Here is a 72,089-nt window from a genome sequence, read left to right on the forward strand (position 1 = left end):
TATGAATGGAAATATGACTACGAATACGAATACGGATATGGAATGTAAACGAGTTTGGATACGTATATGGATGTATGTACACAATCACGCATTAGAAATGGGAAGTCCCTATGAAAAGCAAGTAAGTGTTTATGACGATGATACTACTATCTCCCATCATATGCTATTCCTTATGTTATCTATTATGCTTTCATAATGATGTTGATCATGCTTTATACTCAATACATTCTTCATGCGCGTCCTTTTTATTTGTGGACGGCCGCGTCATGCCCGCCGAGGTGGCCGGGGAGCGATTTCAATCCATAGCGTTATTACTCAGGGACTACATAGCGGAGCTCCATTTCATTCGGAGTTACAGCTTTTGGTGTTTATTCTTTTGTGTACATATTTATGGGCATGGCGAGATCCTGTCCCGCCTATATGATATGACATACTCTCCTTAGATCCTCGTAGACATGTGTATATGGGTAGATGTATTTGGCCTTGTCGGCCTATATTTTGGATATCATTTTGTTAGCCTCATTGGCTTATATACATTGTTGTGGGCATAGTTGTCGCTGTTGATATAAATGAATTATTGCCCAATGGAATTAGTATGAATAATGGATGGAAAGCATGATTTAGCTATGTGGCTCACCTAGATGAAAATGTGAAAGTATGATAAGAGGTGCCCGGGGTGGTTTAGCACCGGCTGCCCGTCGCGGCCCTCCGGTTGGGTCGTGACATTTATTCCTTGCATCATTAATGGATTAAGTCTTAATCTCAATCCTTAAGGAATTCTTCTTGCGTATGAAACAACTTTCCAGCTTGTATCAAACAGTCTCCAATCTTCTGTAATTACCTGATTCTTTCAGTATTTGTGCAATCTAGTTGCCAGCATTGTTGTAGAATATTCAAAATAATACAATGGAGTGACATTGTGCATGTGAAATAATAAATAAAAGAGAGATATCCGTAAACAGAATTCGATGAAAACACGAACGATTAAGAAAGGCGCTTCCAAGAAACTATCTTTAGGATAGTAATTTCCCCCACACTATGCAAGTAGTTAACGGGAAAGTCCATCCCCAGAATACAATGCCTACTCTGAAAATCAGATTTGCACTCTTTGATTTCTTCTACCACAAGAACTCAACCCAATAGGAAAGGAGTTTTGGAAGAAGACAGAATGGAAAAATAACAAAATGTGCTTGAGTTGGAAGATGACAGAACTTTTATAAACAAAGGAATTTGTTTTTTTTTTTTTAAGGATTCTGCAATGCCTTTTATATAAAAACTTTTGTCACCACCCAATGGGTGCTTTAGGCTCAAGTTAAATTAAAAGGCAACGTTTGGACTTTAAATGAAGCAACATAATGGTTGGCTTACCAACAGCAAAAAACGGCACTTAAAATTTCAAAATAGTATTCCTTTTGTTTTATTTATTTCAATATTATTATTAAATAATAATTATATAATATTATATATATAACAATCCCCCAGCTTATTATTGAATAATAATAATAATAATAATAATAATAATAATAATAATAATAATAATAATAATAATAATAATAATAATAATAATAATAATAATAATAATAATAATATACGGGGTCACAAACGCACGAAGGATATTATTGGGTATTTGTATAACACATAACTAAAGGTAGCTAACCGGCCTCAAACCTTTAGAATGAATATGAATATAAAATTCATATTCGTATTATACATGAGTTCTTGTTTCGCAATGACAGCGCCGATTAATATGGGTCTTACACTCAATCCTATTCAGCAAGTTCTCTAGGATTCACCATTAAAATCCATAGAAAGCTGCCTCTCACTTTCTTACTTGCATAGGCAATCTCATCAAGGGTGTCCACAACCGCTCTTATCACCCCACTTTATAAGCTCGAGATTGTTAAGAACAAAGTTCAGCCTTCTCGTTGTGTGGAAAATCAGTGCATATAGTCAAACACGGGCTTTAAAGGAATAGTAATTCATTTGTATGTATTATCAGCCCCACTATTCCTTGAGTATATTTATGCACCGGAAATGTAACCTCGGCATCAACATTTCTTGGATAAGTCTTGGTGACTTATCCTTGAACTCTTAAAATATGAATTTTTAATTATGACTGACATTCACATGAAAGAGTAGATATCATTCAAGATTATCTCTATTATAATGGTAATAGCCTAATGTTTCCCACGACTACACTATCTTCTCACATTATAAATGTTTAATGAGAAGATCAACAATATTTTGATTATAAGCTACACTTTATGTAGTATCACAATACATAAGAATTGTTAGCATCCCTTGTGTGGCCACACTTTATATATTAACCATAACCATTCTCTTCTTTATTTCCCAAAAAGCTACTAATATTTGATTAGCAAGAAAATACTCACCAGAAAAATATTACATACCTACATCAGAAGAATTATACTCCCCATGTGATTGTGTCTCATTTCCGAAGTACTTATCGAATGAATAGAAAAAATATTTTCATTCTCTATGGGAAGACTCTGTCATTCTTCAACCTCACCAAGTAATATCAGTGGCGAATCATCAATCTTGTTCATCAAGCATACGTCAATTATCACTCTTTAATAATAGGTCTCTCGTACCAAAAGAAAAAATTTGACGAGGATCACTTAAAATAAAATCTCAAAATATACTGGTTCCCAATTAAAAATAATTGACTCCTTGTTAACTTTAGCCACATTTCATTAGTTCACATTAATAGATAACCTCAAGTCTAGAAAAATTACCAAAATTCAGATTATTCACATTTTCTGTTGTTAAGCATAATACACAAAGGAGTAATACTTTATGTTTCTCTCAAGAGATATAAACGTTATGTGACGACTTTCAAAACATAAATGTGATCCATCCAACTTATGTTGTTCCACAATTTGAAAATAAACTCTACATCATTTTTATGTACTGGACTACCAAATCACTATAAGCATGTCCAATATGCCATTCCTAAATTTAGCATGCATTTCAAGATCATCATAAAATTTATCATCTATTCTAACATTTACGAAACACGTTCCACAACATCACAAAAATAGAAACTCATAAATAAGTGGTGTTAAGAAAGTAGAACCTGATTACTACTTTATCCTTGAATTATCACCTTAATTGTTGCTCTTACGGTGATCGGGCTCCAACCTTTATATGTAAATTGTGAACAACACTTGTTAAGATGTTCTCATGGCTCTTGTTTATACCATTTGTCTGGAACTAAAACATTGGATCCAAATTCCTTCTCTTTATATGTTATCAATAGAATCTAATCCATGATGACACCAAATATAGTGGCATATTGAAGTGTTGTATCATTGCTATCTCTTTTAATTAGGAAAACATTAGTCCCATCAAGAAATTTCAAAGAAACAAATCTTTCATGAGCCAAAATATAAAACATCTTTTCATGATCTCAAAAATACATTCAAGTATATTTCCAAGTATCAATGTAAGCCTAATTCATGCCTTACAACCTTGAAAGTAATCTTCCACGTATTTTCATGCACATATACTACCTAATGATATATCAACAAACCAATTTCATTTGGTAAAACAAATAAAAACCATAATAATTATAGTTATTAATAATCATAATATATGTAAGACACAAAATATATATTATGAGATCAATCTATCCTATACTATTCAACATTTATATATATATATATTGATTTTATAAATTACGAAGGATAGATAATTAAAGAAATTAGTAAAGAAAGTAGAACTCGATATGCAGAGTAACTTTAGAACTCGATATGCAGAGTAACTTTCTTCTCTCCATATAATTATAAACCATGAGAGAAAAAGCATGACCCGTTGCATGAAAAAGTACGATCAGTCTCATCCTTTTTGTCCAAATCCGAAAGAATGGCGTCCATCAAATCCCAATGTAATCATTAATATATTACTACAACGTTTTGGCATATCAATTCCATGTTTCAGGGAACTTTACAAGATTTCCCACTAACAAATCATCCTTGAAGTATTCGGTCTCCCAATATAAAGAAACCATTCACAATGGTCCTCGTCATCTTCGTACCCTCCAGAAAGTGCATGAACTGGGCAAAATAATCTGACTCCCAACAATACGTGAGGGAAATGAATCCCCATTGTCGACGCTCAAAGACATCCTCCCAAGTCGCACCAACTAAGACACCCAAGTTGCGTTCTGGATCATTGTCTGCTGAAAAGTCCAAAATGGTCATCACGGATTGTGAAAAAAATCTTCCGACTGCAACATTAATTAGGCTTCCCCGTCTTTCTCGCAAAGGTCTCTGATCCGAGTTCGGGCGACGCCACCAAATTATGGCTTGCACCACAAAGAAGACTCCATTGAAGTAGAAGAAATCAAAGAAGACTCCATTAACGGGAAAGTCTATCCCCTGGATACAATGCCTACTCTGGAAATCAAAGTTGCAGTCTTTGATTTCATCTACCACAGGAACTCAACCCAATAGGAAAGGAGTTTTGGAAGAAACAGAATGAAAAAATAACAAAATGTGCTTGAGTTGGAAGATGGCGGAACTTTTATAAACAAGGGAATTATTTTTTTAAAGGCTTCTGCAATTCCTTTTATACACAAACTTTTGTCACCACCCAATGGGTGCTTTAGGCTCAAGTTAAATTAAAAGGCAACGTTTGGACTTGAAATGAAGCAGCACAATGGTTGGCTTACCAACAGCAAAAAAACGCCATTTTCAATTTCAAAATAGTATTCCTTTTGTTTTATTTATTTCAATATTATTATTAAATAACACTTATATATTATTATACATATAACAAGCATTACCGATTCCTTTAGAAGATCTTTTAAGGACTTGGTTCTTTTGTGTGTATGTTCATCATGCTTGAACATTGTTTGTCAACCATACATTATTTTTCAATCATCAAAACATCATCAAGACTTGAATTCATACTCAGGTCATCACAAGAAAACTCAACAAATCCCTCATTTGTTATGATGACAAACTCATCGCAACTTCAAATCTCTTCTTATGTACTGAAGTGAAACTTCCTCCAAAGGACCAGCTACCATGTTGACAAATCCCCATGGAACCAGCTTCAATATTGATTAAGCTTTTGACATAGTAAGATTTGAACTCACATAAGTCTATGTAGGGCCTAACCTTCCATTCATTACAACCCTCTAGATGGCTAGGTGTAAGAACCTGGTCATATCCATTTGTTTCTTGTAAAACATCATCAATGAAAGTACAAGGACCAAGTTCTTTGTTCAGAAAATCTACAATATTTTAGTTCAGATCAGTCTTCATCCAGTATTTTGTCCACTGCTCAGATGTAGGAACCAGGTTCTTTAGGTTCCTTTCTTCTCTTATTTATTTTTTAATTCACCGGAACATTTATTATATTTTCCCCCTTTTGACACATTGAAAATCAAGTATATTAGTCATATTTTAGCAATATCAAACTCATGACATCTAGGGAAACACCAACATGAGCATAACACAAGTGTGAAATTCAGAACCAATAATATGAACCATCACAACAATTAGTAAAGGCAAAGGGAAATTGTTATAGATGCATCTACTGAGCCATAAAGGCCCCTAATAAAAAATAACAGTCATATAAACCTATATGTAACTACCAATACTACAACCGGGAAAAAAAACAATTGTTTCAAGGAAGGATAAGACTTGCTAGACATAAGAAAGGACTGAAACTAGAACTCATTGGGTTATGATTTGATCCTGTTGAACATTTCCTTTTTCCCTCCATTTATTCCCACACTCAAAGGAACTCGACAGTGGATGAAATATCTTTGCAAGTCAAAACCCATAAGGCAAAGAGTGTGATTCTCAGCAGCCCTAGTCATGTGCTTAACCATTAGAGCAAGTAAATTTACCAGCATCTCTTGATCAAGAACATCCATCACTACCATATCTAAGCAGTTTGCTTCATTCCTCCTCTCTGATTTGGCCGGGATGCACTTTTTTACCAGCTCAAATAAGAGCTTTTGGGTAGGAGTCATCTCTCTTTATACATCTTTCTGGGCTCATCATTATTTCTCCCTTGGCCAAACTTAGCAGCCAGATAAATAATGCTTTTCTCTGGCCCATATTCAATCCACTTCTTCTTGACATACTCATCATAGCCTGCAATGTAATTGAAAGAACTTTTGCAAAAACACAAAAACCCAATCAATTAACAATTGATAGAACCTAATCACTAGGAACAATGAAAATTCACCTTAACAAGTTTAAAACGCCAACAAAGGAATTTATCATCACATTCGAATGAGTTTAAAATTTATCAATATCAAAATAATTTAAGTAGGAAAGTAACATATCATAAACAATATATAATAAGCCCTAATGACCCTAATTGTCAATTGCATAAATGATTGCAATCCTTAATTGAAAGTTTTACAAAAATGGTTGATATTGCGATCATGAAACTCCTCTTGACCTTGATCTTTCATCCCTTGTAGCACCATAATGCTGGAATACCTTCATGAATGAGTCCCACATTGTGTGCCTGTAACACTCCGTAAATCCGGGTTAGGTATGAATGTGTAAAACTAGTATTAAGATGATATTTTAGCTATATGGATCCATTTGGGATGAATTGGGGTGAGAAACAGTCATTTCAAAGTTAAACCCAAAAATTGAAGTTCTTAGGGGCTTCTAAATTCGTCGAAGTCTGGAGGACTTCTTACTATTTCCCATTTTTTGGATAGTTTCGTTGAGAATCTGAAAAAACTCAAAACATAAAAGTTGTAGGTATTTGAAATAAATTTCCAACGGTAGGTCGCCCAGATCCATAGGATCTACGTACAAAATGTTATGGCCGTTTTATTGAGCAATAGTCGGCAGTCACGTCGCAACGGTGCCGCGGTCAGAATGTGGTTCTGACAAAAATAGTGCCTTGTGCGGCACCACTGCCACGCAGGGGTACCGCAGGTGGGTCTTATCCGTGATGGGTCCATGACACAAGGGTGCCACGGCCCATTATTTTTCTGGTTCCGAATTTTATAAGTTTCCCACTTCATTATATTCATTCCCACTTCGTTTTGGCCGACTTTTTGAGAGGAAACAACCCTAAAACTTCCCCAAAACATCTAAGGTAAGTTTTTGATCAATTAACATGATTACTTTGTCATTCTAACATTAAATTAACACTAGTTCATATTCCAAAAACCCTAGATTCTTGAAACCTAAGAAAGAGAAGAAGAAGGGACGTTTGGGGGCATTTGAGATTCCTTCAAAAAGGTACGATCCTTGAATTTTCTGATGTTATTGAAAGGGTTTAGACTAGTGTAAGTTATCCTATGGGATTAGAATTCATGAATGATTCACGACGTATTTAAGAACACGTTCTAGATATGAAAATCCTAGTTTTTCTATAAAGAGGGGTATATGGGTAGAATTAGATTGAGCTCTAATCTTTCTCATCTAAAGCCATTGTAGATTGATTGTTGAACCTTGGGAATTCCGTTTTGCTAGATTTTAGTGTGATTTGAGGTACGTCTCTTTTAAAAATCCTTTTTGACTATAAAGGTGATTTGTATGTCTCTTTTTGGACATACTCTTTTGAACGGTTTTTTATGAACTCTTTGGTTGTGGTTTGTGTGCGCGAGGGACAAGACCACATTAAACCTTATTTGTACTATATTATATATGTATACGTAGTCATGATTGTTTTTCCTTTTAAAGGATGATTGAAAAGTTAGATATAAAGTTTTGGTGTTTGAACTCGAATTAACCCATAAGGGATATGTAACTTGAAAATTGAAAGGTTTGACTATCTCAGGTGAAGGTTCTACAATGGATTGTGTTGAACTTGAAACTTGTTTAAAGAAGTGAACTCGCTTTTCCACAACTGAAATGGCTCGATGTACCCTTATGATGGGATGATGAACATAATCCGTAAGCAATAATGTGACTATCATGATATGACTTGTGATTCGGCTTCCATGCCATGATTGAGATTCGGCTTCCATGCTATGATTGTAATTGTTTGTGTTTGGGCCTATATGGGAAAGCTGTGCTAGTCCAGAGGACGATTAGCCGTTAAGGATCCTAACGTATCGATACGAGTATTGTTGTGTCAGTCCAGAGGACGATCGACCTCCGAGACGTATATCCCGGTGCATCTATTATTGGGCTAGTCCAGAGGACGATTAGCCTCCGTGGTTTTCTAGCCCGGAGTATCGATTGATTGATTTGCCTGTGAATGGCTTGTTTCGTATTTTGGAAGCATGCGAGTGGCCTGTTTCGTATCTTTGTTGCCTGTGAGTGGCTTTTGATGATAATGAACTTGTTCGCCTTGGAGGGGCTTGTTGGTGATATTGGTCTCGAATTGAAAAGACTCAAATGGTAATAAATGGTATACTGAATCGGAAAAGATATATACTTGTCTTGATGGTTTTCTATTGATGATTTTGAGTTGTACGATTGATCTTATCTTTGATTTCAGATTATTCTATTGGAACTGTTTTCACTAATCATTATTGTATTATTTTGTTATATTACTTATTGTTCCCGAGACACTTACTGAGTACCCAGTACTCAGGCATACCATTGTTGTTTTTTATGGTATGTTAGGTAACGAAGAAGAGCACGTACAGATATATCTCACGGATTAGGAGTACTTGTTGCTTTCCAGACTTTTGGTGAGCCCACACCGTCATTCGTGGGACACCCGAGCTGCGTCCCGAAGAGTTAGACGTTTATTCATTATCTTAGAGCCTCCATAGATAGATGTTGTTTTGTGGCTATTGGTTGAGTCATTGTTCGACTCTCATGGGTATTTCTACGCTTTGACAATCTATTTATTACAGACTTCCGCTGATTTTATTTCTTAAATTATGAGCATGTGTTTGTCTAGTTACTTTATAACGTCTTTTAATTGGTTAATGAAAGAAAAAAAAAAGGGACTTGTTGTTATTAATTCATAAGGTGCTTCCGGTGTTGTTCATAGCATCGGATGCCTGTTACGTCCAGGGTGGGTTTTGGAGCGTGACAATGCCCTGGGACTAGATGTATCATTTCTAATTGAAAGGATTGATGTGACTTCGAATTTTCACCACAAACAAGAACTTCAGGCTTCCAAAATTAAAAAAACTTGGTGCTATTGGTGAAATTCACTTGCAACAGAGTAATCTATTTGATGCTCTTGGATAGTTCTTCAATTATTAATCTTGCGCAATTGAGAGATTGAGTTAATGACTAGATGTGTAGTAGGAAAATTGGTAAGAAGTTGCAGATGAAGAGTTGGAGAAGCGAGAGTGGAACGGTAAAATTGTCAATTCTAAGTGTATATAAAAACAAAAGAAGCTTATTTTTGGGACAAAAATTATATATCAACATTCAAAGTAACGCGTAGTTAAGTTTTCTACTAGCCATTCGAGAATTCAAATCAGCTAAAGGATTTACCCATATTAAAACACTAAAATTTGAATCCTGTTGTAGTTTTCAAGCGCTGACGAGTTGTCTCCTTAAGTTTACCCAAGACATTTAATCTTCCGGACCAGACTGGATGTCTTTTGGCAAGTTTGATTTCCCATGTCATATAACAAAATTAATCTTTTTCATTTTTGAATTCCATTACATTTGTGACTGAAGCACTTCATCTGCTTTATCATAGCAGTCATCTTGCTATAACTTTCCTCTAGACGAACTTCTATAGCTTTGCTTTGCAACGGCTTCCAACCACTAATTGTCTTAAACGTCCGAAATCTCTGAAGGCACAACTTACGAAATATGGACATACCAAACGCAAGCAATCTCAGTTTTCTACGACCCTCACTTGCATATAGTTTTTGTTACACAATCAGCGCAGCTCTTGCATTTTATCGGTAGATAGCAGATTGATATGGCTTCTTGGTGGAATATAATGAGGCGCAAACAATTTGATAGTTTCCCCAACTCTTATCTTTGCTTTTTTTATTGCTACTGAGTATTTAAACCATGGCTGAATTCTACATACCAGAATTGTAGTTGCTAAGCTGAAGGCAAATTCCTATTTATTTAAAAAGTATTAGAAAAAGGATGAGCACCAAGAAACATATGCTGTTGTTATTTACTAATGCTTTACAGTACTTAACTTATGATGCATCCCCGCAAACTTCGGAAGGACTTACAGGTCATGGAAAAACTTATGGGTTCAAATTTACAACACTAATTGACCAACAAATAACACGTATATAACTCGCATCAACGAGATACAGCTGCTACTTAGACTCATGAACTCTCCTTTCTTTCCCTTTGCTCCCCCCCCCCCCCCCCGGTCTCCTTTTCTTGTCAACCAGTTGGCATTAGGGAGTGGGAGAAAAGACGGATTCATCCTTTATAGCTACTGTTATATGAGCATGTTTGGACACTGTCCATCACCTCAAACACTGCCTTTCTCTACCTATAACAAAAGTGAGGCCACCAAAATATGTGCAGCAAAATTTGGGAACTTCACACATCAGTCAATGGAACCAATCGCCTTTTTAGCAGAATCCTTAAAAGTTGGTTTTAGCATGTATTGGTACGCTTCAAGTAGGCCAGTACACCAACACTTGTTAGCACAACAGCTCCTGCAAAAATCCCCAAGCGCAGTGAACCCCATCCTTCCTTCTCTTCAGAGGTAGTACTCAATTGTTGCACTGGTTTTTCTTGGTTTACATCAGAGTAGTCTAGATGCAACCTTAAGACCTGAAAAAGAAATGTAGCAGTCATGAAACTTAACGACAAAACTGTCGATTGAGCCTGTATAGAAACACTGACTGAAACAGATGCGTGACGGAATTTTGGTCATAATCAGAAGTTTGATGCTTAAGGGAAACAATTTTTTCCAGAAATATCAAAAGGTACTTGTCAGTACATACAAGTTGGTGCTTCTCTGCCTTATCCGACTAATGACCAAACTCCCTCGTGCATTATGATCACAAATTCATTCATTATCAAAGGGATGCAATTGCTCGTGACACAGGATCTTCCTCAAATTTGACAACCATAACTTAAAATGTTTAGAAGTCGATGCACTAGGAAAAGACATAAACGAGGAGCATCAGCATACCTTTAGTCCCAGTGATCTGGCGTGGTTAACTGCACCAACAAGATCACTATCAGATGTCAGCAGAACTTTATCGCCTTCATCATCTTCATACTACAAAAACAGAAAGTTTCATATCACCTTCATCTCCTCATATACACACTACATGAAAAAACAGAAAACAAAATTCATCAAGGCAACACCAGATATTTCTTTAGCACCTACCAAAAGTTGAGGACGATTTTGTTCATCTACTGCACCTAACCTTTGCATAACTGCAGTAACAAGCTCCAGTAAGCTCTCTGAGCCTGAGAAAGAAGAAGCAGAGGGTGAGATGCATTCTCTAAGAATTAAGTTAAACTAGTGCATGAATAGAACCTCTTTAAGTTTTAAGGGGGAATTCCTATGTAGTAAAAGCTTTGGTGTTGCTTCTTATAACTAAATTTATTTTACTGGATAGTAAAGTTTCAGAAAACAATCCACCTTGAATCCTGCAGTGTAGTTGTAAAAGCACAACCATGAGAAGACTACTGACGGACAAAAACAGTCAATAACATAGAGACAAACTCATTTAGGTTTTCAAGTTGCTAATATTAGCTTTTTAAAAGCATGTATAATATGCACCATTACCAGCATAAAACCTTTTCTTCAATCAGACATTTTAACCTTATTCAAGGAAATCTGTCCTGTTCAACCAAAATTTACAGCGCTTTAATTTAAGTTCCAGTTTCTTCAGCTCGCACACAAGGCTTAGTCAGACTCTATAGTCTTTTAATACAAACTTCACAAAACATGAAACCTTAGAAATCCTCCACTTTTAGACTCCTGCAATGAAGCATAAGCTACATTCTCCAATGGCAAGGGAGAATACTCTCATGATAAAATGAAAACTTAATATCACTAAATACAGCTACTCGAAGATATCTAAATGAGTTTCATAGCAACTCATTTCTAGAGGTGAACATATTATCTATTGCAAAAAGCAGTTCTTCACAACAAAAACATACATTCACCATAATGAAACCATCACAAGTAGAAACAAACAAACTACTCCTATGTTTCATCTTATGTACCTTAGTTTGACTAACCACAAAATTTAAGAATGTAAGAGAACTTTTGAATCTTATGATTCCAAACTAAAAGTGTGTATAACATAGCAAAGAATACTCTATGAATCTTGTGTTCTTAAACATGTCATATCATTCCTGTCGGGAAGCGTCATTATGGGTAAAATGGGAATGTTGGAATTTAAGATTTACTCTGTACAGAAAAGTGGCATTTATTTTTAAACAAACTAAAAAGTAAGGTACAACACAAATCTAAATGGAAGGAGTATATCTTCTTGTGAACGAAAATCAAGTAATTTCAATGATACAGAAGGTTGAATAATGCTCTACTGCACAATGTAATGAAGTCTGCAGCACTCACCATAATTAAATCTGTGGACACGACCTTTAAGGTCGTCAAATTTGAAAGCAAATGTATTTCCAAGACCCAAAGATGGATATCCAGATTTTCCAGCTTCTGTCCCTTCTGACATCATCAATTGAGACATAGACATCTCACTGTATGATAAGGAAAAGAACAAAGCTTGCACTGTTAGCTTTATTATGCACAGGTCATGAAAGCAGCAACCTAGGAAGCATAAGTACCTGAGCGTATCATAATCATCTGGTGGCTCCAGGTTAAGTGCCGAATCCCAAAACTTCTGCATCACAGTATTGGCCACATCATTGACAGCACCCGAGCTGTTCTCCACCTTTATAAAAAAAGCAAATGTGAGACAACATACTCAGTATTGCACTCCTTCCTCAAAAAATTATGATATGCTCCTCCTTTAGATACAAGTCCCAATTCGCGTACTGAGGCTTTATTTGAGCGTTTGACCAATTTTCATGTCAATCTAGACTTTGAATTACTCGTCTTTCAGAAACGAAAACTAGATATTTAGAAACATTGGAAAGAATACAGCAAGTGTGCCTTCTCCAAGAATACAGCACGTGGGCCTTCTCCCCACACTTCAAAATTGAGCCCTCCATCAAGTTGATACATTATAAAATAGAAGCCTAGAGCAGAAAATATAACCTCTATAACCACAATAGGTTTACAAAAATTTAAAACTTTAAGGATAACCAACTAATGAAACGATATAATATAGAACATCTAGATGCTCAATATTATTGCATAACGGTCTGCGTGCCATCTTAGCCCAAAAACACTTGGACAGAGCTCTCAAGGGAATAGCCACTTTTGAAGCAGTCTTTCAAGTGTGTTTGATGGGATTGCTATTTCAAACTTGCAGCTTAGATAGGGCGTCTCTGTTATAACTAAATCAATGATGCTGATAATAATGATTACACAACTCATTAGAAAATAATCAAACAAGTCGAAGCAATGTGTGTTTACTAGTCAATAAATGTAAAGCAGAGCTATGATACACCAAGGAAAGTGTCTTCGCGTATACAACCCCCAATATTATTTTTTAAAGTCCTACAAATAGAATTGATTTCTCAAAAACACTAATTTAGTCATGCAAAATCTATGTTGCTTAGATCCTTCAAAATCCTTGCCGCATCCATGTCGACCTGACATGATTCGGGTGTGTGTGGTGTGGGATCTGCACTAGATTTAGACAGCCTAACTTGTGTACTTTGACTACGCTGCGGCTAAGAAGTATTGGTTGATTAGGTATTTGGTCTGATTTTGAGTTTATATCATATATATAATTACAATAAAGTACCAGAACACTTTGCTATTATAGGAGATACACTTAAGAACAAAATATTAAGTATTTTCAAGGAATTTAATTGTACTAGCTTTAGTTTACTGACTTTAATTAACGTCAACTATATACTTATATATGTCTTAAAATACATTTATTCTCTATATCTTAAATGTCAAAGGCAAGTTCTACAAAGTGGTGGTTAGACCGACTTTATTGTACGGAGCAGAGTGTTGGCCAGTCAAGAAATGTCACATTCAGAAGATGAAAGTCGCGGAAATGCGAATGCTGCGGTGGATGTGTGGACACACTAGGAGGGATAGAATTAGGAATGAAGATATCCGAGACAAGGTGGGAGTGGCATCGGTGGAGGACAAGATGCGGGAAGCGAGGGTGAGATGGTTCGGGCATGTGTAGAGGAGATGCACGGAGGCCCCACTGCGAAGGTGTGAGAGGTTGGCTATGAATGGTTTCAGGAGAGGTAAAGGGAGGCTGAAGAAAGAATTGGGGAGAGTGATTAGGCAGGATATGGCACGGTTTCGGCTACCGAGGACATGACCTTAGATAGGAGGTTGTGGAGGACTCAGATTAGGATAGAAGGCTAAGTGGCGTACCCTTTCACCATAGTAGTTGCAGTTTTGCTCACTTGTCTATTGCCTTTTGGTTTATGCATTTGATTGCTGCTTTTATTTGTTGGGACGTTGAACTTTGATTATTTTTTTTTTATTATTATTTTTTTTTTTTGAAACTGGTAACTTTTCTTTGATTATTTTATTTATCTTTAGTATTCAATGCTTCTTACTTTCTGGATGGTTCTACCATGACTTTCTCGCTTTTGGTATTCGTGTTATCATATTGCTTTCGATATGCTTGGCCCTATCGACCTTTTGTCTTGTTTTCCTCTTGTCTTCCTCTCTTCTCCTCTCTTGAGCCGAGGGTCTCTCGGAAACAGCCGCCCTACCTTTCAAGGTGGGGGTTAGGTCTGCGTACACTCTACCCTCCCCAGACCCCACATGGTGGGACTATACTGGGCTGCTTGTTGTTGTTGTTGTATCTTAAATGTCAAATTGAGTGCCATATAACTGGAGTATATGCCCCAAACTGCAGAACAGAGAGGGAAAATGTGTGGGATGAACTAGGGGCAGTAAGGGGTTTGATAGATGGCCCCTGGGCTGTCTCTGGGGATTTCAATGTTACTAGATTTCCTTCTGAAAAAATGAATTGTAGAAGAAGAAGTCCTGCCATGGAGGAATTCTCAGACTTCATAGAAGACATGGAATTGGTAGACCCTCAGTTGGAGGGAGGGTGTTTTACATGGTATAAGGGTGATAACTATAGAATAGCATCCAGAATTGATAGGATTCTATTCTCACATGAATGGGATGATAAGTTCAGGAATATCAAGCAGTCACTGTTGCAAAGACTGGAATCTGATCACTTCCCAGTTGAATTGCAGTGTGGAGTGTGGGAGCACAACAAATCCTATTTCAAATTTGAAAACTGGTGGTTGAATACTGATGGGTTTGTGGAAAGAATCAGGGATTGGTGGAGCTCCTTTGTCTTTACAGGCAAACCAGATTTCATTCTGGCTTGTAAGTTCAAAGCTTTAAAAGCCAAGTTGAAAGATTGGAGCAGAACTAGCCAAGGAAACCTGGGATTTCAAAAGACTCAGATTCTGAGTCAATTGGCTACACTAGATGCTGTGGTGCTGAATAGAGTGCTAACAGAGGAAGAATCAGTTATGAAGGCATCTTTGTTGATGGAATGTGAAGAGCATCTTAAAAATGAAGAAATTGCGCGGAGACAAAGATCTAGGGCTCTTTGGCTTGAAAAAGGGGATAGGAACACCAGTTTCTTTCATAAGGTGGCCAATGCACATAAGAGAAGCAACAACATTGATCAGCTTGTGATACAAGGAGAAACAGTGGAGGATCCAACAAGAATAAAGGGAGAAATTATTGATTTCTATCAGCGTTTGTACTCTGAGTCTATAGATTGGAGGCCTTCATGCAACCTAATTAACTGTCCTGCTATTAATGAAGAAGAAAAAGCAGCTCTAGAGGGGGATTTTGAAGAACAAGAGGTGTTGTCATGCTTAAAGATATGTGCCATGGACAAAGCTCCAGGTCCTGATGGCTATACAATGGGTTTCCTTATCAAATGTTGGGATGTGCAGAAGCCAGATATCATGGCTACTTTTGAGAATTTCCACTCTAATGGATTTTTTGAGAAAAGCCTCAATGCTACTTACATAGCATTAATCCCAAAGAAGACAGGTGCTAAGGAGTTGAGAGACTTTAGACCCATTAGCCTTATAGGCAGTATCTATAAACTGATCTCTAAGGTGCTCACAGAGAGGCTTAAAAGAGTTATAGACAAGCTGGTGGATGTACAGAAGATGGCTTTCATTAAAGATAGGCAAATCATGGATGCCATCTTAATTGCCAATGAAGCAGTGGACTCCAGAATTAAACAAGGCAAGCCAGGAATTTTATGCAAGTTGGATATTGAAAAGGCATATGATCATGTCAACTCGGAGTTTTTGCAGAAAGTGCTTTCTTGTATGGGTTTTGGAAGAAAATGGATCAAGTGGATAAAGTATTATATATCAACTGTCAGGTTCTCAGTTCTTATCAATGGTTCACCTGAAGGTTTTTCCCCAGAGCACATAGAGGGTTGAGGCAGGGTGACCCCCTATCTCCTTTTCTGTTTGTATTAGCCATGGAGGGCCTGAATAATATGATCAAAGTGGCAAGAACCAACAACTGGATCAAAGGCTTTGAGGTTGCGACTAGCTCAAACTTAAATGCAAACACTGAAATCACACATTTACAGTATGCAGATGACACCTTAATTTTTTGTGATGCTGATGAAGATCAACTAAAGATTTTGAGAACAATTCGGGTACTGTTTGAAGGAATTTCTGCTTTACATATTAACTGGAGAGAGTCACATGTATCCTATCAATGAAGTGAATAATATGGAAGATTTGACCAGGATTTTGGGTGGAGAAGTAGGTTCATTGCCAACTACTTACTTGGGAATGCCTTTAGGTGCTAAATCAAAGTCTATGAATATCTGGAATTCTGTGATTGAAAAGTGTGAGAAGAAATTATCTAGGTAGAAGTCACAATACATATCACTAGGGGGCAGAGTCACTCTCATTAACTCTGTACTGGATGCACTCCCAACCTATATGATTTCCATCTTTCCCATTCCAGAGGGAGTTATCCAAAGACTTGATAAGATCAGAAGGGACTTTCTTTGGAAGGGTAACCAAGATACGAAGGTATTCCATTTAATTAAGTGGTGTAATGTTATACTGGGAAAGAAGCAAGGTGGTTTAGGTATCAGGAACTTAAATTTACAGAGCAAAGCTTTAAGACTCAAATGGCTGTGGAGGTAGTCAAAAACACCTCAACCTTACTGAGGAAGAATCATTAAAACAAAATATGGGGAAGATAACAATTGGATGACTAAGGAGGTGAACACCCCTTATGGAGTCAGCTTGTGGAGATCTATAAGAAATCTTTGGCCTTTCTTGAGGATCCATTCCACTGTTAAAAGTGATCAATGGTGAAAACACTTCTTTCTGGGAGGACGAATGGTTGGGAAGCACTTGTCTAAAGGAACTCTTTCCAAGCATTCATGGACTGGCAGTACATCAAGATAAGAAGGTAGCTGAGAACTGGACTGCTCAAGGATGGGACATTCAGTTTAGAAGAAACTTCAATGATTGGGAAATCAATACATTGACAGAATTTTTCAGAAAACTGGAAGAATTTAAAGGAACCGGGGAAGGAGCAGACAAACTATGGTGGCAAGAAGACAGCTAAGGCATTTACAAAGTGAGCTCAGCTTACAAATTATATGGAAAGTGAAGGTGCCTCACAAAGTTGCATGTTTCACTTGGCGGTTGGCAAGAGAAGCTGTTTTGACTCAAGAAAACCTAAAAAAAAGAAAGTTCTCTCTTTGTTCCAGATGCTACTTGTGTGGTGAAGAGGTTGAGACAGTTAGTCATCTATTTTTACATTGTAGGATTACAGCCCAGCTCTGGAGGATTTTTATCAATCTAAGAGGCATTGTTTGGGTAATGCCAAAAAGGATTACTCAGTTACTTTATAGCTGGGAGGAGGCAGGAGTAGGAGCCATGGACAGAGATAGATGGAGGATTGTCCCAGCCTGCATTTGGTGGACAATATGGAAAGAAAGGAACACCAGGTGTTTTTTTTTTTACAATGTTAACATTCTCTATATCCACAGGTATACTATACCATAAAAGTATAGTCCCCCAACCAAACTATTACAGATTGTAGCAAAAAGCGCCTTCCTATATTGCTAGTTATATATTATCCAAAACATCAAAGATATCTTCTGCTTCAATTAGACATTCCTTCTCACACCAAAAATAGTAGAGAGCTAAACAATTCAACTTCAGCTTCTGTATGTCACTATGTTTATCTTCAAAGCATCTCTGATTTCTCTCTTTCCATACAGTCCACCATATACATGCAGGGACAGCCCTCCATCTCTCCTTCTGATTTGACAAAAGACCTTCTCTGTCCCAACTGCTAAGGGCCCCCTTTGTATTACCTGGCATCACCCATCTGAGTCCCCTCAGGTTAATGAAGATCTTCCAGATTTGGTATGTCCATTTGCAATGTAAAAAGAGATGGATGGCTGTCTCTGATTGTTCGCCACATAAATAACATCTAGAACATAGATCAAAACCCATTCTTCTCAGTTTCTCCTGTGTCAATACTGCTTCTTTGGCCACCAACCAAGAGAAGCAAGCTACTTTCAGAGGTATCTTCACTTTCCAAATCATTTTCCATGGCCAACAACCCACTTGGTTGTTTACTTTGGTTAGAATCCTGTATGCCTCTGTCACCTTAAAATTTCCTCGGGAATTTCCTTGCCATACCATAGCATCTGCATTTCCAGTGATGCCCTTAAACTGATTTAGGACATTATAAAACTCTGTTATCCTCCCAATTTCCCGGTCATTTAGCATTCTCCTAAAAGTCAAGTTCCATCCCTGATTAGACCATGCCTCAGCTACTGTTGCTTCTTCTTGTTGGTTTAGAATGTAGATATCTGGGAAGCTTTGTTGTAGGGAACCTCGTCCCATCCAATTGTCCTTCCAGAAGGATATCTTCCTGCCATTTCCCACCTTTAACCTTGAGTTATTCCACATCTTTGGCCACAAGTTTCTGATGGACCTCCAAACACTGCAACCATATGGGGTGGTTACTGTATTTGTGGTCCAACTACCATCTTCCCCATATTTCTTTCTGATAACTTCCTTCTATAAAGGTTCTTCTTCTGAGGCATATCTCCACAACCATTTCATCATCAAACTCTGATTTTCGGCCTTCAAATTCCTTATTCCCAGACCTTCCTCCTTCTTGCTTCTTAGCAAAATTTCCCATTTGACTAAATGGAATTTCTTGTCATCACTATTTCCCTGCCAAAAGAAGTTATTTCTTAATGTGTCTATTCTCTTTATCACACTAGCAGGGGCTGGGAATATTGACATCATATATGTTGGTAATGCATCTAAGACACTATTGATAAGTGTCAATCTCCCTCCCAAAGATAAGTATTGCATCTTCCAGTTTGTCAAATTTTTTTTCACACTTCTCTATTACTCCACTCCATATCCCCTTTGATTTGCTTTTTGCCCCTAAAGGCATACCCAAATATATTGTGGGTAATTCTCCTACTTTCCCTCCCAGTATATCAGCTAACACACGAATCTGCTCCACATTGTTCACTGGATAGATAAAACTCTTTCCCCAATTGATGTGAAGCCCAGAAATGGCCTCAAAGATGATGAAAATAACCCTCAGTATTCTCAACTGCTCCATCTCAGCATCACAAAAAATCAAAGTATCATCTGCATATTGTAGGTGAGAGATTTCCACATTATTGTCAACCCTGTTATTTACCTTAAAACCCCTGATCCAACCGTTACTTCTAGCAGTTTTCAGCATATCATTCATCCCCTCCATAGCTAAGATGAATAGAAAAGGTGACAGAGGGTCTCCCTGTCTCAGACCCCTCTTAGAAGGGAAAAAACCTGCTGGTGAGCTATTTATCATGATTGAGAACTTCACTGTACTGATGCAATATTTGATCCACCTGATCCATTTATTGCCAAAGCCAGGTGTTTTGAAGACACCAGCAGTGAAGTACAGAAGATCAAACTGAATTGCATTAAGCTTTTTTGTTTTTGGTGCAAGCAGATCTACCTAGATGGTACTGAGTCCATAATAGAAATCCTAGGTTCTTGTTAGAATTTCACTTTATGGACTAGTTTCCTGACTTTTGCTATGATGTAAATATGGTTTTCAGTACAACCTATGTACTGATCTAGTCAAATACATACAACTGTTACTTTCTAAAAAAAAAATGTCAAATATATACTTATATATGTCATAAAATACATTTATTCTCTATATCTTTAACACTCGTACCCATACTCCTATCTTTTTTTTTGAAACTGGTAACTTGTGTGTATTAATAGACAAAACAGTACATAGGTTGTACTGAAACCATATTTACACCCATACTCCTGTCTGTATCCCCGAATTTCTAAGATTTAGTTTAGGTGATGACGAATCCGACTTCTAGATCCGCACCCGTGTCGGGTGCCCACATGCGTATCAGAGCAACATAGTGCAAAATCATACATGCAAAAGAGGTGACTAGATTCATTCCTATATGCCATCTAATTCAAACTAGGATTTCACATGCCATCACTTTTCAGACCTATAACATAAGAAATGGTTAGAAGTTTACCACGGATATAGCTGCATGAGTTATCTGCAATACGTCTATGCATGCGACAACACATCCATCTGCAAAAATATAGGTTAAGCTTGACGGTGGAAACCACTTTCACTATTAACGTCAGAGTTGGAAAAATGTAGAAAATGTCAAGAAGCAAAAGCTCACCTCTATCTAGAACAGGAAGGTGTAGAAACTTCCCATCATGCATTATATGCAGAGCTTCAAGTATCGTTGTCTCTAATGTTGCGTATTCAGGGTTTGAGGTCATTACCTACAAATATGACAAGGTCTCAGTAAAAACATTTTTCCTTGGATAAGAGACATGGCTAAAGAGAACCAAAAAACAATATTTGTATATTCCTGCATATTCTGAAATTCTATCAGCTCCAAGACGTAGACCAAAAGGAACCTTTCCTCTCACCAGCTATTCAGGTTAATAAGATGTGAAAGCGTGCTTATCTCTATAAGAAGGGTGTGTTCCGAGGTGTGAAGTGGGACAGAAGGAACATCACAGATGAGCTTTTGAATAAAATGAACTTTTGACAAAGTCCAAAGAGTACAAGGCGAAAATAAGCTGTTCAACGAAGTCCAGCAATGAAGACTACCATGTAGATGGAGCATTGCGTGAGCTTCCAAAAATAAGTTCAGCTGCCAATGATGAACTTGAATAAGCACCTCAGGATTTCCATGAGAAGGATGCTCAGTGTTACTTAAAGAATTGCATGTCGATTTCAGAGCATCCTTCTAACGTTTAAACATGCATCAACAAGCCATATAGAAAAGTACCAAATAACATCATGTTATTTCCTCAACTATCAGGTCACCTATTTTAACAATGGAATACATCCTACAGTGCTTTAATAATAACGCAATAGTCAGGGACTTGTCCCCTCCCGTTCTAACCTGAGACATAACTGCAACTGCACACCATTATCCTAATGTTTCACATACCTACCACAACACAACCTTCCCCAACGCATGAACTTTGCTAGATCAGCTCAAATTTTCTATTACTAATCATCGACATTTGTTCTGACCACAGTTTTAGAAATTGTATTTTCTGCTTCTCAACGGTATAAACACCAACCTTGAAGTATCAAGAACTGAACTTTTACACCAAACGCATGACTGTATTGTTTCACGGAGGGTTAATTTCTTGGTCATCAAATTTTGTTAACTTTCTGCTGGAGAAGCAACAACATACCCAGTGAGATCCCACAAGTGGGGTCTAGGAGGGTAGAGTGTGCGCAGACGTTAACCCTACCTTGTGAGGTAGAGAGTCAGTTTCTGAAAGACCATCGGCTCAAAAAATAGGTTTGAAGAGCACAAGAGTGAAAGAAGCTCTAATCAAAATACTAGAGGTGGCAAACGGGTGGGTTGGGCTGAATTTGGGTGGGTCAAAGTGGGCTGAGTTAATAAATGGGTGGGTCAGCAGCTTGGGCTAAAATGGGCTAAAAAGCAAGTCAAAACCCAACCCACCGAATTCTTACTAAGTTTTAATTGCTTTATTTGTTCTTTTATAATGTTTGAGTACCTAATAAAATTATTATTTTTCTTTATTATGGCTATATGTAACATATTAAATTAAGAAAATGCCTTTTTGAAAATATTTTGACAAGATTTCTCATGGATCAATTTGGGCTAACTATCAGCCTAAATTTTTGATGGGCTGAAATGGGTTGGGCTTAAATGGTCTGAGCTAATAAATGGGCGGGTCAATAATCAGCCCAACTTGGCGGGTTGGACGGGTTATGATTTTATGGGCTAATTCTGCCACCTCTAGAAAATACTAAGAAAAGAAAAAGGTAAAAGATAAACAGAAAGGCTGGATTCACCCATATGGGAAACTAAACACATAAGGGTGATAGAGTTTGAATTTGCAGAAGAGAGGTTATCCATTTAGATGCTTTGACGTTGACCGAGCAAGAGATTGAGGGATCGAGAAATGATGAGGAGAAAAGATACTGGGTAGCAAACTATAATGTCTGATAAATTGGATTAAGAATGCTGCTATTCCTTGTAATTCACGAGTACTTTGTTTTCTCTCATATATAGCTACTAATCAATAAATAAATAGTTTAAGAAGGCAACAGAAAAATTAAAAGATAGCTTCAGCTATAAAGAGGAAGGCTTATTTCAAAATCATCCTTTTAAACTCATTTGTCGAACAAAATAGCATAAAAGAACATGATTTTTAAGTATGTCACAACTATAACATGCTACCTCATGTCTACATATATATCAGGAAAAAGTTAAGGAAATGGTGACACACACACGCGCACATACATAATATATTTTATGGTTATTAACTGTTTCATTTGGTTGTCTTATTTTTAAAATATCAGGTTATCCATATCCATCAAAATATTTACCACTTATGCGTCACTAATTAATGTTGTTTGTTCTCTTGCAGCTGAGCTTCAACTCAGTAAGTAGGTTAATAAGTTGGCAATTTTCCGACTTATCAATATCCTTTTTGTGATGTTTTGAAAGGATGAGTATCAAAAGTCTAAAAGGAGCTAAAAGGAGCAAAGAGATGTAAATTGAGGAGCTTGGGACCCTAAAGAAAAGAAGCAAAAATATGAATGAAGGGAGAAAAGTGCAGCCCGCACTTTATTGTGCAGTGACGCGCTTGCCGGTAGAAGTTTATTAATTCAGTATGGGAGAAGAGTGTGAAGCTGACAAGAAGTAAAGTGCAGACCGCACTTTATTGTGCGGCTTCTCTCTTGCCAGAAGAACTGAAGCTGAAATTCTCTGAGAGACTGTTTGGAAAGCCATCTAGGAATTGGATTTGTGTGTAATTGGGTGTAATTACACAGTTTAGCATGTCCGTATGGCCAAGTAATTGCTTGGTCAACATGGAATTGGGTGTAATTGAAGAGGTGGACTCACACTCTTCAATTCTCAAGGGGGAGGTACGAATTGGCGGTAAATACACTACGTAATTACAAGCTAATATAACTTTTTTAATTTTATTTTATTTTTCTTTTCTCAAATATATTTATAATAATCCTTTTACACTATTTCTCTTCCATTTCTCTTATTCTCAAATATGATTAGGTTCAATGTTATTTAGTTAATTTCTTGCTTATATTTCAAATTAGTGGCTGCAAATATTGATTTATGCCCTAAATATCTTGATTCTCACTTGAGGAAGGACAATTAGGATTGAGTAAATTAACTAACAATCAATTAGACTAATTGAGAGGTCAATTAGTTCTAATTAAAGGGATTGAACTAGAGATAAGAATATCCCGAATTGTGCAATTAACCAGTTGATCTTAATGCAATCCTTTTGACTTGAAGGAGTTAAACTTGGCTTTGACCACTCAATATTGAGTGGGTAATTGAGTATTTGTTGCCCTAACATCCTTAACCACTAAAAGCTTGACAAATTATATTTGTTAGCTTTACATCTAGGTTAGGTACGCATCCTATGTTTTTTTATCAGTTGAGTACAACCTAGTTAAATTTCCGCACCCAAGTGTTTGATTAATTCTTATTAGTCTTAATTTAGTAGTTTTAATACATTACAACAATTTTAAGAGGATAAACGTGGTCCCATGGACCCCTGTTTGTATAGAAGATTGGGTCTCCTTTTTTGAGAATCATGTTTTGATGTAGGTTCTCTCTTTTTGGTATACGGCTTGTATACGGGACTTTTTCCCCCAATTGTCAATAAAATTATTACCTTATCAAAAAAGAATACAGATACCTAGAAGTCTAACTCTCAAGCTCCTTCAGGTTCGATATCTGATCTGGCGAGTCACTATATTAGTACGATCGCTTTACATAAAAGGTGTAACTTAAGCGTATTAGTTATCATGCATCCAAGTCCCTGGTTTCTAAATAGAAGCCAAACCCGAAGCAGATGACAAGTAAAATATGCAAAGGATAGAGTGATACCATTCTTAAATAGAATTGCACCATTGAGAGCAATCCCACATGCAAATCCTTAAGGATATTTTACCAAGCTACAAATTGAACACTATTTGCATAACAACGATTGTTTCATTGCTTAAAGCAATGAAACAATGTGAAGCAAGGGGTTGTCACTTCATGGTTGAAGCCTTGTGCTTCATAAAAGTGTACTCTTCAAAGAATGGGGTGAAAAGTGATCCCAACATGATGTGTTGACTCTTTGAATTTCAATTTAAAAATGAAAAAACAGAAGGGAAAAATGACCTTTGCTATTGAATATAAAAACTTATCTAGACGTATGCTTTAGCGTTCTCTTTGTTGTTCTTATATTCTTGGCCTTCAAGATTTTGTACAGCTTGTTCTAAAACTACTTCTATTTCTCAACTTCTTTTGATTCACCTTTTTCTTCTCAATCAAATGACTCTTTCCTTTTTTTCTTCTAGTATGCAAGTCCTCTTATTCTGCTACTTCTATCTTTAACTTCTTGTTGGCTTCTCTCTTCTACTTTCCTAGTATAACACTAATGTAATCAAAGTTGAAATGTAATGTTGCAAATTAATTATATTTCAGGTTGATTAATAGGAGATGGAAATCTAATTTTTGTGATTGAAGTTGTCTTTTATGGTTTTCATTGAAACTTTATTCTGATAATATCATCATTATTATATATTCAATACTAAGACAAGTAACTTTAATTGCACTTGATTACTATGAGTACTTTAATCTATTTACAGTCAGTATTTAACTTTCGGTAATAAGTGTGTGCTTCACTTCTCACTTTTGATTTTAAACCACATGGATTTTGTCACTTTTTTGCACTTTTTGCTGTTAAAAACACTGAAGTAACAGAAAATGTTTGGAACTCTCATTGGAATTAAGACAGCTAGAGATAAGGAGAAACAAAACCTTCTCGACCAGTGTCAGCTCAGGGGATAGATTTTGTGCTACAACACGCATAAGAATATCTTTTGAGCTGCATCACAATACCAGCAGACATCTATTAGACATGCACTACATAATTGCCAAGTGTTTGGCATGAAAAGATAATAACATTAGTAGATGTACATAGAATTCCAGCTTGTTGAGGAAAAGTAAATACGTCAATATCCCCTGAATTTTGTTTCCAACAGTGATAACAGCCGAGTTGACCCGTAACTCTCGCATCTTCTTAGCAGCAACATACACAGGATCTGAGGGGCATACTATTGCAACCCTGATGACATAACAGGATTCAAATCAGGCGGTAAAAGTCAATCTGCACACATTCTTAAATTTAAGAGGTGACAGGAAAGTTAAGCTATACTTGGTATTTTCAGAAACAATGGCTGACAAAGAGGGCTTGAACATCCGCTCCCGCAGTGTTTCTATAAATGCAGATGGAGCTGAAACAGAGTGCAGAAAGCATAAGGCGGCGGATTACCATACTTCGGATGTATAAGTTTATTACGAGCTCAAACTAATCAGGAACAATCTGATGTAAGCAACAAATTGAGAGGAATGCATATTGACCAAGCATCAAGTGTAGACAGCTTATATTGCTTGTACATGTTAGCCAAGCAAACTTGGATCCATGTCTACCTACTCATCAACTTTGTTTCAAAGTCATACACACTCAACTCCACATCTCCATTCACTGGTAATGGCCTTTGTAAGGCCAAAAAAGTCACGAAAAGCATATCACAAACATTGATATAGCATTTGGTCACAGACCTGAAGTTAAGAGATGTATCATCATAACTCTCTACCAAATACCACTTCAAATGTAGTGGCAATCTCTAGGCCACTCTAATAATAAAAAAATTAACATAAAAAAAAAAAAAAAAAAAAAAGTTAATATAAACAGTATGTTCCTGAATTGCGCTCACTTAAGTATCCCTTGCTATCTACTAGTTACCAACTCCCTGCAATAAATAATAAATCTGAACAGAGGAGATAATCTATTTGATAGCTCTCAAATCTTGCTTTCATCTAGTAGAGTCTGGTCAGAGCTGACATACCACAGGGAAGAGTTGAAAAGATTATTGTTGTACTTGTACATAGGAAAAATCAATAGAGGCGTTTAGAGACAACACATAATATTAACTTTTGGTACATGATCCAGCAACTAACACTTTAACGAAGCAGTATTGTCACATGGAGCACTACTAACCCGAGAAGTTGTTCCCCCACTGTCGTTCGACCCCTTCAACAGCCACAGCAATTGCACTTCCCTGTTCTGCAGCCTTTTCCATCCTTGATATAGCATCAAAAAGGCATTTTGTAATATCCAGCAATGCTATAACTTCACCATTTTCCACAACAGGAAGATGGCGGAATTTACCTGTTAAAATGAGCAAAACAAGACGATATAAAAATCAAAATAAAGAAAAAAGTCTTTTACCAGATTAATGCTCTAGCAACATGTATCTCAAGTACAAGAGAAGTCCATTAACAAACAGCTTCCAATTTCGTAAATTAAAGCAGTACGCCCGTGCCAGTTCCAACTGCTACTTCACAATTTTATTGATCACTAATCCCGCTAAATTAATTCTAAAATAACTCCTCGATGGAACTAGGCCTAGGTGTATGAACATTTGTTGTGATTTCCGTTCATTTTTTATGTGTGTGTGTTTTGGGGGGGGGGGAAGAAAATTAGAATATAACATGTCAAAGACACCTTGCACCATCTTCTGAAGGGCTTCAATAGCCAATGAATCTGCAGTCACAAAAATGGGGTTCCTGGTCATGACCTTCGAAATAATTGTCTGGTCAGGCCTCAACTCCTCAGCTATAACCCTAGTTGCAATATCCTACACAGAAATCCGAATTTAAAAAATTAATAAGACAAGAAAGCGAGAAACAACTAATTTCCAATGCTGCTGTAAGTGTCTTCAGTTTTACTTTTATAAATGTAACTTCCCTATTAGTTGTCACTTTCCTTCATTTTATCCTAACAACTCCCTCGTCTACTCATAGATAAGGGAGGAATAGCCTTGTTGAGAAGTTGGGGGTTCTTGTCACCAAGGGAAATTGGGAAAAAAGACACTATCGAGCTCTTGGGTTGTGGATGTGGGGAGGAGAGGTGGTGGGTTTACCATATCTAGAAGAAAATACTAAAAATAAATAAATAAATAAATAAATAAATGGAAAAACAGCAATAACAGTCTCCTGGTCTACTTATCTATTTGTTTGGTCTCGTTGAACACTATCAAGTTCATTGAATGTTGATTATACAACACTCCCTAATCAATAGAATGGATATTTTCATTCTTCTTGAACCGACCATTTTAGTGTTAAGTTCTTCAGAGATACATAAACCCTAGAATTTAAAAAACATTTTACAAAAAGCAGTACACCAAACATGTGAACGCATGCACGAAAGAAATAAAATTAAAAAAAAAAAATTAAAAAAAGAGCGCAAGAACATGACCAAAGACCTTGTCAGTTACTATGCCAGAGAGTAAGGCATTTGTGTCAGTCAATAGAACAGCATCAATTCGTCTTGCTGCCATCCGCCGACATGCCTCAGACACGGTGGTCCCCTCTGGAATTGTCAGTGCCTTCGATAACCTCAGCTTCTTCACTGTTCTCTCCCCAGCAACAGACCTAAAAGCACACATGTGAGCATTCAGAAGCATAAAATGTAACCACCACCATGCATAAACATTATCATAAAAGTGCAGACACACCCTAATGTTATATTAATTATATCATTCCCTCCTTCAGACAGGCCAAACAACTGATTTTGTTACCAAAAGTTCTCTTCCATATTTGGTGGAACTTTTTCTAAAGGCAAAGGTAATATTGTTAAAACAGTACCAAGAAGGTACTAGAGAAAGGAAAAAAGATCAGAATTTACCGTTTCGTTATTGACTCAGAGAGTCAAAAAGATCCAAAACTGTGTTATGCTATCTAAAATGCTGCAGTTACATCAAAGAGTATAAAATATGTAAATGTTTAAGCTTTACAAAGAAATATGCTCTGCCCTTCATTCAAAGCATCTCATGTTTCTTTCGAGCCACATATTTCAAATGATGTACATCTGTAGTCTTCCAAGTCTTTTTGCACCTGCTGTCAACCTTCTGCTCTTGCTAACATGTTACTAGCTTCCTTGCATCCAATGGAATTACCCAATTTACTCCAAATTCCAAATAGGTTTACAAATAGAGACCAGATTTGCGAGGCATAGCTACAATGTAAAAATATATTATTGGCATTGCTGCTCTCCAGAGAACTGCTACAAAGGCACACCTATTGCATGCTGAGGAGCTTTACATTCCTAGATCATTCTCCATGGTCATCTTCCACAATTATTTGTCTGTGTGTGTGGGCTCAATCAGGAGGCAGTTTCAAAAATAGTTAGATTCTTGTTCTCAACGGAATGGGACGTACAATTTAGTAGAATTCGTCAATCTTTGCTACAAAGATTTTCATCAGATCATAATCCAGTCATGCTACAATGTGGTGAATGGGAAATTCCTAATTTGTAATTTAAATTCGAGAACTGGTGGCTTGAGGTTGAAGGTTTCACAGAAAACATTAAGAGCTGGTGATCTCTTTGTGGCAAATGGTAGACCAGATAATGTTTTAGCCTCCAAGTTTAAGGTAAAACTAAAGGAATGGAGTGCAGAAAATTATGGGAGCCTTGAAAAGAGGAAGACATCTATTATAAATTAACTTGCAGACCCGGATAGGCTACGGGACCAAGGAATCTTCGCAGATGATGAAGTACTGGAAAAAGCACATCTGGAAATGGAATTAGAAGAGGTGGCAAAGTATGAAGAGATAGCTTGGCAGCAGAGACCCTTAGCTATATGGCTAAAACAGGGGGACAGGAACACAAAAATTTTCCAAAGGATGGCAAGTGCACGCAACAGAGTCGACTATATAGATATGCTGGAAATTAACGGGGAACAGGTGACTGAACCAGATATTCATACTACTAAAGGGCGAATCCCTGCATTTACCAGAATTTGTATTCTGAAACCGAATTCTAGAGGCCGGGCTTTAATTTTAGTAATTGTCCAAGTATCTCAACTGAGGAGGAGATTTGGCTTAGGAGTTTGAAGAACAGAAAGTTTTGGACAGCATCAAGCTTTGTGCTGTGGACAAAGCTCCAGGTCCAGATGGCTATACAATGTGTTATTATCAAGTGTGCTAGAATTTTCTCAAGGAAGATATTAAGAAAGCAGTGCAGAACTTCCACTCTCAAGAGTATCAAGAAAAGTTTTGATGAACTTATGCGGCTTTAAAACCAAGAATGAATAGTGCTAGATATCTAAAAGATTTTACACCTATTAGCCTGGAGGGCAGTGCGTACGAGATCCTTTCAAAGATGCTGACCAAAAGGCTTAAGAAAGTTGAGGAGAAGCAACAAATGGCATTTATTAGGAGGAGACAAATAATGGATACTGCCTTAACAGCAAATGACGTTGTGGATACTAGACTGAAAAGTCACTTGTCTGGGATTCTATGCAAGCTAGACATTGAAAAAGCTTACGATCATGTGAATTAGGCCTTTATAATGAAGGTGCTAAAAGACATGGGCTTTGGATCGAAGTGGTTGAACTGGATATTCTTTTGCATCATCACTGTCAAGTTCTCTATTTTTATAAATGGGTCACCGGAAGGTTCATTCTCCTCACAAAGGGGCCACTAATACTTGCATTAGGATAGGCTGATGTATAGGATAGGCTGTCTACATCACACCCCTTAGGGTGCGGCCCTTCCCGGAATCCTGCTAACGCGGGATGCTTTGTGCATTGGGCTACCCTTTTAATGGTTATAGAACATGCTGAAAATTGCAAACTATAATGGTTGGGTGAAGGGATTTAGGGTGAATAATGGGGAAGGCCATGATATGGAAATCTCACATCTCTATGATACTATAGTGCTCTGTGATGCAAGCATGGACCAAGGTATCTAAGACTTATTCTCACAGTTCTTGAGGCTATCTCTAGATACACATAAACTGGAGGAAAAGTTTGATATTTCCAATTAATGAAGTTCTAGAAATTCAAATTTTGGGTTGTGAAGTTGGTTGTCTCCCCACAACTTATTTAGGGCTTGCTCTTGGGTCAAAAACAAGGCTATGAATATATGGCGAGGGGTGATTGAAAGGGCTGAGAAGAGATTGGCAAGGTGGAAAAGTCAATAACTTTCTTTAGGGTGACAGGCTGGTTCTTGGAAACAGTGTATCAGATGCTCTCCCTACTTATGTGATGTTCCTTTTTCCTTTGCCAGACAAGGTAGAGAACAAAATTGATGCTTTAAGAAGAAATTTTATCCGGCAAGGTAATAAGGAAACCAGATACTTTCATCTGGTTAACCAGATGTCTTTAACGATTAGCGAGAGTGGGTGGTCTTGGTATAAGGAACATGGAGTGCATAATAAACTCCTTAATGAAATGGCTACGAAGATACAATTGTAACGAACAGGCTTTGTGGAGGTAGGTAAAATTTCTTTTATTGGTAAAGAGTATTGTATTGAAAAGCAGCAAAACTACTGGCAGGAATTTACAAAGGAAAGCCTCATTGCAAGTTGTGTAATGAACTCAAAAAGTCAACCATGGCTTCTGTATCATTAGCTATTGCCATGCTGCACCAAAAAAACCAGTAAAGACATGCATCTGTTCTTCAAACTAATTACAGCAGGTAAATTAATTTGAAGTATGGGCAAGAGGGCCATTGGTGTACTAAACCAGTGAAGACATCTTTTGGTGTGAGCATATGGAAATCCATCAGACAACAGTGGCCAATTTTTCTTGATAATATTGGCAATGGCAGAAGATCATTTTGGGTTGACAACTCGTTGGGCCTTGGTCCATTAAAAGATCAATTCCCAAATTTGTTTAATTTGACATCCATCCCAACAATCACAGCAGAAGAAGCTTGGGGCCAACAAGGTTGGAACCTATATTTCAGAAGATGGTTGAAAGATTGGGAATAGAGACAGCTGCTGAATTCTTCAAACAACTGGAGATGTTTCAAGGGACCGCTAATAATGAGGATTCATTGCCCTGGAAAGGCAAGAATAACAAGTTGTTTACAGTTAAGTCTGCCAATTTAATTCTCTCAAAAGATGGAAGTCAAGATAGCTGGTGGCGTAGTAAGCAGATTTGGAAGACTAAAATTCCTCTCAAAGTGGCTTGTTTCACCTGGTTGCTGGCCAAACAAGCTTGTCTCGCTCAGGAGAAGTTGAAAGGACATTCTTATGTGCTCTAGATGCCACCTGTACCAGGCTAAAACAGAAAGCAATGGTCATATATCCATGCATTGTGTGGTAGCAGATCAACTATGGCAGCTGTTTCTTAGCATGACTAGACTTAAGTGGAGCCTGCCTAAGACTACAAAGGAGTTGTTTGGGTTGCTGGAATAGCTCAGATGACAATGTTAAGCAAAAGTGATGGTGGATAATCATGCCATCTTGTATCTGGTGACATTATGGAAAGAAAGAAATGCGAGATGTTTTGAAGATATAAGAAAAGATTAAGACGAATTGTTTGTCATTTCATTTTTTAGTGTAAGGAAAAGTATGCAGATGAAGCAGAATCAATTATAGATGTCATAGGCTCCCTGTGAGAAGAAAGATTTTTTTTTTTTTTTTTTTTTTGTGTTTGCTATCCGTAAACATGGTTTCGATGTTAGAAATTTACTGTTACACTTTTCCAAAAAAAGTTCCTGTGCCGAAAATTTTCCAATTCCGTCTTCACAGTATCTGGTGACATTGAAGTCACCTCCAACTATCCAAGGTAATGCTTCAACACCTTCAATTTCAGCCAAGTCTTTTCACCTCCAACTATTCAAGATAATGCTTCAAACCCTTTAATTTCAGCTAATTTTATTCATAGTTTACTCCTCTTCATCCTATCACAAGGCTCATAAAACCTGTAAATATGAAATTAAACCCTAAGGTAATCTTTCCCCATGATACAAACGCAGAATGAACTCCAGCGGCTTCTCTTAGCAATTCCACCTTTTTTGTCCCAAAACACTAAAATCTCACCATTGTTATCCTGGGCCTCCAATTTCACCCAATCTACCCTTCTCTTTGTTATATAAGCCTCATACTCCAGCAAATGTTTATTGGACCATACCTTCCTGCTTCTTTTGCTTCTTCCTTTGTGTCAGGACTCCTCACCATAGTTGATACAAAATTCAAGCAGCTCCAATTTGATTCATTCGCTCGGACGGACTATTAGAGGTCCCAGCTTTGAGAACTTTCTCGTTCATCAATTCGCAGCAATAGATTCAACATCTTCGAGCTTTAGTAATTACACCAAGTGTTTGTGCATTCTTAATGTGTTTCTCCTTATCCACTTTTACTCGTCAGCATTAACCAGCTCTAAAGAATAAAGCTCTTCGGTCTTCCCTAGCTTGGACATAGACTTGTGTTTGGGATTGTTCGAACAAATTTCTCGTCTAAAGTATTGGTTGGCTTCGATCTCTACGACAAAAGGATCACTAGATGAGCTCGAATTACATAAAATGGCCTTGGGCCTTCAAGTAGGGTCCAAGCTTTTCAACTTAAAGATATCTTTCTTTTAAGAGGTCCATTTGTTGATCGCTCTAATTTCAACTGAATATGGGCCCCCTGTAGATCCCTTTTGGTTAATAACTAAGCCAAGCCCATGAGCATTTCTAACTGTGTCCTTTACCACCACTAGCCCATCGAAGATTTTTAATTTTGAATTAAGTTGTGCCCTTGACACCTGCCTTGTACGCGTGCGCATTCCAAGTGATGAAGATGTATCAGAAATATGCGACGCCAGAATACCATTTCCCATATGTAGTTGCTTTTCATCTTGCATTTTTTGGCCAACTACTCCCAAACTCTGATAGACTTTGACATTGATTCCAATAAGACCGAAAGTATGAAGAGAAGGTCATCCACCAAGAGTTTCACAATCATTAAAAACTTAACATCGAAAAAATGAACATATTAGCCCATCTCTTGCGTGTTCTATACCATGTGTCATCTTCGATCTGCAACAACAACATTCCCAGTATAATCCCACCACCAGGTGCATAACCACCAATTCTATCTCCCATCTATTTGAAGATATTCTTCCACCGCAAATGTATTGGAAAATTGAACAATTAAAATCCAAAATAAGTAGGTCTCCATTTCAATAAGTAGTGACTGATGACTACCACTCCAGGTTCAACATGAGTTTGATAAGCAATCAACCCCCTCTTTTAATCCTCTACTTCATTTCTCGAAAGGAACCCGAATATGAAGTGAATTCCATTTAGCTGCTTTGATTTTACCCATGCCGCATTTTTCAAGTCTTTTCAACCCATTGTTGAACCTCTAAACAACTAAGAATAATGGTGTTGTCACTCCAAAATGTCCAATCAAGCATGAATAGATAATCCACTCCAGCCTTCATAGAGCTTTTGTCAATTAAGAACAATAATTATTTTTTAAAAATAAAAAGATGATGCAAGAAGAGGAGAGGAAGAAGGATAAAATAATCAATTGCAACACTGCATATAAATAATGCTAAGGAGAGAGGGTTACTAGCCATTAAACTTGCACCATCCATAACACTTCTCCATCCAAAATCTTAATATTGTCACCGTGCCATCCTTTAACCGGAACTACTTGAGCATAGCTCTGCTTTCTTTGATCTTGCTCATGAACAATACCTTTCTTGATAAATTCAGTAATCTTGCCCGCATACTCCCTCCCCATCCAAGACTCTTGCCTATCACTAAAATAATTATTACAAACTTTTCTCATTGAAGGCTCGCTTAACCCTTGGTTTTGCACTTTGCCTTGATTGATTGACGCTTTAGTGTCGACGTCAAGGTGTAAGGCATGTGCACCTTCACTCATAGGGTCTAAACTTTACTGGTACAACCACGTATGTATAGCAAATTAGAGTTTTTCATTCTTTTGTACGACTAATTATTATTTGTGTTTATAGTTACATTTCTAGCATTGTTTACATTTTTCTATTTTTTCTTCATTGATGCTTTCTTTGCTGAAGCCCAATGCTTTCTTTGCTGAAGCCCATGCTTCAAATGCACTGTGTTAAAGCTCCACCAAACTTTAGAGCATTTTTGCGTTGTTCACTTTTGACTACTCTATCTTTTATTGACACCACTCTGATGTATGTCCATATGCATTACAATTTTGGACCAAGACATAGGAATGCAGTTGACTTTGTATTTTTCCATCTCCTACAAATCCTCCCTTTGCCTTTTGGAGCAATTGTAAGCATTTGCGCAAGCCCAAAATGTTAAATTTGATGAAACTACTTAAGGAAAAAAGATTACAACATCGACTTCATCTAAACCAAACAGACGCAAAAGATTATTCTGTGACTTGGTTTGGTTTGGGTTTTATTTTAAAAAACCGGCAATATTTAGCTTAGTTCAATATTGAAGAAAAAAAACAAACCAAACCAACAATAAATGTATTAATTTATAAAATTATATGACCATAAATATTTATGTTTATAAAGATATTGTATATACTTTCAACCTAAAATGGTTGTATAAGCATATTCACTAAGTTTTTTGCCTTTTTTTGTTCTTCTATATTGAAGTTACTTAGAAGTGACATATTTATTGCTTTAATCATTAGGTTAGATAAGTTTGACAACATATACAGATGTAAGATTGTTGTTTGACGTGTGAAAGTGAATAATTGTCATGTCTTAGAGTGAAATTTCTCACATATAGGTGTTTCAATAGATAATAGGTTAATCAAATTGTTCGATTCTTACTAAACTTATACTGCCGTGTGAGAAATTGTGTCTTTAGCTCTAGTAGAGTGAATGAAATTATTTGTATTACATGTGAAAAGAAAGACAGACAAAATCGAAACAAAAAAAATGGCTATATTTGGTTTGGTTTGTATATTAAATAAACCGACATAATTGGTTTGATTTTGGTTTATGAAAACCAAACCATAAACACATCATTGGAAAAAAAGTAGAAAGACTGATGATAAGGTGCAGCGTAAAGAAGGTTTGACTTCAACAACTCACTTTATAACTCTACACCACTGATCTGTTTTTGAAACAAGAACATTTACTACGGTTCACTGCTCTATCAGGATGTTGACCATATCATTCCATCCATGTAGAGAAGCGGAACCAATTTTGTATTACCAAAAACTATTATTTCAAATTTCTGATGAAAAAAAAGTGATCATGTCCTTCTGGGGAAAAAGAGGACGCAGCCCGGTGCATAACCTCACGCTATGCGTGGGGTCCGGGAAGGACCGGACCATAAGGGTCTATTATATGTAGCCTTACCCTGCAGTTCTGCAATAGACTGTTTCCACGGCTCGAACTTGTGAACCTTGGCAGCAATTTTACCGGTTACGCCAAGGCTCCCCTTCCGGGGAAGAAACAGTGAAATCTGAATGGAAAAGCAAATGACTTCCCCACTATCCTTTCAACTCTATACACTATTCTGTATCTGATTGATATGAAAGGGAAAGGGTTGACTTTCAGAATATGCGAAAATTGTAGGTATGGGAAAATCAGAGAAAACCAAGAAAGACAAAAAGAAGAAAAGCTAAAGTTACATAAAACATAGAAAAGAGAGAGATATATGTGGCTTACGAGTGAGGTGGAGAAGAGGGTTTGCTGTGGCTAGTAGCGTTAGTGGCGCTGCCTCCATTTTCAGATTGATTCACAGATTTCTTCTGTACAGTTGAAATGTTTCTCTTCTGTACCAAACTACTGCGCCTGGGGGCTGGAGGCACTTGACTACTCATATTTCCACCAATTTGATATTTCAGGGAATATTTCCAAGTAAGCAATTAAGGCATCTACAATTGAATAATAATAATAATAGAGCCAGGGAAAAGGAGAAGATAATTGGGTTTGTCTGCAATTTGTTAGAATAGGGAAAGAATTCAGAAGGGCTTGGGAGTTGGGAAATTTTAGTGGCAAAATTTGGGATGCCCTAACCCAAACCCAAACCAGCTCTTCTTCTTCTTTTCTCTCTAGGCGTTACTGATTTTGTAATATGCAGACCTCAATGGTAGCGTTTTCTTTACCCCTTGTTTGGATGGTGGTTTCCGTGGTTTATTAATGTACGATTTTCTATCAAATTATGTTTGTTTTCACTATTTTTTAAATTATGTGGTATGATATTATAAATTTATGGTTCATTTTATGGTTATATAAACATGAAAAATCCTAATTTTTGAAATCACGGATTTAGTGATTTTTTCGTGGTTATATATTTCATTTCTCCATTGTATCCCACTCTCCACCATCCACCCCACTCATTTTGCCCCCCACGCTATCACTCACCCCTCACCGACCCCTCCACTAACCCCACCCACGCCTCCACTACCCCAACCTACTACCCCGCACCACCACCTAACCTCACCCTCATAACCACTCACCCCCACCCTACCACTCACCCCCACCCTACCACTCACTACCCCCACTCTCATCCCAAACCACCCACCTCACACCACCCACCCCTCCACGACGCCCACCCACTGCCTACTTATTTTTTAAAGTTCCTATTTAATTCTTTACCTGAGTTTTATTAATATATATAAATTAATTATATATATATATATATTTAAAGATATTTTAGTAAACTTACAAGTTATTATACAGTACCATATAATCAAACCAAACAATATAAATGTTATTAAACCACAATAAACGATACAGTCTATCCTAACATTGTGTTAGTTTTGTAATTGTGACTCCTCATTTTTTTAAAGAGGAAAACAAAAATCTACCAATGAAAAATTATTTTGTTGTATATTTAATTTCCTTTGATAAATGTGCCTCGTGTTAGCCATTTGGTCAGTACCGCTCTACTAACGGAGTACAAGTCCCACCAAAAGCAAGAAATATATTACATGAAAATTGGTGAGAATTTTTGACATTTAGAGCCCGTTTGGATTTGATTCCATAAGTTGGGCATTTTAAAATTTTTTTTTTTTTGAGTGTTTGGTACTTGGCAATTAGATCATTTTGTGCTTAAAATAAACTCAAAAAAATAATTGGACTCATTTAACTTAGTTTATCTAAAGCCCCTTATAAGTTCGAAAACAACTTATAAGCCAAAAAAATAAGTTGGACTACCCCAACTTAATTTTTCGGTTTATAAAAAACTATGAACTCCGGAAAGTATAATGATCCAATCCAAACGGGCTCTTAATTGCTTCATAGGCAAACTTTAGCTTCTTGTTTGCATAGTTGGTCTTCTTACCTATTGTATTGTATTTGTTGTTAATTTAATTAGAATGTGTGTTTTGATTGTTACTTAAATTTTAATATATCATATTGTTAAATTCATTAATATGTAACGATGAAAAATCTCATTTTTTGTAACAACTGATTTGGTGTGATCCCGTCGTTACCTTTTTTCTTTTACTTTTGTCCTTATTTACTATCCAAAAATCTTAGTTTATCATTTACCCTATATTTTTATACTAGCTCTACAATGTACCCTAATTTTTCTTGTAGGTTTATCCTACAAATTACTAGCGTGTAGCATTATGTAACGACGTGTAACGATATAATATATCCAAAAGTTATATTCATCAAAACAATACCATATGATAAAATACTACACAATACAATATAATAGGATACATTTATGAAACGGCATGTAAATGATGTAACAACCATCCAAACAAATAACAACCAACCATTAAACTTATGGCTCGTTTGGTATGCGGGAGGAATGGACTCAGATAGAGAAGATGGTCCTTAATGTGTGTACTTTGGTTTCATTTGGTTCTTAATATATAAACATGACGAAAATGATCCTTAATGTATCTAAAAAAATGATTAGTTTGGTCCTAAGTCATATAAGTAAAGACAATATCTACTTTTTCTATCCAAATAAACGGAGGCACTCGGCGTGTGACATCTTCTGAGCTATCAAACAACAATACAAAAATACCCTCTTGTATCGTTCAACACAATTTCAAATTCCACATCAAAATCCCTAATACTTGAAAAGAGCCATGAAAAAACTTTCGATATAGGGATAGAGCTTGAAGAAAATTGTAAGTTTATGGCGAATATATCCAATGATATATGGAAGCAGGGCCGGCCCAAGGATAAGGCGGCCCAAGCAGCTGCTTTAGGCCCCATCACTATAGGGGCCTCAAAATTTTCTTGTAAGTAGTACATGCTATTTTTCTTTTTTTTGCGCGGAGTGCCCTTCTTTTAAATATGGTCTTTAAATTTTGCCTCATATTGTGGTCTTTAAATTATGCCCCTCATATTCTTTGGGTCTTTAATTTTGCCCTTCGCGTTTGCAACTTTGAGCTTTACAATAAATCACGAGGTTCGAGTTCGAACCCCCGCTCAAGCATAAATTAAAAAAAAAAAAATCGCAAGACAAGGTTTGGGTCGCGTGTATTAAGAAATTCGGCATACTTTTGTTAAGGAATTACATAATCTTTTACCCGAACACTCTATCGATTCATTTGGCATAAGTATGCGACATGTTTATAAAAGCATAACTTTGATAATTCCTTCACAAAGTTAAATGCGGTGGGAGCATACTTTTAATGGGCAAACTTTTATGCGGACCGATAACTTTGTGAAGGAATTATCAAAGTTATAGAAAGAACCCGCATACTTATACCAAGTTCCGCCCATAAGGCATAAGTATCTTGGTCCCATAACTTTGAATTCCTTCACAAAGTTATGCCGGTGCTAAAGTTCGAGGTAATGGGGAAACTTTCATATCGGATAAACTTGTGAAGGAATTATCAAAGTTATCCGGTAAATATACCGACATATTTATGCCAAGTAACAAAGCATAAGTATGTCGGATCCGGATAACTTTAGTAATTCCTTCACAAGTGTATGCGCGTCGGGGGTATAAGCAAATTTAAACTCGAAAAACAACTTAGTGAATTTTTTTTTAAAATTTTGATGAAGCGTGGGTTCGAACCTGGAACCTACGGGTTTTAGCCGAAGGGCAATATTTAAAGATTTCAAATATGAGGGGCAAAATTTAAAGACCACCCCAAAAGAAGGGCAATTCTGCGAATTGCCCGCTATTTTTTTTATTTTTTTTAAAAAAAAACAATTGAAAGTACAATTTTCATAAACAATGGGAAGTGAAAGTATTTTTGGGAATTTTTACCATAATCTTACGCGTAAATTGGTTTTTTTCTTCATTTGTGCACAATCATCGTTATCACAGGGCCCACATTATTTTTACCCTTTATTATTATTCTCTCTCTACTTGTACTTCACTTTCATTTTTTTTGCGCGGATTGCCCTTCTTTTGGGGTGGTCTTTAATTTTTGCCCCTCAAATTGGCGGTCTTTAATTTTTTCCCTCCGCCTAATACCCCAAGGTTCTGGATTCGAACCCAGCTCAGTAAAAAAACTAAGGAATTTCGTAAGGCAGAGATTTGAATTCGCAAGGCATAATTTTGCTTCAAAACTCTGCCTTAAGGTAAAATTTTAAGGTAGAGTTTGCCAAGGCATAGTTTGCCTGCAAAACTCTATCTTAAGGCATAGTTTGTAGGCAACCTCTGCCTAGCTATTATTTTTTTTAATTTTCGCCTGAGCAGGGGCTCGAATCCGGAATCCTGAGGTTTTAGGCGAAGGGTAAAAGTTAAATACTTTTATTTTGATGGGCAAAAATTAAAGACCACCCCAAAATTACAGTGAATTGCCCCTTCACGTTTACTTTTATATTTCACTTTGGCCTTTCTCCATTCTACAGATTTCAAATCTTGTTTTTCATTGCAAAAAGTCAATTGACAATTCTTTTGTTTTTTTTCTCAAATTCTAGCGTTGCATCAAGAGTACTCAAGCAGTGAAAATAATATCAAGTTTTATATCTGCTGAACCAGGTTTGATTGTTATCATTTTGCATTTAAAGTTTGTTATTTTTTATATTTTTTCTTCATAGTATATATTATATTTTTAGTTATCTTTTAAAGTTTAAATATGTCATCTAGAAAGTATGAATCCGGATATTTAAAACTCCCAAAAAAGAGAAAGATTGAAACTTGAATACAATATCAAAATGGAGCCCTTGATAAATTTTAATAAACAAAAAATTCTACAAGTGAAAAATATGGGGGAACTTATTGTAGATCAGCAAATTGGTGGTAAAGTTTAGTTAGACGATAAAATAAAATTCAAGAAGAAGTTGGTGAGAAAACGACAGGTATCTTCAAGAAAATCAGTGGATTAACTATATTATTAATTGAAAACGAACTATTGGAAGAAATCGATTATAAACAAATTATCGTAATAATTTTGCATCTCAAAAATCTAGAAAAATTAGAATTCTTACCGACAGACTTCTCTGTACTCAAGGTGAATTGTCTAAGTGCTCTCCTTTGTCTCATTGTTTATCTCGTAATCATTAGAATCCGCCCGCAACAAAGCCACCTTGCCACCCACTGTCACTAAATCACCGCCCCCCCCCCCCCAAGTTAAACTGTTGCTTGCTATTGCACCGACCAGGAGCCATTGCACCCGGTGCTAAAGCATGTGTGTTTTGTATCCATTGAGCAAAAATGGGTTGTAATTGTATAGCGGTATAGGAAAACATCGCACCGAAAAACTTAAGGCCTCTCATTGAAGTTTCGCTTCAGGCCACATATATCATTGAGCCGTCCCTGTATGGGAGGAGAAATCTATAATGTCTTCGATTGAGCTAAGTAAGTGATGGAGAAAGACACTGAGGGCCTCCATTTACGTTGAGATTAATAGTAATAGTTATCTTCATTTATATGGCTTAGGACCAAATTGATGACTTTTTGAAATACATTAAGGACCATTTTTCTGTCTTACTTATACGTCGTTTGGTTCGCGAACTAAATTGTCCCGATATTATAGTCCTGGAATTACAATTTTTGGACTAATTTATCCACCTGGGAGGTGAAATAAAATAATCTCAAATTTGATGAGATAAGGTGAGATATCTAGGATTAAGTTTGAGATTAAATTTATACTATGTTTGGTTGACGGACATAAATTTATATCGTCAACCAAACACAATATAACTTTAATGTCAAACTTAATCCCGGAATATTCTACCTTATCCCGAGTACCAAACGACCTTAAGGAACAAATGGAACCGAAGCTCATACATTAAGCGGATCATTTTGATCATTCGCTTTGAAAAGGATCACGTATAACCCATTCCGACGGAGTGTCTAGCCTATACGGTTTGATGTTCTTGCCTGTCAAATTATCCAAAAGATGATGGTATATTCAATTCGCCCAAAATTTTTTTTTTGGGCTCAAGATAGCATATTGGATTTTTAATTTTGCACCTAGCCCAAAGTGATCTCCAACTTAGCCCAATTTTAACCCATTTTTAAGATTTACTTAAATTTGGGTTTATTGCATGAAATTTACTTTATTTTTTTTTATATGTACACTTTTCTTGTATCATGTATCTTATAAGTTTGTAGTATATTTAATATGAAGGGAAATATTTTTCACGAAAAATATTTTTCTCGAAAATATTTACCACGAAAAATGTTTTTCTCGAAAATATTTACCACGAAAAATATTTTCCTCAAAAGTATTTTTCACAAAAAATCGGCAGAAATAATTTTCAAGAAAAATAATTTTCGCGAAAAATGTTTTTTAGAAAATAGACCCTTCAAAAAAGCCTACATCAAGTTGGCATAGTAGACACAAATTTTTAGCCCATTTCTGCCATTAACTTTTGTTTTATATGTTTAACTTTTATTACTCCTTGTTTCATTAATTTGAGAATTTCAAATTTCAATCCCGCCCATTTAACACCTCTAGTGTTTCTCAACCATTTAATAATGAGATAAAGAGTCGTGCAATAATTGTATGATACATGAGGACATACTTTTTCTTGTGAAACGTCCTGTACAATGAATTTGGAACCTTTATATACTTCAAATAAGCACTTAATAATCAATAGTACATCGCATGACTTTTAAAAAAAATTATCTACCTAATAAATTCATGTCTAAGCACTTAATAAATGGCACCAAAGACTTTGTTATTCCAGGTTTGCAACTTCTTCAGCTATCCAATTGTTCCATCGTGAATTCTACGGGTTTTATGCTGCATTTCAATCTTCGACATTTATCCTCCTTCCAAAAAGAAATTGTCAATTCAAAGGCGACCAACCCTGTCAGTCTATTCGAAGTTGTTGAGTTTCAGAATCTTTGGTAGGGAGAGCCACAAGAAGGAAACTCCTTGAACCAAACCTTTAGGGGGATGTCATTGTATCTGCAATGTTTCATCTGAGTCAATCAAGAAATCATCCATGATAGCAAGGGATTTCAATTGCCAATTAATGGAAGCGATTGTCTTTTGGCACTCTGCAAATCGACTAGCTGCTACTGCCATTTCTTTATCCTGCCATGCACATGAAAAGATGGATATCAACATGGGAAACTTGTTAGTTACTGAAAACCCACTGGCAAGGGTTTCTGGAATATAAATTTGTGCATGCAACATAAAACAAATGACACCGAAATTACCCCACTTAATGTAAGTCTTATATTAGCGCTATCCTACAAAAAGTTTACTAGCGATAAGAGACCCAAAATATTGGAATGTCTAGCATTTAAAAAAAAAAGAAAAAAAGAAAAAGAAAAAAGAGATACAATGTTTTACACTATGCTCTCACCATAGTGTAAAACATAAGGACTTCTGGAGAGTTAAAAATCACATAGCAATACAAAAACTTATTGCATGTAACCAGATAAGCTATGGATGATCTGAAAGTAAAACAGGGTTTTAGTTGTCCTCAAGAACCTACTGAATAAACTGTCATTTTTACCTTAGAAGCAACAGAAAATCTGAATAACTTATGAAGCAGTTTTATGTTTAACAGAAAATTAATTACTGGGTTTGGTTGTCCTCAAGAGCCTACTGAATAAACTGTCATTTTTACCTTATAAGTAACAGAAAACCTGAATAACTTATGAATCAGTCTTGTGTTTAAAGAAAAGTTACTCTAATGAAAATATCGACTTCTTAGGACAACCTTAATATAATTTAAGGGCTAGACAATAGAGAGATGTTCTCACGTTCATTCTTTATTGTTTTGAAACACCAAATGCAGCCAAAGCATATTCCGCATTAAGTAACCTTTTACTCCACCTTCAACGCTCAACTTTTAAACATATCTTTTGAGCGTTCAAATATACTATAGTACCTAAAGTAATCATGTATTGTCACATTCTGTGCAACTTAAAATATCACTGAATGTAGATGACAACCAATTTTCCCTTTAACTGTTGCCGAGAATAAAAATATGATCAATCTTTAATCTCCTCTAGACGAAGAGAAACTACGAAAATGAAGGATCAGCACTTAGCAACAGGTTGCCAGTTGATTAGCAAGTAATCTGTAAGAACTTATAAGCTATTTTAAGGTTTTAAATTCTTGCACAAGAGGTTGAACTATGAAAGTATTTGGCGACTGACCTTATTGATTTTAAATTCCCCGACTATAGTTGCTTTCTGAAGGTGGGCATATTTTATCACTGAATTATCAATTTCCAGTTTCTGCAACTTTGCAGCAGTTTTCTGGTGCAAATCCCTTTCCTCGCAAAGCTCTTCTTGAAGAGAATCAACTTTAGAAAGCAACGTTTGCAGCTTCACTACTGTCGCTTTAAGTTGTGACTCTGACACATATTTCTCTGCATTGGTAGCTTCAAGTTCAGCCTCAACTCCGGATTTCATTCCTTCCACCATTTCTAGTTGGGTTTGAAGCCCTAAACACTTGCCTTCAGTTTCCTCCAAGCAAAATTCTAATTTCTTAAGCTTCACATTGGTAGCCTCAAGTTCAGCCTCAGCAGCTCTTTTTGCTTCATTAGCTATAATGAGCTGAGCTTGGAGCTCCGCTACATCAATTTGTGCTTCTTCTAAGCGTTCATCTAAATTCTTGACTGTAGTATTGGCAGACTCGACTTCTGCCTCAGTCTTCTTCTTTGCTTCATTTGCCATAGATAACTTTGCTTTCAGCTGTATAATCTCAGCCTCCATTTTCTGCGAATGTTCTGTTAAATCTTTAACATTTGTCATAGTAGTCTTGAATTCAGCCTCCGATTTTCTCCTGGCTTCATTTTCCATAGATAACTTTGCTTTGAGCTCCACAATCTCAGCCTCCATTTTCTGCGAATGTTCTGTGAAGTCTTTAAGCTTTGTTGTATTAGCCTTGAATTCAGCCTCCAATTTTCTCCTTGCTTCATTTGCCATAGATAACTGAGCTCTTACCTCAATTAGATTGTCCTTTGTTTCTTCTAACTGTTCTTTAGATATCTTAAGCTTGCCCTGACACTCAGTTAATTCCATTTCTAGTTTCAGTTTCTCCTCCTCCATGTTTGCCAACTTCTCCACTTCAGCTGTCTGACTAATTGCGGCTCTAACTTCAGTTTTTGAAATGGGTTCACCAGTGTGAGCTCCTCTGTCATTGCTGCTTTCACACACTGTGTCAGGACGTGCTGCAAGCTCCTCCATCTCAAGAAAATCATCCATCAGATTTATCTCCAGAGACGATGCTATAAGGTCTCTTGTATGTGGCTTTTCATGTTTATACTGACTCAATTCAGAAACTAAAGCAGAAGACAAGAAGCCAGAACTGCTCTGGTCACTATTAATTGGCTCCAAACTACTCATTTTGCAACTATCATTTCGGACTGTAGACTTGTGGTCATTAACTGCTGATCTTTTCTGAGCTGCCTTAAGCATACGGCATTCTGCTTCAAGCTTAGCCACCTTCTTGATACTCTCCAGCTGCTGTTTGCTAGCAGTTTCAGCAGCACGAGTGCTTAAGTCTCTCTCAGATGTCATCAGTTTGAGCTCCTCAGATATGGAAACAAGCTCAAGCTTGAGGATTGAATTCTGTTTCTCTACATATTCAAGCCTAATCTGAACATCTTGGACGTTACTGTCTTTGGCTTGCAGTTGAGACTGGAGCTGAACAAGCTTATTTTCAAGTTCAGACTTTCTAGGCTCCCACTCACAACTTGTCTGGACATTCTGCTCTTGCTCTTCTCTTGCCTGTCGAAGCTGTCTCAGGCACTCTTTAAGTGCTCCATCAAGATGGCTGATACGGTCCTCAAGGATTGAGTTCTTTTGGTTTGCTGTCTCAACTAGTCTCTTCTGGATCAATACTTCAGCTTCAGCCTTCTCCCATCCTTATAAAACAAAATTATTGACCAGAAGAAATGTCAAAAGCAAATATCTAACTGGCAGAAATTTATATACCATGTTACCAATCAGTTATGTCGAAACTATTAAATGCTCCATTTTAGACTTCAACTACTATTAAATACTCCATTTTAGGATTTGACTTCATTAAAGAACTTCAGCTCAAGCTGCAAAGGAGTTTGGATCTCCACTTGCACAACCAATTCATTGATTATGAGCTTAAACATCATTGACATAGCATAGCCCAAGTAAATGGAAAACTCACAACATATCTTCCTCAAGAAACTGTTGCAGAAACTGTAAATAAAGAGCCAACCAATGATCTATGCTTGTTCAACAAGCCTGTGACCCTTAATATGATAGATAATACATAATATTGAGCTCAACTACTATAATATAAGTTAGAGGCAAGAGGTCACAATTTACAGTGTCCTTTAAAAATTAAATCTATGGAGGATGTATTGTTAATGATTGGCAATAATGACAACTAGTAAAGTCGCAGAGGGAGTTCCAGCATAAGATTCACCTTCAAGGAAATAAAGTTCTACCTGAGACAGCTTCCTCGGCTACTTTGGCATGCTGCTTTACCAAGTCTTCCTTCTCACGGATGTTCACAAGAGCTTCTGATAATTTAGCTGATAGAGTCTTGACAGTTTCATTAAGTTCTTCATCATTGGGAGCAGTTTTAGATGTGACTTCAGGTGATTGAATGTTGTGATTCAGAAGAACCTTTGGAAACAAATAAAGATCCATCAGCAAGCATACATCAAGAAAAAGGTGACTTCACTACATCAATATTTCAGTATCTTTTCCGTCATTAAAATGATCTTGTTTAATCAATTAAGACCCCGGAGGGAAATGATAATTATTCCTTCGCAGCATTTTTCTACCGTACATCTCCCACTTTCTATTTTCAGCAAAGGCAGGAGTGTGGGGAAAAAGTTACAGCAATAACAGGGTAACGAGCGTTAGAATATCATATAACTCTTGCTTCCCAGATATTAGAGAAATGATGGGTCGATATGTACATGGAGGAATCAAGTCCATGTAATTCTGAGCACCCTATGAATCATGTATAGAACACATGTGGATTCATCCATGACAAGCGGGACGTAATGAAACATTTTGACCACTGTGTACTCAAATTCCACAAATGTGTCACCTAGTACATATCTTATCACTTATGTGCTTAGAGCATTCAATGTATAGGACAGAGGTAGCGTTTCTGTAATTTTTATTACCCTGCGCAATTAACTAGGCTTCTTGCTGGACAACAGTGCGCAACCATTCAGAATTTCCTGTCTGAAGCTTGAATATTCACTGAAAACCCTAAAGCAAAAGTTGCCATGCAGCAGCCAGTTTGAGGTAAATAGGCATAGCACCAAAGAAGCTAGTAATGAGTTGAAATCGATGACAAGCAAGTACAAGAGATATTAGTGCTAAGGGATACATTTCTTTTTAACAAGGGACCTAACACAAGACCTTTCATGCCGCAGCCAATCTGATATATTTGAGACAGAGGTAACAAGTTCAGCACTCAGAGCAGCTATTCATGAGTGCACTGAATATCAAATACAAATGAAGTACAATCCACATAATATGCTAGTAAAAAATAATACTCTAGAAAAGGAACAAAAAGAAGCAATCTGAATTGAATGTAACTTGATCAGTAGATTGAATAGAATGGTCATGTGACTGGCAAGTATAGGGTGAAAAGAAAATGATTATATATGGCAACCAACCATAAGCACAACAATGTAGTCCATTTTAAGTAATCAAAGAATACAGCCGGTACTCATTGGAAATAGAAAAAGGGATAGAAACCTGATCATCAGAGAACCTCTCAGAAAGGGATGAAATGGATCCAGCTGAGCTTTCAGTTTCACCACTCGGACTTTTCTCCGATGATTTCCTCCGCCACAACCAACTCCTTCGGTCCATCCAAGGGACAACCTACCTCCTCATTCTTAAACAAAATTCCTAAATTGTATCCAAACAAATAGGCAAAATTTAATCAGCAATACTCAACAACCCAAATAGGGAAGCTGGTTTATTCATCTGAGTGAAAACGTGAAAAAAGGGGGCTTTTTTGTTAACTTTGATTAGAATTCACACTTCACAATCACTACCTAACACTTTCAAAGTTGGAGGCATTTCAAAATCAACAACTCATATGATATGAAAGCCAAAGCCAAAGCCAAAGCAAACTAACTGGGGATAAACCCCATCTTAAAGAAACCCACACAAAATCTGAGAAAAAGATTGTGACCCACCACAAAAAAGATAGTACCTTCTATTCTAAGCCACCCCCAACATAAAAAACACAAAGGCATGTTACAAAAAGTTGAGGCTTTCCACACAAGAGAAATCAACTTTTTATACACATCATCCATGCAAGAAAAATTACCATCCTCATCAAATCTTCAACAGCAAACACAGAGCTAAACAGTTGTCCCAAACATACAATAAACTGCAACTCTTGTGCCTTCCTATTTTTAATTATTTCAATCTTTCCCGTAAAAAGATTTGATTTTAGCTATAAAGAAAAAGTATGGTTGGAGCCTTTTGTTATAGTCATAGCAATAACATCAATTTGGTGAGGTGTTGTTGAGTGGAGACAAAGATAACTTTGCTTTTTTCTTTGTTTCTCCATCAAAACAAGACAATGACTTTTTTCGTGTTTGGTTTTTCTATCAAATAAATAATTCGTTTTAGTCTTAACAAACAAATAATAAAATATTATTCCCGCGCATGGATTTAATAATTCATCATAGTGGGTACCACGACGATGGCGAGAGGACAAATAGCAGACTCATATTATTGCCAAAATTTACGGAATCAAAAATTGTAAACTATCAAGGGGAAACAAAAAAAGGGGGCTGGACCAAAAATTTGGGAACTTTAAACACAAAAAAAAAAAGGTGGACCAAAAATTTAGAAATTTTGCGTCGCAAATGTCACGACCCGACTAAAGTATGACGGCATCTCCAACCACCGAAAGACCACTCATTCTATTACTCATCCCGCGTTCATTCACATTTCTTATGCTCATAATCATAGAAAATCTATTTTCATTTGAAACGTATCTACCTTTATATACATAAGCCCTTCGGCTATCAAAATAATATACATATATATATATACATATACATACGATGTGAAACTGTGAGACCATACTACCCACACATGCCTATCTACGAGCCTCTACTAGAGTGCACATAGAGACGGGATAGGACCTCGTCATGCCCAAAATATATATACACAAAAGAAAAATCAATGGCACCTCCGGGACAATGGAGTGCTCTCCAATCAGCTAATAGCTCCTACGAATCTGGATCACCTCCCTGTCTACCTGTGGGCATGAACACAGCGTCCAAAGAAAACGGACGTCAGTACGACCGTTGTACTGAGTATGTAAGGCAAGAATGAAATGAACATAATACAGAAATCATAAGACATAGGATGAAGATACAACCTGCGTACTTTTAGGTGCGGATACTTTTCATACATATATCATACATAAGCATATCATATGTGTTACCATAGCGTTTACCTCATCATATTACATATACATTATCATCATTAACCTGCGTCCGAGTAACCATCATACGCCGCCCACTAGTGGTGATCGTGTCCCACCTGGCACGGTGGAATCATAAGCCCCGCCTTGGCGGTGACATGTCCCATGCCATTTTGGGCACGGTGGAATCACATACGCCGGCCGCCGCTCATGCGGTGATATGTCCGGCCATTTAGGCGCGGTGGAATTATATCATCGTACATATCATAGACTTATCATTATCATTCATCTCATAGGCACATCATGACTTTATCATAACTTATCATCATTATACATTTATCACCAGAACATACATTAGAACTTGAGGGCAATTATAGCTATGTCGGGGTGACATAAGGTCGTAAACCCCCGATTACGTTATAGAGTGATCATAATCGTTATATCTCACCTTGGAGGGACTACGTTTTAAGGTGAGTACACATAAGGGAACATCAATGGATCATAGATAATATCATTAGCTTTGTAGAAACATCATATCATGGACTCTAGAATCTTTTAGACTCAAGCTCATCATCATCGTTATCGTATTCATAATGTATCTCTTATCTTATATGGCTATTCATGAACATTGACTCTTAGTTTTTCCGGAATGTAGGAAATCCTCAAGAAGAAGAGGAAAATCATATCATAAGATTCATGCCTTAGAAAGAAAGGACTAGCCTCACATACCTTTTTCATTTAACTATTCTATCGCTTGCTCGTCCTCCTTCAATGCCCACGTTTCTACCTTCAAGAGAATGCGTATTAACATTAGCTAAACGATTATAAGAACGTGCTTACTAAAGCTAGAGAAAATTGGGCAGCATTTCCTTTGTTTATACGACTTTCCTCATATTACATATCAACTCCCAAACATCCATGACAACGTTCACAATATCATAGGTAACAATCATCATTCATCCACATTCTCCTCATTTCACAATTTCACTTCAATTCTTCTATAATCATGGTCATAGTTCACTATCGTGTTCTCTCACATATAACACTTATCCCATGTTCTAAATGTCATTCATAACCTATTTACGATCACAACATATCAATAATCATGACTCAATCCAAGCTTTTATTCAAAATGACACTATTCATACATTCATGAGCCATTTTCTATACTCCTCTACAATCCAAGTGTTTCAACTTCTCAATACCTTTACCAATATGAAAATACCATAAAACTCACCTTAGATAGTGTAGGAACAAACCTTGAGTGGAAATACTCTTCTTGCACCAAAGCCCTAGTTCACTTCTCTTGGAATTTTCTTGGTTTGGATGAACTTTAATGTGTTTCACACTCTTGATTTTGTTGTTTTGATGAAGTTGATCATCAATTTCTCTTAGGTTATTGGGGATGAAGAGTGGAGAGAGTTCTAGAGAATTATTGAGTTGTGGAGTGAAAGTGAAATGAAAATAAATGAACTTGGGTCCCTTATATCAACATTTAAATCGTCTCGACCAGATTCTACGGACCAACATACGGTCCGTATAAATTATACTGATCGTATGTCTGGCCGTAGATTTGGTCCAGAGAGGTTTGTCATTCTGGGCTGATTATACGGCCAGACATACGGCCAGTATAATTTATACGGCTAGTATGTTGGGCCGTATAATGCCCAGTTCTTCCGAAATCATTCTCGTTGACTCGTTTGATCTCCAATCCTTATGGAACCTTCTTGGAACTTGTTTAACACCTCAATACCAATCTAAGGGACGTTATAACTCTTCTCCAAAGCATCATTAAAACATCATTAACTCGATACTCATAAATCTTGCCCGACACACAACATATAACTTGCTTTCCTTAACAACTTTCTTCCCTTACCTTAAATGTCTTTGAAATCTTACTTAGGGTCATCAAATGCTATTTCTTACTTATCAAAACCTCGTATACGTCGTACCCTTCGTTAATCTATTCCCTATACGTTAACGGGAAATTTTCAAGATGTAACATTCTTCCCCCCCTTTTGGAACATTCGACCTCGAATGTTAAGCACTCGGGAATTCTACGAAAATTTAGCCAGAGTTTCCCCTGTAATATGGAACTACCATCTTGTCACAACAACCCACAATAACATTGCCTCACAGTGCCATAACATAGCAATATAAGTTGGCCACACACGACCCATATGCATAAAAATAAGACATACATACCTCATAATCTCGATGTCTCATCATGAATCTCTTCCGGGGGCTGAAATAAGTGCGGATATGTGGACTTCATCTTCTCTTCCGCCTCTCAAGTCATCTCTTTTCGGTTGTTATTTCGCCATAGGACTTTAACTGAAGCCACTTCCTTGTTTTGAAGTCTTCGTACTTGCCTGTCTAAGATGGCAATGGGCACTTCTTCATAGACTAGCTTTTCTGTCACCTGAACATCATCTATTGGAAAAATCCTCGTAGGATCTCCAACACACTTGCGGAGTATTGAGACATGAAAAACTGGATGAATCGATTCAAGTTCTGGAGGCAAGTCCAATTCATAAGCTACTTGACCCACATTGCGGATAATTTTATAAGGTCCAATGTATCGAGGACTTAACTTTCCTTTCTTACCAAATCTCATCACCCCTTTCATTGGCGACACCTTCAAAAATACCCAATCATCAACTTGAAATTCTAAGTCTCGCCGACGGTTGTCCGCATAAGATTTTTGGCGACTTTGGGCTGTCAACAATCGATCTCGGATTACCTTGACTTTTTCTACCGCTTGTTAAATCAACTCAGGGCCTATTAACTGTACTTCTCCTATTTTAAACCATCCAATCGGAGACCTACACTTCCTTCCACATAAAGCTTCATACGGAGCCATTTAAATGCTGGAATAGTAGCTATTATTATATGCAAACTCAATAAGGGGTAAGTGATCATCCCAACTACCACCAAAATCTAGAACACATGCTCTTAGCATATCCTCCAAGGTCTGAATAGTACGTTCGGCTTGCCCATCAGTCTGCGGATGAAACGCCGTACTAAGCTTCACTTGAGTACCTAAGCCTTCTTGGAAAGATTTCCAGAACTTAGCTGTAAACTGTGCTCCTCTGTCTGTAATAATGGATATCGGAACACCATGAAGCCTTACAATCTCCTTGAGATACAACCTTGCATAATCTTCTGCTGAGTATGTGGTCCTGACTGGAAGAAAATGAGCTGCTTTCGTGAGTCTGTCCACGATTACCCATATGGAATCATATTTGCTTCAGGAACGAGGCAATCCTACAATAAAATCCATATTGATCACTTCCCATTTCCAAGTAGGGATCTCCATTGCTTGCAATAATCCTTTTGGTTTTTGATGCTCGATTTTTACTTGTTGGCAATTTGGACACTGAGCTACAAATTCTGCTATGTCTTTCTTCATGCCATCCCACCAATATATCAACTTGAGATCATGATACATCTTTGTCGTTCCTGGATGAATAGAATACCGAGAATAATGAGCTTCCTCTAGAATTCGACGACGTAATTCTGCAACATTCGGAACACATAGCCTGCCTCGGTATTTAAGAATCCTATCTATAGAAGTTTCAAATGGAGACTTCTCTTTTTCATGGAATGTATCTCTATAATGGCTCAATTGAGGATCTTCATATTGCCGCTCTTTTACTTCTATGTTCAAGGACGAAACTGTGGGATTATTAACACTAACTCCTGCACCACCTGAATCAATTAGACGTATTCCAAGATTAACTAGTTGGTGAAGCTCATGAATCAATTCTTTCTTTTCCGAAGAAACTTCACATAGGCTGCCCATTGATCGACGGCTAAGTGCATCAGCTACTACATTTGCCTTTCCGGGGTGGTATAAAATATTCACATCATAATCTTTTAACAATTCTAACCACCGCCTCTGCCGTAGATTCAATTCCTTCTGTTTGAAAATGTATTGAAGACTCTTGTGATCTGTATAGATATCAACATGCACACCATACAAGTAATGTCTCCACATTTTTAATGCATGAATAACTGCCGCCAATACGAGATCATGGGTTGGGTAGTTCTTTGCATGTTTCCGCAAATGCCCTCGAAGATAAGCAATGACTTTACCATGCTGCATCAAGTACATCCTAGCCCAACACCGGAAGCATCACAATACACAACATAACCATTCGGCCCTTCTGGGAGTGTTAAGACCGGAGCTGAAGTTAATCTGTCCTTCAACTCTTAGAAGCTGCGCTCACAAGCATCATTCCACTGAAATTTGGCTGACTTCTGGGTTAGCTTCGTCAATGGGGCTGAAATAGATGAAAATTCCTCTACGAACCTTCTGTATTAACCGGCCAATCCCAAAAAACTACTGACTTCTGTAGGCGTCGTAGGCCTTGGCCAGGTCTTCACAGCTTTAATTTTTTGAGTGTTAACTCTAATGCCATCATCTGAAATAACATGACCCAAAAATGTCACAGAATTCAGCCAAAACTCGCACTTTGAAAATTTCGCATACAATTCCCGAGTTTGAAGAATTCCAAGAACAATACGTAAATGGTCTGCATGTTCTGATTCTGTGCGAGAGTATACCAGGATATCATCAATGAATACTATTACGAATAGATCCAAGAGAGGTCTGAATACATATTCATCAAATTCATGAACACTGTCGGGGAATTAGTTAACCTAAATGACATCACCCAAAATTCATAATGGCCATATCTCGTCCGAAAAGCTGTTTTGGGAATATCTTCTTCTCTAACTCTCACTTGATGATAACCCGACCTCAAGTCTATTTTGAAAAACCACTTGGCACCTTGTAATTGATCAAACAAATCATCAATTCTGGGGATAGGATATTTGTTCTTTATCTTCACCTTATTCAACTGCCTATAATCGATGCACATTCGTAGGGAACTATCTTTCTTTCTTACAAACAGAACTGGTGCTCCCCACGGTGATGAACTGGGTCTAATAAACCCCTTCGCGAGCAAATCTTCCAACTGTGCCTTTAGCTCTTTCAACTCTGCCGGAGCCATTCGGTAAGGAGGAATAGAAATAGACTTGGTGTCCGACAACACATCAATAGCGAAATCAATTTCTCTTCCCGGAGGAAGGCCTGGAAGTTCATCTGGAAATACATCCGGAAATTCATTCACTACCGAAACGGATTGGAAAGTTGGCGACTTTGCTTCGGTGTCATGAACTCGGACTAAGTGATAAATATAGCCCTTAGCTATCATCTTTCTTGCCTTAAGGTAGGAAATAAACCTACCTCTTGGAGATGCCGTATTACCTTTCCATTCAAGCATGGGCTCTCCCGGAAATTAAAATCGAACTACTTTCATTCGGCAATCAACATTAGCATAACATGAGGCCAACCAATCCATACCCATAATCACATCGAAATCTAACATTTCCAGCTCAACTAAATCAGCTTTAGTCTGGCGGTCGCATATCACAATTATACAATCTTTGTACACTTGTTTAGCTATCACGGGATCATCAATCGGAGTGGATACCTCAAAAGGTTTAATTAGCTGGGGTTTCACCCCAATACGATTAGCAACATATGGAGTAATATAAGATAGTGTGGAACCCGGATCTATCAATGCATACAGGAACCCGGATCTATCAATGCATACACATCATGGGAAAATACGGATGATGTACCTGTAACCACATCTGGGGAGGACTCGAGATCTTGTCGTCCGGCTAAAGCATACAAGCGGGGCTGAGTGGCACCTGAAGTAGATACTCCCCCTCGGCCTCTACCTTGGCCCGCCGGAATGGGAATCTACCCTACCGGCGCACCGAAGAAGAACCGCTCGATCCTGTGGGCTGAACCCCACCTCTACCATACCTCGAAGGGCAATCACGCATCAAGTGTCCAGTCTGTCCACAAATATAGCAAGCATATGTGCCCTGGCGACATGGCCCCGAGTGTAATTTTCTGCACTGACTACATCGGGGAACCGGTGGTCTCCTCTGACTATAATCACCCCCAAACTGGGAACCTGAAGCTCTCGAACTCTGACCCTGTCCTGAGGGAATGGAGCGATCAAATCTCCTACCCGTAAATCGTGGAGGTGCACTAGTCACCGACTGGCCTGAGTGTCTAGAATATGACTGCCTTGATCCCCCTCTATAATCACTACCTGCCCCCATAGATCTGGCCCTCTTGCTTTGCCCTCTATCCATATCACGATCGCTCCTTTGTGGATGTTGTTGTCCTTCTAAATTCTGGGCATGAGCTTGAATGCGGGAAATATCCATCCCATCTTGCAACGAAGCCGTCAAGCAGTCTTTGAACAAATGTGGCCCCAAGCTACTCACAAATCTATGCACCCGATCTCCCATGTCGGCCACCATAGTCGGGGCATACCTAGCCAAAGAATTAAATTGAAGGCTATACTCCCGCACTTATATTTCCTTGTTTTAAATTTAAAAATCTATCCGCTCTAGCTCGACGGACCTCGGGTGGCAAATAGTGGCGGATAAAGGCATCTACAAATTCTTGCCAAACGGGAGGAGGCGCATTCTCTTTTCTTGATGACATCCAATTATTATACCATAAGACCACCACATCCCGGAGTCTATAAGATGCCAACTCCACAGATTCAGTTTCGGAGGCATGAATAATCCTCAATGTTCTTAACATTTCATTAATAAAGCCTTGCGGATCTTCATCCGGCTTTGACCCGAAAACTTCTGGCGAATTCAAACTCATGAAATCACGGGCTCTGGTATTAGCTGACCGATCACTTAGGCCCGCATTCTGTCGCTGTGCCTGGGCGACAACTAACTGCGTCAATAGATGAATAGCTTTGGTCACTTGTTGACCCGAAGTAGCCGGTGGAGGGACTAGAGGCATAGGAGCTGGAGCTGAAGCCCCTTCTTGTTCCTCTATAATAGGCGGAGTAGAAGAAGCATTAGATGAAGCCTCATTATGTGATTCACCCTCCTCTACATTTATTGGCGGCTCTCTTTCTACCCACCTTCTCATCGTAGTCTTGCCCTTCTGGGTGGCTGTAGCTTTTCCCTTTGGCTGCATTTCTGAAATCGTAGCACACTATTAGGGAGGAGAAAATTTTATAACATAGCTCTATCGCACGATCTCTTAAGATGAAAGATGGTCATTTTCCTAAATGCCCTGTAGTCTCCTGTTTATTTGTATGGCGCGCACACACCATAAACAAGACTCTACTAGACACGACTCGTAGACACCTCCTAGGACTGAACTGCTCTGATACCACTTTTGTCACGACCCGACTAGGGCCATGACGGGTACCTGGGGCTAACCACCGAGCACCACTCATTCTATTACTCATCCTGCGTTCATTCACATTTCTTATGCTCATAATCATAGAAAATCTATTTTCATTTGAAACGTCTACCTTTATATACATAAGCCCTTCGACAATCAAAATAATATACATATATATATATATATATATATATATATATATATATATATATATATACATATACATACGATGTGAAACTGTGAGACCATACTACCCACACATGCGTATCTACGAGCCTCTACTAGAGTGCTAGACATAGAGACGGGACAGGACCCCATCGTGCCCAAAATATATATACATATATATACACAAAAGAATATTCAATGGCACCTCCAGGACAATGGAGTGCTCTCAAATCAGCTAATAGCTCCTATGAATCTGGATCACCTCCCTGTCTACCTGTGGGCATGAACACAACGTCCAAAGAAAACGGACGTCAGTACGACCATTGTACTGAGTGTGTAAGGCAAGAATGAAATGAACATAATACAGAAATCATAAGACATAGGATGAATATATAACCTGCGTACTTTTAAGTGCGATACTTTTCATACATATATCATACATAAGCATATCATATATGTTACCATAGCGTATACCTCATCATATTACATATACATCATCATCGTTAACCCGCGTCCGGGTAACCATCATATGCCGCCCACTAGTGGTGATCGTGTCCGGCCTTCTAGGCGCAGTGGAATCATAAGCAGCCCGCCTTAGCAGTGACATGTCCGGCCATTTAGGCACGGTGGAATCACAATGTCACGACCCAACCATGTAGGCCGTGACTAGTGCCCGAGCTGGACACTCGTATACACCTGTTATCTATGGTCATACACTACTATCATGAACGAGCTGACGTAAGTATAAGGGCAAAACATATGCAAGTCGAAGCTGCCTATCCCTGAAGGGTTACAGCCTATAACAGTTAATATCGCACCCAAGCCGGCAAGGCTGTCATATATATATATAGGGAACGTCCCACAAAACACAAGCCGAGAAGGCTACCTTCATACACAGCTGCCATGACAAACATATATAGCTACGCAAGCCGACAAGGCTGCCACTACAAATGGGTACGCCCCAGACACGAGTCATGACCATATAACAAAACAACAACCATACATAGACCCACACTTGTGACCACAGACCTCTAAGAGTGACAACGACATCATATGACGGGACAGGGCCCCGCCGTACCCTGAACGATAACATATGTATATATATCAAAAGGTTATACCACGAAACGTGCCCCGGAACAAAGGAGCACTGCGAATAGCCGAGTAGATATCCTAGGGTCGCGGATCTCCAAAGCGTGTGTACGTACTGTAACGGCATGAAACGCACCGAGGAAAGGGGGTCGGTACGAAATATATGTACCGAGTATGTAAAGCGTGAAACATAGTAAATAGAATCATATCTGAGACAAGGTGTATAGGACTCAATGCAACAACAGAGTTTCATAAAACTTGCCTTTGAACATATTTCATTTGTATCGTTCTCATATCAATGTCAATATAATGCTTTATAATCAAAACTGCATAATCATTCTGTATATAACATATATAACGTGTCCCGGCCCTTTAATAAGGGACTCAGTATTTATAATCATAACATCATAAACGTAAACATATTCGTGTCTCGGCCCTTTAGTAAGGGACTCGGTAGTAAGGAATATATGCCCTCCTGGCCTCCATCTCCAAATCATCATATCATCACATCATCATCATCATCATCATCATATATATATATATAACGTGTCCCGGCCCTCTAGTGAGGGACTCGGTGAATAGTATAATAGATCGGCGCACGAGAACGTACCCTGGCCCGGGACTCAGTGAAGGATATAAGCGGTAAGCACGAGCGAGTAGTAAGCGACCACATATATATATGTAAAACATTTTTGACACTCAATGAATAGTAATTAAATCAATTCTTGGACATTAGCATGTTACATTATATAAAAACCAAGCATACTTATGCAATTCCTTTTAAAAATAAGAACTCTTGTACATTACATATTAGTCCATCATGTAATAAATAACGAGATCATATCTCAACTATACCAACATTTTCAACATTACGGACGAATAACAATCACATATCATACTAGGAGTTAGAGAGTGGAGTCACCCCGAGGCTCAGATTATATCTTACTTACGTCTAGGCATGCCAAAAGAAGGAAGGAATAGGCTTTGCGTACCTTTAGCGTTTAATCGTATAATAACTTGTACTTGCTGCCAAACAACACTTATCCTATATCAAGATATCAAGAGCTACAGTTAGTCTACAAAGGATTTTAATACGCACTCTAACACTCACAACCCCTTTCAAACATTTAGACGACGTTTCGTTCGCATCCAAACCAACTAGTGCTACAAGCTAACATTGCTAATCATTCCTTTCTTATCTCATTCCAAACTCGTTTAACATGACTTAGGGAACTTTGGACAGCTTGTATATCATACAATTCAGTCCCAAACTCACAGCCAAACAACACACACAACATTTCCATTCTCATTTAGCAACTTTCCAAACTTTAACTTACAACGACAACAACACGTTTACAACATTACTTACACAAATATTTGGAACTGTTTTAACACCATATTTATTCATACTACAGCTCACAAACCATTTCAATTTCAACTTGAATCATTAAATTTCACTTTCACTATACACCCATAACAACAATCAACATTCAAAACGCACAACTCTACTCCTATCAACAAAGCGGTCCACGGTTTGGGCTTTTCCTCCTACAACGTGATTCATTTCCTCACACCTCATTTCATATATTCCATATGCATACAATACACCATAATGTCCATAACAACAACAATTAAAACTTGGCACAAAACGATCTACAATCCCAAAAACATTACCTTACACGGTTTCCACATTACTCCCAACAACTTCATAGTTGTCACCCATTTATCCATACAACAACACATTCAATTCACTTCCAATACATGTACAAGAAGATTAAACATGACTCTATTTAAGCCTACAACACACGGCTCATGTAAATTTTTAGAGGACGGTCCAATATCAACATGCAACATTATAAACCAATTTTCACAATCTTTGTACATTTACATATGTTGACACACATTCAATTCATCAACAAAACATGCAACATGAAACCAACCATGGCTTCACCAAGCTCACGGCTCACCCGAGTTCAACCACAACATCAATCCAACAACAACATGCACGAATTGTACATTCAAATCATCATACAACACAAGAACAATGATCATTCTTACCTTGTAACTATACTTGATCGGCTAGCCTCCACCTTCACTTCTTGGATTTTAACACTTGCTCTTCTTATATCAATGGATACTACACGCTAATATACCTTGATAGAGTTGGATTACTTAGGAAAAACTGAAATTTTTGAAGAAGTTTGGACCTCGCTCTCGGCTAGCTCTAGGCCGAGAGTTTCTCTCTCTCATGTTCTTAACTTCTCTAAACTTTGTGAAGATGAAAATGACTTGTTTAGTTGACAATGAATCAGATTTTTACCTTATATATGAGTTGCAAGGGTTGGACAAGTGTCCCACTTAAGTTTTTAGCCAATAAGAACTTGCCATTCCACAAGTGGGACCCACACGACCACTTAGGCCCACTAATGGTGTAATTAAGTTCCTAATCTCACTTAGTCATCCAATCTTGGCCAATTAATCCTTATTCTCCAATAATGTTCTTATACCAAACGAAATCCATAAGCAACGACTTGTGCGCCGAAACGAAATCGGAGGCGAAAACCCTTACCGGGAACCTTAAAACAGCTTTGTCTGCAACTTGCCGCACTTAGCTTCATAATGTCCCAATGTAAAGATACGGGACATAACACACAAGCAGCCCGCCTTCGCGGTGACATGTCCGACCATTTAGGCGCGGTGGAATTATATCATCGTACATATCATAGACTTATCATTATCATTCATCTCATAGGCATATCATGACATTATCATAACTTAGCATCATTATACATTTATCACCAGAACATACATTAGAACTTTAGGGCAATTATAGCTATGTCGGGGTGACATAAGGTCGTAAACCCCCGATTATGTTATAGAGTGATCATAATCGTTATATCTCACCTTGAAGGGACTACGTTTTAAGGTGAGTACACATAAGGGAACATCGATGGATCATAGATAATATCATTAGCTTTGTAGGAACATCATCTCATGGAATCTAGAATCTTTTAGACTCAAGCTCATCATCATCGTTATCGTATTCATAATGTATCTCTTATCTCATATGGCTATTCATGAACATTGACTCTTATTTTTTCCGGAATGTAGGAAATCCTTGAAGAAGGAGGAAAATCATATCATAAGATTCATGCCTTAGAAATAAAGGACTAGCCTCACATACCTTTTTCATTTAACTATTCTATCGCTTGCTCGTCCTCCTTCAATGCCCACGTTTCTACCTTGAGAGAATGCGTATTAACATTAGCTAAACGATTATAAGAACGTGCTTACTAAAAAAAACTAGAGAGAAATTGGGCAGCATTTCCTTTGTTTATACGACTTTCCTCATATTACATATTAACTCCCAAACATCCATGACAACGTTCAAAATATCATAGGCAACAATCATCATTCATCCACATTCTCCTCATTTCACAATTTCACTTCAATTCTTCTATAATCATGGTCATAGTTCACTATCGTGTTCTCTCACATATAACACTTATCCCATGTTCTAAATGTCATTCATAACCTACTTACGATCATAACATATCAATAATCATGACTCAATCCAAGCTTTTATTCAAAATGACACTATTCATACATTCATGAGCCATTTTCTATACTCCTCTACAATCCAAGTGTTTCAACTTCTCAATACCTTTAACAATATGAAAATACCATAAAACTCACTTAGATAGTGTAGGAACAAACCTTGAGTGAAAATACTCTTCTTGCACCAAAGCCCTAGTTCACTTCTCTTGGAATTTTCTTGGTTTGGATGAACTTTAATGTGTTTCACACTCTTGATTTTATTGTTTTGATGAAGTTGATCATCAATTTCTCTTAGGTTATTGGGGATGAAGAGTGGAGAGAGTTCTAGAGAATTCTTGAGTTGTGGAGTGAAAGTGAAATGAAAATAAATGAACTTGGGTCCCTTATATCAACATTTAAATCTGTCCCGACCAGATTCTACGGACCAACATACGGTCCGTATAAATTATACTGACCGTATGTCTGGCCGTAGATTTGGTCCAGAGAGGTATGTCATTCTGGGCTGATTATACGGCCAGACATACGGCTGAGATAATTTATACGGGTAGTATGTTGGGCCGTATAATGCCCAGTTCTTCCGAAATCATTCTCGTTGACTCGTTTGATCTCCAATCCTTATGGAACCTTCTTGACACTTGTTTAACACCTCAATATCAATCTAAGGGACGTTATAACTCTTCTCCAAAGCATCATTAAAACATCATTAACTTGATACTCATAAATCTTGCTCGACACACAACATATAACTTGCTTTCCTTAACAACTTTCTTCCCTTACCTTAAATGTCTTTGAAATCTTACTTAGGGTCATCAAATGCTATTTCTTACTTATCAAAACCTCGTATACGTCGTACCCTTCATTAGTCTATTCACTGTACGTTAACGGAAAATTTCCAAGATGTAACAGGAAATATGCGAAACGAAATTAATTTGCACTCCGTTAATAGTTGGGGTCAAATATGTCTTCGCCATTATTAACTGGGGTTAATTTGCCCATGAACTATGCGAAATGGAGAAAATTTGCCCTTATTTTAATTCGTGGAAGCTTGGCACCTAGTGATGCCGTGTGTCACGCAATTAAAGATTAAATTTCTAAAACAGAGGGAAAATTTGAACCTTTCACATAGTTTCAGGGAAAATTTGACCCTTTTCTCTAATTTTGAAATAATTATTCTTTTTATTCCTCTTTGCTATATCCGTGCCATTACTTCTGTTGAGTAGCTGCTGGCATAATAATAGATGTTGAGCTTAAAATGATGTTTTGATGATTTGACAAACAATGTATCCAAAGACAATCAAGCACAAGCGAGATATAAGGAAGGCATTTGAAGAATCAGAAGTCCAAACAGATCTCCAAAGGATTTAGTGAAGCAGTCACAATATCAGAGGAACTGGCAAAGAAACTAATCCTTATCACGCAACACTGGAGACTGCCAAAGAGCTATTTCATACAACTAGGAGAAAACGGATTATTGACTCATTCCCTATTCGATGAAAGGTTGAAAAATAAGTCATAAAAATATTACCATAAGTTGATCAACATGGAATTAGCGTGGAAGTAGGAAAGGGAAGCTGAAGCACATACAAGGAAAGAAGGGAGATCTAAGTCAAAAAAGGATTTGTTTCGGGTACAATTATGAAATCAATACTTGGTTGGATTCAACAAGACAAGGCGACATCTACTTCTATATAAACATAACACGAACGAACTTCGGAGCTTAACCACAATCGTAACATTCCAACATAAGACAAGAGTGGGCAGCATCAACACCTAGTCTCAAGAAGAGCCAACTACATATCAATAATGTAGTTATGATAGTTAGATTCTTATTATGGTTCCATATATTTACCTTTGCGAGAATTGTGTAATAGGTATTAGTTGATAACAAGTTGTAAGGGATTTCTTTGACTAGGTAAGAGTCGTTGAAGTATTCTGTATTAAGAGGGTAGAAGAAGGACTATTAAGGAACAGTTCCTTAGGTTACAAGGCATTGTAACCTTAAACTGCTCGAGTTTAGTGAAGTTGGGAAAGTCCTATAAGAGATAGTTCGTGGTTTTTTCCTCCCTCGAGCAAGGAGTTCTCCACGCAAAAATTCTTGTGTTGATCTACATATTCCGCAACTTACCTTTGTGGACTCAAAGAATCTATTTCTTCGAGTACATAGGTAGTAACCCGATCCTAACAAGTGGCATTAGAGCTATATCTTTCTACAAAGGTTGGCACCTTGAAAGATGGTTGCACCTCCAGTGGTACAAGAAGGACAATTAACAATAAGACCACCAAGCTATAATAGAAAATACTATGACTGGTAGAAAGTAAGGATAGAGGACTTTATAATTGGAGAAGACCCTGAATTTTGGAAAATCATCCAGAAGGGCCTATGTATTCCCATGATCACAAATGACAAAGGAGCAACGTCCTCCCTAAAGAAAGAAAGACTGCACGGAGAGATACTATCAGGTCATTCGAAAGAATGCCAAGGTCAAGAAATATAAATTTGTGGCATCAGACCTGAAGAATACAGTAAATCTCCTCCTCCAAAATGACCAACAAAGTGTCGGACACCTTACATTCCATACATGAAGAAATGAGTCAGGTAAAGAAATCAAAGATCTTTCATATTAAATCGAGGGTATGAACTGTTCAAGATGAACTAAGGAGAATCTATCCAAGAGATGTTCAATAGGTTTACCAATTTAACCAATGAACTAGATTTTCTTGGTGCGGATATTCCTTAAGAAAATCGGATTAAAAAGCCGCTTGACATTCTACTTGACTCATGTGAGAGTAAAATTATTGCCATCATAGAAGCCAAAGACATTGTGTGCATATCTGGTTCGACTCTCAATGCACTCGGATGCATTTTGAAACTTGGGTTGGGAGGTTAGAATTGAGGTATCGAGGGTTGACTCGGTTAACGAGACCTTTGTTGGGAATTTTGAGGTCACGGGTACGTTCGTAGCGTGTTTTTATATGTGTCTGTGTGTGTGGTTTGTAAGCAGATGGCCTCGGGTATTAGTCGGGATTTCGGGATTGAGATTGTGTTTAATTCGGGAAATTCTGGTGCTGTTGTCCGCCATGGCGGCACCATTACCATCCCAGCGGCGCCGCCATAGCGGTGGGATGGGTCGTTGGGGTGGCCAAGCATAAATATAGCCGACCGTCTCGGCGGTCTGATGGGCCGTTAGGGCGAGACACGTTGCGGTTGTCCATTGCCGCCATATCGGTGCTCGGGCTGTTATATTCATTAAGTGTGTATTAAAAGCCCTTAGTCTCTCATTTATTACTATTTCGAAAATTGAGCTTTTGGGAGCAATTCTAGAGGATTCTTAGAGAAGATTCTTGGTGGTAAGTCATTCTAATGTCCTTGCTATTCCATTAACCCTAATCATTCTAGAATCCTTTTCATCTTGATTAGTTCATTAAGTGATGAAGATTAAAAGTGGGTTTAATGGATATTCTATCTAGGCTTCCAAATCATGATTTGTTGGTTGGGTTAGCTTCTTTAAGCATTGAATTGATGATCAGAACCCTTATTTCATAACTTCTTCCTAATTAGAGGCTAATTTATGGGTTTAGAAGTTAGCGTTTATACCTAAATTTGGGGGTTTTGCCTAGAATCAAAAATTAAGTGAATTGTTGATTATACTAGCTTGCTAATGATGGGAGTTGATCACCTAGAGGTTTAATTTCATGTTGTGTTACACCTTGGAAATTTTGTGACGCTCGCATTATAAATATGCTAATGTAAACCTAAAGTGGACATGAATCCCTTGTAAGGTTAAGAAGGGTATTTGATAATGCTAAGAGTATACCTCAAGGTTCCAAGGCCATATGAGGCAATGGAAGTAAGCTCGACGAAGAAAGTCGAGGTTGAGTCATGTTTGGAAAGATTTCACGTCATGTGAGTTACATATTGCTTAGAATCACTTTTAGGGAGATATATAAGGCCCCTTAGATGGCTAATAAAGTTTTATACAAGTTCCAAGAAGGTTCCATAAGGATTGGAGGTCAAACGAATTGAAAGAAACGCGAGTTCGCGAAATAGGGGAAATTAGGGTAGTGTGCCGTCGCACATGGAGTGTGCTGAGCTGTACACTGCACGCCAACTGCCCATTTTGGGTGGACTCACTGGCCAACACCACCCATAAGTGGTGGATAGAGTGTGCGGCCACACACTTAGTGTGCAAGGTCGCATACTTTTCGCTAAGTGAGTCGGGGTGTGATTTTGCCACCTTTTAAAATCTCAAACGACCCCAATTTCATTTACAACTTTACACACTCATTTCCCTACCTTTATAGAGGCTTTCTAAGAGTTCTTTAAGGTTCCCAATCACTCCACACCTTTAAATATCATCTAAAGAGAGAATCAACATCAAAACTCAAAGGTAATCCAAGGAAGCTGATTGTTCTTGCTTCTCTCCAAAGTTATGGTGAGCTTGATCTTGGAGGGAGTTGAGTGAGGTGAAGTTCTTTAATTATAAGGTATGTTTTCCATCTTATTCTTATGGTTGAGTTGATGTAAATGTTTAGTACCCCTTAGAAAGGAAAATAATTAAAGTGGAGAAGCCATGCATGGTGTAATGAAGAAGATGACTATGAGGTGAACCCAAAAAAGCTATTTTGGATAAATTTGAGGTTGAATTGAATATAACTTCTTTATTGTGACATTATGGATGTGGTTATTTTTGTTTGGGAGTTGTTTTGTCATATGGTGGAAGTTGATGAAATAGGGGAAGTGCTGCCCAAATTCCGTTAGCCTTCTTAGTCGTTCTAGTTTGAACTTAAGCATGTTTTTAAGACGTAACTTCATTGTGAATCCTCTTGAATGTAGATTTTGTGGGCTTGGGAGGAAATGTTAGTAGTTAAGGAGACGTGAAGGTATGTTAATGCTATCCTTTATTTTATTTTGGCATTGATCTTATGATATGAACGAACAAGCGAGCAAACGAGCTTCCATATTGCTCTACTCTTAGAAGCACTAGGAGTACTTTAGTATTTGATGATACTGTACCTCTTTTATGATTATTCCTTCTATTCATGGGTCTTGAGATTTCTTATATTAATGATGCTAGCTCAAAGGATGTTCATCGGAGGTAGTATGACCTTATGTCACTCCGAGAGTTCTATGTACTCATTTCATTTATGCATTGCATTCATATACATATGCATATTGACCCGTGACCAGAAGGCGTTATATACGCGTATATTATAGGTACATGGGGTATGAGGGAAGGGATAGGCGTTATATACGCATTACCACTGATCGGCGGTGCGTGTGATATAATATATGGATCGAGCTGCGTTAACGACGTGTATATGATGATGATGATGATGGCCGCATTGAGGCCAGTGGGATATGAGATAATGGATCGGGCTGAACGTTGCTCAGCACTATGAACTATATACACATGAGCATGATGATCATTGAGAGCATGCATCGTATATGCCCACAGAGGCATGATCATTGAGAGCATGCATCGTATATGCCCACAGAGGCATTGTCAGTTATATAGATTTATGCAAATACTTTCAGATACTCATTCATACAGATGTATTCAGTTAGTCAGTTTGATCTTTGAGTTTCAGATTCCTTTCATGATTTTTGTGTTTATGTTACACTTGTGCTTTATATACTCAGTACGTTATCCATACTGACTCCCCTATTGCTCGGGAGGGGGGGGGGGGGCTGTGTTCATGCCCGCAGGTTCAGGTAGACAGACAGGCGGTCCAGCTCAGTAGGACTTCTATCCAGTGGTGGTCAGTGCGCTCCACTTGATCCGGAGTTGCAGTCTCTTTTAGTATGCCATTCTTTTGAGATGTATAGGCATATGGATATGACGGGGCCCTGTCCCGTCCTTTCTATAGCATTTATTCCAGTAGAGGTCTGTAGACAGTGGTATGTAGATGACATGTGATGTAGCCTAGTCGGCTCCTATTCTTTTGTGTACAGCATATGTGGCGCCCTAGTCGGCTTGCATTGTTCTTTCCAGCTTATATATATACAGATTGTACAGAGATCATGATGTCCTCATTTATTGATATCAGTATAAGATCAGTTTGGGTTATTTATGGGTCCTTGTTATACAGTGTTATTCAGATACAAGGATGGGGGGTGTTTGGTCACTAAGGATCAGGCACTCATCACGACTCATCGATTTGGGTCGTGACAGAAGTGATATCAGAGCAGTTCCGTCCTAGGGCTATTCACAGACCGTGTCTAGTAGAGTCTTGTTTATGGGTGTGTCCACTTATAAACAGGAGGCTACAGGACATTTAGGAAATTGTTACTCTTTCTCTCTCAGATCGTGCGATAGAGCTGTGTGTTAAGAGTTCGCCTTCTAATAATTTGTTCTAATTTCAGCGATGCCTCGCAAGAAAGCTACAGCCGCCCAAAAGGGCAAGGGAGTGGCTGGTGAGGCCACTAGCCGTATTCATCAGGCTACCAGAGCTCGGGGCGAGTCTCGGAGTGAGAGCCCATCTCAGACTTCGCATACCCGCCTCCCGGCCACCTCCCGGTGCCCCCGGTTTTTCGACGGATGCCGAGGGCCAGGATGTGTGGGATGCTGTACAGTTATTGACCAGATTGGTAGCCGCTCAGGCTCAGCAGTAGGGAGTTAGTGTTGATCAGGTAGATCGAGCTGGTAGTGCGAGGGTTAAGACTTTCCTCGGGTTAGATCCTCCAGAGTTATCCGTGTTGAACCAAAATATGGGCCCTCAGGACTTTATTGATAGTATGCAGAGGACCTTGAGGGTTATGCACGCCGACCAAGTTTAGTCAGTGGAGTTGGCTTCTTATCGGCTCCGTGATGTTGCAGTGTAGTGTTATTAGACGTGAGAGGTGTCTAGGGGAGAGAATGCCCCTCCAGTCGTTTGGTAAGAGTTTTCAGATGCTTTTATTCGCCATTATTTACCACCAGAAGTCCGACAAGCCCGAGCAGATAGATTCTTGCGTATTGAGCAAGGCAGCATGAATGTTCAAGAGTATGGTGTGCACTTCGATTCTTTGGCTAGATATGCCCCAGCCATGGTGGCTGAGATAGAGGACAGAGTTCATCATTTCATGGCTGGTCTAGGGCCACATTTGATAGCTCAGTGTACGACTGCTGCATTAAAGCCGCGTATACAGGCATATGCACAGAATCTGGAAGATCATAAGCGTCAGCGGAGGACAGAGCGTGAGCGTGACCGGGGCCATGGTAAGAGGGATAGATATTTAGATATCGGGGGTGAGTTCAGAGGAGGACAGAGACAGCAGGGAGTGCACCTCCGCGGTTTTCAGGTCCGAGATTTGATCGGTCTTCTTATTCCAGAGCGGGTCAGAGTTCTAGAGCTTCGGGTTCTCAGCATAGATCGGAGTCAGGCCAGATGAGACCCCTTTTGCCGCGGTGTACCCAGTGTGGTAAGTTATACGCAGGTTAGTGTCGGCTGGGATCAGATGCTTGTTATACTTGTGGCCAGCCAGGTCATAGGATGCGGCAGTGTCTAACGAGAGAGAGTGGGGGTATGGTTCGGCCCACAGGGTATGTAGCTGGTTCTTCTTCTGTAGCACGCCCTTTGGGGCAAGGTTTTCAAACACCAGCAGGACGTGGTAGAAAGAGGAGTGGAGCATCCAGCTCGAGCGATCCTCAGAACCGCATTTATGCATTTGCTGGTAGACAGGATCGTGAGTCGTCTCCTGATGTCGTCACAGGTATATTATCAATTTCTTCCTATGATGTATACACACTGATTGATCCAGGTTCTACTTTATCGTCTGGTACTCCATTTATTACCGGTAAGTTTGGGATAGAGCCTGTGTTGATTCAACCTTTTGAGGTGTCTATGCTAGTTAGTGATCCAGTTATAGCTAAGCGAATATATAAAGGTTGTGTAATGATAGTTTGTAATCTCCATACCCTATCAGATTTGATTGAGTTAGACATGATTGATTTTGATGTTATTATGCGTATGGATTGGTTGGCTTCCTGTTATGCTAATGTGGATTGCAGAACAAAGATAGTTCGATTTCAGTTACCAGGCGAGCCAGTCCTTGAGTGGAAGGGCAATGCTGCTTCACCGAGGGGTAGGTTTATTTCCTACCTTAAGGCAAGAAAGATGATTAGAAAAGTGTACATTTATCACCTGGTTCGGGTTCGGGATGTACAAGCGAGTCACCGACCCTTCGATCATTTCACTTGTGGTTAATGAGTTCCCAGAAGTGTTTACAGATGAGCTCCCAGGCATTCCTCCAGAGAGGGAGATTGATTTTACTATCGATCTATTACCAGATACTCAGCCAATATCTATTCCTTCTTATAGGATGACACCTGCAGAGTTGAAGGAACTGAAGGAGCAATTGAGGGATTTACTTGAGAAGGGATTTATTAGACCTAGTACATCGCCGTGGGAAGCGCCGGTATTATTTGTAAGAAAGAAGGATGGCTCCTTGCGAATGTGTATCGATTACCGACAATTGAATAAAGTGACTGTGAAGAATAAATATCCACTTCCGAGAATTGATGACTTGTTTGATCAACTAAAGGCGCCAAATACTTCTCGAAGACAAACTTAAGATCGGGATATCATCAGGTTAGGGTGAAGGAGGAAGACACTCCGAAGACAGCATTCCGGAGTAGATATGGGCACTATGAGTTTCGTGTTATGTCGTTCGGGTTAACTAATGCTCTAGCTGTGTTCATGGACTTGATGAATCACGTATTCAGGCCCTTCCTAGATCTGTTTGTGATTGTGTTTATAGATGATATTCTGGTTTATTCATCGTCAGAGGCAAAACATGCCGAACATCTACGAGCAGTACTTGGAGATCTTCGAGATAGAAAACTGTATGCCATGTTCTCCAAGTGTGAGTTCTGGTTGAACTTTGTGGCTTTTCTGGGTCACATTATTTCAGATGAAGGCATTAGAGTAGATGCTCAAAAGATTGAAGCTGTGAAGAATTGGCCAAGGCCCACGACACCAATGGAGATACGTAGTTTCTTATGTTTAGCTGGTTATTATAGAAGATTCGTAGAAGGATTTTCTTCTCTTTCAGCCCCGTTGACTAAGCTGACTCAGAAATAAGCTAAGTTCCAGTAGAGGGATGCATGCGAGCGGAGTTTTTAGATATTGAAGGACAAGTTGACCTCAGCACCCGTCTTGACTCTTTTAAAGGGAGCAGATGGCTATGTGATTTATTGTGATGCTTCAGGTGTTGGGTTGGGCTATGTATTGATGCAGCACGGTAAGGTTGTTGCTTATCCTTCTAGACAACTGAAGAAGCATGAGAAGAACTATCCAACCCATGATCTTGAGTTAGTTGTGGTGATCCATACTTTGACAATGTAGAGACATTATTTATATGGCGTCCATGTTGATATCTATACTGACCACAAGAGCCTCCAGTGTATCTTTGTTACACCTCCCATTTTATTTCAAGGAAATTTCGGCTTATTGGTGGTGTATACCGTCGGTACGGTAGCCCGCACCAAAGTGTTGGTTATGAGATATTTTGTTTGGTATGTGTACAGGTGTATAAGTATGTATTCTGGACATTTCGAGGGAATTGGAAGTGAAACGAATTGAATCGGAGCAGTTCAGGAAACTGCTGGCACCAGTTAGCGTCGACGGCCCAAGGGACGGACCGTCGACATGTCGACGAGTCGTCGCCTGGCACCGTCGATGAGGTTCTACGATCAGACATCTCAGTCGGAGTATCGACAGCGCACATCGACGAGCAGTCGACCCTGCTCGTCGACCCGCCGATCTAGAAGTTTCCAGCCCTATCTATAAATATAAGAACCCACATTTTATTTCGTTATTTTCCACAAAAAGCAGATTCTATATCTATCTAGAACCCTACAAAAACCCTCCCTCAATTTTCATAACAATCTATACCAAAAAGCCAAGATCAAAGCCAAGAATTAAGAGATTCAAATACTAGGAAGCCTATTAGAGTTTGTGAAGGGTAAGAATTTCTTTGGCATGCAAGTGGTGGATTTCATTCTAATGGAGTGGAGTAACTCAAGGCTTATTTCCAAGTGATTAAGGTAAGTTTTGTGATTCTTCCATGTTATTTAAACTATTGAAGGGTTAAAAGACTTGAATTATGGAGAAAAAGGGAACATGAGGTGCAAGTATGAAAATAAAGATATTTTTAAATCATGACTTGAATTGAATAATAGTTCTTGATATGTAATGAGTGCAATCTTGCTATGAATGGTGGTAAAGATGTTGTAGAGGCATTGTATGAGGATGGACACGGATGGTGCCATAGCTAGGGTTATAAAGGAATGATAGGGAATATTGGGATTGATAATGTCTAGCTTGATGAAATTGTGGATTAAGATATGGTGGTTGTTGTTATGATATTGGGAATTATTATTATCATAATTATTATTATGTGGAGGTGTAGGAAGTTATCGAAATAAAGGAAGATGTTAACCGATTTTCGTTAGCTTTAGTTAAGCATAAGTATGTCTTCGATTATCTAATTTTGGTACGAATTTCCTTGAAGGTAGAAACGTGAGCATTGGAGAGAAGCATCAGTGATAGAGTTAACGAATCATTAAGGTATGAAAGGCTAGTCCGCCTTCTAAGGGTATGATTCTCATAAAACGAATTCCCTTTTCCATTCCATGACTTTCTTACATTCGGGAAATATGAGTCAACATTATATAGAGATTCGAAAGCCCATGGTATGACATTAATTATTATTGATAGACCCACCTTACGATACTAGTTCCTTCAAGGTGAGGTAAGATGATTATGGTTTCCCCATAATAGAATCGGGGGTTCTCGACCTTACGTCACCCCGATATGGTTATAGACTATCTTGGGACTCTAATGTATGTTTTATGATGAGTTTATGTAATGTAAGCGATGATACGATTATACCGTGCCTAGATGGCCGGACATGTCACCGCTAATGCGGGCTGCTTGTGATTATACCGCGCCTAGAT

At 38.0% G+C, this 72,089-nt stretch overlaps 2 protein-coding genes across 4 annotated transcripts; both read right to left on the minus strand.

The window, feature by feature from the left end:
- Positions 1-9,986: 9,986 nt before the first annotated feature.
- On the minus strand, positions 9,987-36,467 carry LOC132037265 (CBS domain-containing protein CBSCBSPB3). Its single transcript, XM_059427760.1, has 14 exons — positions 36,019-36,467; positions 27,874-28,042; positions 27,114-27,246; positions 26,607-26,777; positions 25,761-25,839; positions 25,557-25,670; positions 25,364-25,430; positions 20,702-20,807; positions 20,546-20,604; positions 12,672-12,778; positions 12,448-12,584; positions 11,245-11,327; positions 11,044-11,133; positions 9,987-10,679 (listed from the first exon to the last, which is right to left on the minus strand). Exons 1-14 carry the CDS (start codon positions 36,171-36,173, stop codon positions 10,500-10,502), a joined length of 1,650 nt encoding a protein of 549 aa, XP_059283743.1. The 5' UTR covers positions 36,174-36,467; the 3' UTR covers positions 9,987-10,499.
- A 5,715-nt stretch (positions 36,468-42,182) lies between these two features.
- Positions 42,183-48,263, minus strand: LOC132037542 (filament-like plant protein 3). 3 transcript variants are annotated; one of them, XM_059428068.1, is made up of 5 exons: positions 47,862-48,263; positions 47,396-47,551; positions 46,120-46,300; positions 43,844-45,558; positions 42,183-42,767 (listed from the first exon to the last, which is right to left on the minus strand). In XM_059428068.1, exons 2-5 carry the CDS (start codon positions 47,510-47,512, stop codon positions 42,630-42,632), a joined length of 2,151 nt encoding a protein of 716 aa, XP_059284051.1. In that variant the 5' UTR covers positions 47,513-47,551; positions 47,862-48,263; the 3' UTR covers positions 42,183-42,629. The 3 variants fall into 3 exon arrangements, with proteins under 3 accessions (XP_059284051.1, XP_059284050.1, XP_059284052.1); XM_059428067.1 differs by having other exon boundaries at positions 47,979-48,262; XM_059428069.1 differs by lacking the exon at positions 47,862-48,263 and having other exon boundaries at positions 47,396-47,853.
- Between the last annotated feature and the right edge of the window lie 23,826 nt (positions 48,264-72,089).

The sequence above is a fragment of the Lycium ferocissimum genome, chromosome 11 (assembly GCF_029784015.1).
Source record: "Lycium ferocissimum isolate CSIRO_LF1 chromosome 11, AGI_CSIRO_Lferr_CH_V1, whole genome shotgun sequence".
Taxonomy (NCBI): domain Eukaryota; kingdom Viridiplantae; phylum Streptophyta; class Magnoliopsida; order Solanales; family Solanaceae; genus Lycium; species Lycium ferocissimum.

Coding starts and splice junctions, on each gene's coding strand:
- LOC132037265 (XM_059427760.1), bottom strand. CDS start 36,173: ATGAGTAGTCAAGTGCCTCCAGCCCCCAGGCGCAGTAGTTTGGTACAG. Junction 26,778..27,113: donor CCTTCAGAAGATGGTGCAAG/GTGTCTTTGACA, acceptor TCATTTTAACAG/GTAAATTCCGCCATCTTCCT. Junction 20,808..25,363: donor AGCTGACACTGGTCGAGAAG/GTTTTGTTTCTC, acceptor TCATATTTGTAG/GTAATGACCTCAAACCCTGA.
- LOC132037542 (XM_059428068.1), bottom strand. CDS start 47,512: ATGGACCGAAGGAGTTGGTTGTGGCGGAGGAAATCATCGGAGAAAAGT. Junction 45,559..46,119: donor AGCCGAGGAAGCTGTCTCAG/GTAGAACTTTAT, acceptor TTGTTTTATAAG/GATGGGAGAAGGCTGAAGCT. Junction 42,768..43,843: donor GGGAATTTAAAATCAATAAG/GTCAGTCGCCAA, acceptor TGTGCATGGCAG/GATAAAGAAATGGCAGTAGC.